At 40.3% G+C, this 72,089-nt stretch overlaps 1 protein-coding gene and 1 long non-coding RNA gene across 3 annotated transcripts; both read right to left on the bottom strand.

Moving 5' to 3' along the window:
- Positions 1 to 7,065: 7,065 nt before the first annotated feature.
- On the bottom strand, positions 7,066 to 45,628 carry adcy8 (adenylate cyclase 8 (brain)). 2 transcript variants are annotated; one of them, XM_027020864.3, is made up of 18 exons: positions 38,557 to 45,628; positions 32,626 to 32,775; positions 31,297 to 31,427; positions 30,567 to 30,678; positions 28,234 to 28,361; positions 27,356 to 27,514; positions 26,875 to 27,145; positions 19,263 to 19,460; positions 18,487 to 18,587; positions 18,144 to 18,345; positions 17,744 to 17,836; positions 17,106 to 17,293; positions 16,547 to 16,628; positions 13,838 to 13,996; positions 11,721 to 11,867; positions 8,334 to 8,426; positions 8,032 to 8,146; positions 7,066 to 7,791 (listed from the first exon to the last, which is right to left on the bottom strand). In XM_027020864.3, exons 1-18 carry the CDS (start codon positions 39,424 to 39,426, stop codon positions 7,304 to 7,306), a joined length of 3,687 nt encoding a protein of 1,228 aa, XP_026876665.2. In that variant the 5' UTR covers positions 39,427 to 45,628; the 3' UTR covers positions 7,066 to 7,303. The 2 variants fall into 2 exon arrangements, with proteins under 2 accessions (XP_026876665.2, XP_035384534.1); XM_035528641.2 differs by lacking the exon at positions 19,263 to 19,460 and having other exon boundaries at positions 38,557 to 45,626.
- Positions 45,629 to 63,259: 17,631 nt separating this feature from the next.
- LOC145660004 (uncharacterized) lies at positions 63,260 to 68,814 on the bottom strand. Its single transcript, XR_014126221.1, has 3 exons — positions 68,578 to 68,814; positions 65,800 to 65,918; positions 63,260 to 64,875 (listed from the first exon to the last, which is right to left on the bottom strand). It is a non-coding gene; the product is annotated as an uncharacterized LOC145660004 (long non-coding RNA).
- Between the last annotated feature and the right edge of the window lie 3,275 nt (positions 68,815 to 72,089).

Consider the following 72,089-nt stretch of genomic DNA (forward strand, 5'->3'; position numbering starts at 1 on the left):
CATAAGCAGCTGTAACGGTGAGCGGTAAGGCAAGTGCAGAAAAGAGCAAGATTTATTAAGGGCAAATCCAAAGTCGCAGTCGTTGGGAGTAGTCCAGGGTCATAGAGCCAATACGGAGAGTACTAGGATACATGGTACACAAAACAAGGGCTAGGATAGTATACATAGGAGCTAGGAAAAAACGAAGGCTAGGAATAACAAACCAAAAACATACGAAGGCAAACAGCGGGAGCAGCCTATAACAGAAAATAGTAACATCCGTACGTTACTAGTTTCTGTTATAGGTAAGGAAAAACAAAACGGCTAAATTCAAACAGGATAACGTAAACGGAGGCTTCAAAACACAGACGGGCTTACATACATCTAATATATTCAAACCTCAATACAACCATTTAAATATCCAAACAGTCAATAATCCAAACCATGCACAGCCACTTAACAAGCTAGAAATGAGGGACATGTGTGGAAAATCAAACGAGGGGAGGAGAAAACGAAACTACGGAATGGAAATAAAATACACAGGACAGGGAAAACACGGAACATGGAATATGGGAGGGACTAACTGTGCCAGCAGCATTATTTATTATGCTTTCATGATTTATTTCATGACACAGATACCATGCATGTACAGTACAGTGAATTGCCAAGCATTAAACCTATATTTACAGGATTTGAAAAAGACTCATCCAGAGCAGCTTACAAATGTATCATTATGACAGTACTGTGCTCCTTGTTCTTTTTAGCAGCGCACTCTACTAGGTGAGCTACAGGAGAACTATCCTAGGACTGACAAGTATTTTTGGTTTAGAAGAATGTTAGCAGTGATTTTACACTTTTTATTGAAAATTGAACTATGTTATTGTCACACAGCACATCACACGTTTTCTCTGATAACAGCAAACCTCACTATAACTCCCAGAATCCTGTTCACAGCTCAGAGGAGCTTTCAAACCATCACCATCCTTTCACACGTTCCTCCTCACCAGATTATTGATCTCACCTGAATTCCATTACTATCGTGTATATATACAGACCTGTTTTCTTTGCAAAGTATATATGGATATGTTATCCATCACAGAGAAGTTACCATAGATGACCATCAAATGGAAGCAATACTTAATTGAGCTGTCCATTAGGAAACTCAAGTTTTTGCCAATTTGTATGGGAGATTCATTACACATTTCAGTAGTATTGCTGCTCCTCTCATGGCCCTACTACAGATTACACTGGAGCCCTGAGGCTGAATGAGCTTTCAATAAACTGAAAACAGCTTTTACCACTGCACCTACCCTCAAATACCCTGATCCGACAGCTCCCTTTGTAGTTGAGACTAATTCATCAAATGTTGGCATTGGGGTGGTTTTGTCACAGTGAGCTGAGGATTCTAAATTACATCCCGTGGCATTTTTCCTCCACAAGCTCTCTCTAGCCTAACATAATTATGACATCGGAGAATGTGAACTCCTAGCTGTTAAGCTGGCTCTAGAGGAAAGGAGATATTGGTTGATTGGAGGGGGGGCTAACCACCTTTTTTGGTTCTCACCGATTATAAAAATCATAAAGCATAGAAACAAAGTATACGTGTTCTGTCAAACACCTTAACCCCATGTCAGGCATGCAGGTCCCTGTTTTTCTCATGCTCTAACTAACACATTTCAGAGGAGGCACTATATATCCCTATTTCCTGCCAAGACAGGCATCTGACCTGGGCACACTCTTCTCTTACTACTGGCCACCCAGATGAGACCCATTCACAGTTGTTGTCTAAATTTTATTGGTGGGAATCCCTTACCCACAATGTACAGAGGTTTGTCTTCACCTCTTCAGTGTGTTTGTAGTGTAAAACCACGAGACTTTTCCAGCAGGTAAACTCATGCCTTTTTCTGTACCCGCACGACCCTGTACACATCAATGTTAATTTTGTCACTGACCTCCCAAACTCACTGGGACAATAGGTAATAGACCATTTCTTATGTGGTGTGAGACCCATCTCTTTCCCTAATCTCCCTACAGTCTTTCAAATAGCTGAAGCCCTATTTCATCATATGTTCCGAACTTTTGGCATCCCGGAGGACATTTTATCAACAGAGGTCTCAACGCATGATCTGCCTTTTTTGAGCATCTTGGGGTTGCTGTAAATCTGACCTTGGGCTATCATCCCCAGTCTAATGCCCAGTGTGAGAGAATTAACAAGGAATTTTCTTATGAAATTTTTGTTTAAACCATCCCTCTGATAGGTCCATTTTCTTTGTATAGGCCAAAATGTCTCAAAACTCACAAGGTCTACCACTAGTATTATACCCTTTGAATGTGTCTTATGCTATCAGCCCCCCATTGTTACATGGATAGCGATGAATACTAACATTCCTTTTGTGGATGACTGGATGAAATTAAGTGAGAAAGTATGTGAGTACTACATCACAGCCACCTATGAAAAAAGTAGGCAAACCCAGTGCATGAGCACAGTTGAAAACCAGCTGATGCATAATATCAATCAAAATGTGATAACTTGGCCGGCAAATCCATAAAAATCCATAAAAAGTCATTTGACCAACCACAGCATTAAAACTGCAACTACTACAAGCACAGGCACATTTAAACTTCATTTAAAATGTTTACTGGAATTAAGTGTTTGCTTTCTCAGTTTAGATGGCGAATTTGAAAGGAATTAATGAAGGTTGTGTGTGGTAAACTGAGTAAGCATTTAAAAATTGGGTTGGGGATTGCATATAGCACCATGATACAATAATACAGTATTTGAGTCACAATATTTTTGCGATTTTAAATGATACAGTTGCGATTTTTAACATTTACACTAAGTATTGCAAATGAGCACATACTGCAATATATCATGATTTATTACTTTGGAATGTAAGTGATATGATATGATATAAAACCTTTCTTCCCTGCACTTCAAGGCATTTTATTTAAGTTAAAACAACTTCATTAATAAACATTAACTTTTTCCAACATACTTGGAAAAATAAGGTGATTCTTATTCACTTAATGTGAACTCCTTAATGAAATCTTTGAATTCTTAAACATGATACGCCTTTCTTACGTTTGAACACACAGTTAAATTCCATCTTATGAAAAAAGTTATATAGCCCACTGCAGCTGCTAGGTCATTTGAACATTGTCACTATTCAGTTAGAAATAAATGTAAAGTAAACAAATGAAAAAATTAATAACTAAAAGAAACAGTGAAATAAAAATTGTTATACTAAATAAAATGGGTTTCTTATTGCCTTGAAAGTTTTTAAACAAATCCAGTAAAAGTTGGACAGTGAGGAGAAATTAGCGTTCTTAGAAAGATGAACTGAGCTCAACTTGTTCGGAGGTCAGAGAGCTCCTCTTGTGTGAATGTGTGTACTTGGGATACAGGGGTATCTTTTGATCATTGGCCAGAAAAGGATACAATTACTTCTAAGTTTTCTATTAGTTTAGTAGGTCATACTGTGGCACCGGTGCAGCATCCTTGTATCTTTTTACCTCCAGCTGTAGCACATACTGATTTTGGTCCAATATCACTAAAACTCTGACTAAGCAAATCTGTTAGCCAAGGTGGTTCTCATTTTCACTGGTATAGGCATGAAGCCAATATTCTCATCACTGGAACCCAGTTCCTGTTGATGTTCTTAGGTTTCTGGCTCAGAGATAGTCTTATGCCCCTTTTTTTCCTAGAGAGAGCGAGAAAGAGTGTGAGTGAGCAAGATCACTATATGTACCAATAAATTCCATTGTGATTTTTTTCACTGAGAACAGTTATGAAGTAACTTTGGCAATGATCACAGAGAAGGTAAATGTGGGACAAATTTGATGTTTTCCTCGATATATGACACAGATTTTTCATTTGATGGCAATATGAACAGCAAAAGCCACACTAAATCTGTCATTTTCAATTCACATGTGGTTCTGAAACCTGATCCAATCTGCCTATGCAACTCAGTCTCAACAGCCAGATCAGATCATGCAACTTTTACATGCATCCAACTTGACATTTGTCAAGAGGATTTCATTGATGGGATAGCCAGGCAACATTTTGAATATGCGCTCCAATGGTCATCACAATAATAGCAATTTTAAGAGAAAATAAATAAAAAACAAACAAACAGAAAAATAAATTAATGATAGTCCAAATTTCTAGAGGTCCTAGTCTTGTCCTGATAGTGTACATATGTTTGAGACCCATTCCGCAAGAGAACATTCGTTAAGGGCAACAGAGAAGTAGTTGGTTAGGGTGGAGGTGTGGTGGGCTACAGAAGGGCACATCAGGGGGTGGTTAGAGTAGCCATGACAGCTCATACAGTTTGAGGCTCAGCAACATCATGACATCCTGTGGGAGAACATTCATTAATGGCAACAGAGAGTAGTTGGCTGGGGTGGAGGTGTGGTGGGCTACAGCAGGGGACATCAGAGGGTGGTATGAGTAGCCATGGCAGCTGAGACAGGTTGAGGCTCAGTAACATCATGACATCAGGGTTAGGTGTACCTCGGCAGAAAGAGAGACTAGATTAGGCATGTTCAGGCAAAAGGGTGTGTAAATTAGGGAACTATAATGTGCGATGATGGACTGTGGCAAATCTAGCTATGGCACACAGCTAAAAGGAAAGAGCCAGAAAGAAACACAGGCATGAGGGCAGCCTGGAATATTCACCGCTCTCAGTCAACAAACTTGAGTGACAAATGAAAGGTGAAGTGACAGCATCGTAACATCCCAGTTTACCATAACTCTCAATGCCCATGGACCCCCAGATCTACAACTTTACTTAAGATGGGAAGTAGTTAATAAAATGTCTGACTTTACATATAGCTATTCAGCCTATCCTTAAATATTGAGACTGTCTGAATCTCAAACATTTACAGGAAGGTTATTCCACAGTGTGGGAGCTTTATAGGAAAATGCTCTGTCTAATGTGATGGATTTTCTTATTGTTGGTACTAGTAAAGAGCCTGCACCATTTGATCTGATCAGATGTGGTGGATTCTAATGCACTAAGAGTTCTATAAGGTACTGTGGGGCAAGATCATTCAATGCTTTGTAGGCTATTAGAAGTATTTTATAAACAATACAAAATTTTACAGGAAGCCAATGAAAAGTAGCAAAGATAGGAGAGATGTGATCAAATTTTCTAGTTCTAGTAAGAACTGTGGCTGCTGCATTTTGAACTAGCTGGAGCTTGTTTAGGCACTTAGTGGTACAGCCAGATAATAAGGCATTACATTAGTCCAATCTTGAAATAATAAATACATGCTTATCTGCATCATGTGAGGAGAGCATGTTCCTAATCTTTGAAATGTTCTTATGGTGGAGAAAGGCGGTCCTAGAAATATTATTTACATGAGCTTCGAACAAGAGACTGGGATCCATAATAACTTTTTAACTGTTAGGGAAGAGGTGATTGTGAGACCATTGAGGTTCATTGAGTAATTAGAGAGTGAGGACCTAGCTGTCTCTGGGTCTAGTAGAAGCACCTCTATTTTGTCAGGATTAAGTGAGAGAAAGTTCCTCAACATTGTCTGACATCCTTTATGCATTTGTCAGTAATACTAAGCTGATATATGTGTGACCTATTTATACATATATTTGAGCAACACATACTTATTTAATTTCAAATATTAGATGTAGTCTATAAACAGTACATGTGGAAGGTTTTCAAGAGTTTTCAAGCCCTTTCAAGTTTTCCACATTTTGGTAAATTATCTTAACATAAATTCAGTATTTTTTCCTCATCAGTCTACACAAAATACTCCACAATTAAAAAGCGCAAAATGTTTTTGGGTAGTATTTTTGCTATTGCAATGTTCTGGAATGAGATTGATGTCATTCCTGGGTTCCTTTGGAGCTGCTCTGCCAGCTTAGGGCTCACAGCACCAAGTGACCCAGTCACCACTGGAACAGCCTTGTTGTTAACCTGCCATATTCTCTCTATTTTCTCTTTCAGTCCATATTTCTCCATTTTTTTATATTCCTTCCTTTGGATGTTTCCATCACTTGGGATTACTCCATCTATTACAACTGGCCATTTCTGCATCTTATCTACTGTCACAGTGTCTGGTTGGTTTACCACTGCTAGTCTCTGTGGATCTGAAGGTCCCTCAGCCTTGTTCTCAATCACTCGCTGTGGCTTATTCCATTTGGACTTGAGGGTGTCCAGCTCATCTGCCTTGTATATGTTCCTGTATATGATCTCTGCCATTTGATGCATGCTAAATGCATGCTTTCCCTGTTAGCATCTTGTATCCTTGCTACTACACAAATGGATTGTTCCCTTGTGCAGTCTGCATCGATTTCTTGTCTGGTGATATCGATACATTCCTGCTTCGATTTATATAGCACTTAGAACCTGGTTTTGTGATGCCACGATTAATGGCTCTGAGCTGTCTTTCAGTCTCACCTTTTACAGACATTGGTAAGATTGTCTTGGATCAGCAACATCTACTATCTGCAAGTGGTAGATTCCATGGGGGGGGGCTTATCCTGCATTGGCAGTTCCTTTAGTTCCATGGTGACCATGTCCATTTCTCTTGGACAGTGGATCTTAAACTGGAGTGGAGTGCTCCATGCATATTGAGGAGCAAGTTGTAGTTATCCTGACTTCAAAGTTTAAATACTTTTATTAAAAAAAAAATACTAGAGGATATATTAATGCAAAAGGAATTTATAGATCTTGTGGAACATAATTGCCACAAAAATTGACTGGGAATATAACTTCTGCAGTACGTTTTATGTGCCTCTACTAGTGTAGTAACTTAATTTTTTTATTTTTATTTTTTCTTGCAATCTGTTCACGTACACGTGGGTGGGGTTAAAAATTGTACTGCAGTCAGCCACTAGAGGGAGTTAGACATTTTGTCTCGAGTTGTCTGGTTTTTAACACTGATTTTGGGCCAGTTTTTTTAAAAAAAAAATGTTTAATGCAAGTGGCACTGGGACAGATTAAACTGCTCAGTATGTGTTCTTTCTGTACTCCTTCAGGAAGATTTTTTTTTCTTCACTGACTAATCAGAGTTTCTCCAGGAGCCATTGGGAATCAGGAAATTAGACATGCAAATCCAGAAACATTTTATAAAAAATTAAACCCCTTTATTATATTTGAAATACAAAAGAAATACAAAAAAGAAACATGGACAGCAAGAAGGATACCTAGTTAATTTATCAGACAGTCTTTGGGACAGCTTAGTCTTTCAGTCAAATGATCTCACATCTTTGAACTCAAGCCATCTCTGGGACAGCTAAAAATGTTCTTCCTCACCCAAAGCCTCCTTTACTATTAGTCCTTTTTAAAATATCAGATGGTCTTTAAGCCAGCTCATTCTTGTCTGCAGCCATTTCAGCATGGCTGGTATCTGGACCCCCAGGTGCCAGCAGGGTCCTGCGGTTATAGTGACCCTTCATGATGCCCGTGTTGTTATTCTCATTGAGGATCTGTTTCTGCTTCTGCCGGTTGAGGGACTGGACAAGGCCAAGCACGACAGCTGCAAGTGAGTACTGGCCCGTGAGCTTGCGTGGCTGCAGGATCAGAGGGTTGGGCTGCACACGGCCCAGCAGGAAGTGCGTGCGGATCTTGCCCTCTTGCTCGCTGATGCCCTTCACATAGATCTCACCACGGTACTCAAAGGCAAAGCCACGCTCTGACAGAATAGCATATGTCTCCTCGGGCACCTGGATCTTTCCGCTCACCCCGGTACTGTCCATGCGGCTGGCTAGGTTCACCGTCTTACCCCAAATGTCGTACTGAGGCTTCTTGGCACCAATCACGCCCGCTACCACGGAGCCATGAGCCATACCTTAGGGTGGAGAAAAGAGGAGGCAAAGAATGAATAAGACAAAAGACAAGAGATAAAAAGAACAAAACAAACAAACAAAAAAACCCACTGGACTAATTTCCTAGTGTGAATCAGTCAATAAACCCCAGCAAACAATTTATATACAAGTTCACCTCTTTTTAGCATATCTATGAAGGATACTTACAAATGAAGTACCCCAAAAATTTCAGTGTGATTTTGCTTGCCTAACTGAACTCTTACCAATTCGCAGCTGGAAGTTGTTGAAAGAATGTTTGTTGATTTCCTGAATGCTCTCATTCAGAGCAATGGCAAAGTCAGCAAGAGCACACAGGTGACCCCACTTATCCTCACATTGCTAGAACACACAGATAATGTCATAATCATACAGACACATCTTGGTGTTTTACATCCTTTTGCATTGGATTACATGTGAAGTGTAGATTCCAAGGTACTTAATGAATATGGGACAATAGCCATAATATTTTTCACTATACAGCTAGTAGAGCTGGTGGCAGGCAAAGTATGCTCCTTGATCGAGATACCTGTTTTTCTGGTGACAGGCCGGATACCGCCATATATGTGCTGCCAATGGTCTTAATCTTTTCAATGTCCTGAAAACGATCTTCCCCCAGTAGCTATAGATATAGAGATAGTGCAGCAGCAAGAGTGTAGAGAGAGAAATGAAGAAGAATCATTTGTAGAAAGAGGCTAACATGCAGACTAACAGCAGAGGTTGAGAAGTAGCCTTGGGAGGTATTAATTACATATAAATGATAATACTGGAACTTTTTTCTCTAGATGATATAGTCCCACAGCCATACTTTGTTTTTTTACAGTTCACCAAAACTAGGTTTGTTTGTTTTTCTGAAATGCCTCTTAACTCCTGCCTATTTCATTTCTGTAGCTACACAAATCTTCTTAAATAAAATGATTCACCTGCATTTTGACAACTTACAATAATGTAATTTAATTTAATAAAAGTGCTGACTAACAATCTGTGAGCTCAGTTAGTGGCATTAAAGCATTTAAAGCTTTCCCACCTCCCACCTCTTCCCAAAGGGAAGGTCTAGCAAGGAGAGGAAACATAATGTGTTACAAGAAAAAATAATAAGTACTTTTACGAGTTATTAAGTACATTTTAAAGCCAATGCTTCATACTTAATGCAAGTGGAAAATGGAGGGCTTCTACTTTTAGAAATGAATATTTCATGTAACGAGCAGTGCTAGTTCAGTGGTTAAGGTATTTGACTTGTAACTGGAAGATTTTCAGTTCAAGCCCCACCACTGTTGGGTCCCTGAGCAAGGCTCTTAACCTTCAATTGCTCAAGTTGTGTTCAGTTATAATTGCGAGTCACTTGGGATAAAAGTGTCAGACAAATGATGTAAACATAAATGTAACTTTACTCAAGAAGATGTGTCAATCATCCATTAATGAGCCACTTCCATTTGACCTTTCCACCAGCAATTGATACCTATGGCTCTCAGCTTTAATCCCTAATGCAGGGCAAACCATTGCATCCTATTGCAGTGGTTCCAAGTCCTACTACAGTGGTACTAGTCACATGCCCCCCTTTCTCTGTATATTTTGCTATTTTATTCTGACACACATAATTGAAATGAATAGCTCAATAAATTTTCTTAAATACCACTCTGCTTAAATACAGCTAATCTACTTAATTATTCAGAAACCTTTGGTAAGATTATCTGAAATAAGTAAAAAGCTTTAGGAAAAAGTTGAATTGAGGAAAGGTTTCTTGCATACTACTTACAAAAGTAAGTCATTAAAAATACAAAAATTAACCTGAGTGTGCACAAAGGGGTGCAAGAAACTTGCAAGTAGACAAAAACGAGCTAAAAGTACTTGACAGCTTGATGGTGAACTAATCATTCAAGGTGCTATAGGATGCATTTCTTAAACATTTTACATAGTTCTCTGATGACTATATAGAAAGTATATGCCCAGATGCAATTATACATGACCATGTACAGCCCTATAACCATTTTAGTGGGATCATGAATAATACATGGGTTTAAAATGGAATTCACCAAAGACCCTCTCCCAAGGGGAGATGTGAATCTAACGTTGTGTATGTAAATGTGCTAGATAGCTAGCTAGTTAGATTATTAGCTTGTGTTTTGGTCAGATAGAGTGGCTTTCTTTATTCCAGGTAGATACAATACTAACTAGTTAGCAATTCTTTGATTTGATTTGGCTATCTATGGGAGGGTCTCTGTGAATGCTATCCCAGAGATTTTGTAATATAAGTCTCTGGCTTAGTGATATTTTTTGCTGACTGGGAAGTAACTGTAGTAAAACTTTGGAGCAGCTTAGGCGAACAGAATCTAAAATGATGTGTGTAAAATGTAACATTATTTCTTGTTGAGAAACTATTAATTAAAAATGTTACTGACAAAGATACATCTTATATTGTATATTAATATGACAAGACAGCCTATTTATTTGCATGGGACACAGACAGGAAAAAATGAACCTCCGTGTAAATAAGGTCATCAAACTAGTTAGTTACTTGCTTTCAATCTTATCAACAACACAAAGTAAATTAGCTGAAGTTGTTAGCTCACTATGAAACTTTCAATGTAAGATGATCTGGCTTCAACCAACAAAAAGTCAATAAAATCACATAGCTAGCTAGTTACAGGTTGTTGTGATGCCTGTTTCAATATTGTGGCCCACAGGCAGAATGTGGGCTGTTGTATGAAAACTTTTGGGACATAAATATTAGTCAAGACTGCTACGTAGGGTTAACAGTGTAGGATTTTTTTAACTGGTCCGTTTTATGACCCGGCTTTGCTTATGTGGGATTTACATTTCAAGAAGCTGATAACAGAGTTTGAGTTTCATAGTATATCAGTTCTATGTGAAGCTAAAGAATTCTCCTTATTCAACTATGCCACGATAATTACAGCTTTCCATTCTGTGGCATCTATGGCAAAATTGGTTGGAAGATGCAAGTCAGTTACAAGTCGGTTACAATGTCAGATTTTTTCCCCCCATTTTCCCCTATTTAGAGAATAATGCAAAGATTTTAAATTAAACAGTGAGACAGCTGATACAGCTATCTTATGGTTATGACCATAAGACTATAATTTATATTAAAGATTATTTTTTGATACATGCTATGAACTTCATATATAAATCATGATTCATATATTATCAAATATTATATATTCAATATATGATTCATATATTATTACAGTTTAAATATACTGTTACTTTTGTACAGTTATACCAAAATAATATTCTGAATTTGTACCAATAGTACTATACTAAGCAAAAGAACATACTTACAGTGCAACCTACTATCTGTTGTTGACTATTCTTGTAATTTAGATTAGGTGTGATACAATAATCCCTATTCATTACTGTGTTCATTATCCTCCAAGAAACTATTTGAAACTCTAATGTCATTATCGGTTATCTGTGCTAACATCATTCCTGGTTATCTGTGTTAGTTATCAACACATATAAACTTTTTACAGTAATTACTAGAGGCTAGCCAATATTGGAACTATTTTCATGGATGCTCAAAGGCTCTTTTGACATTTTCATGCCTGTACAATATAATAAATCCCCCACCCCTAAAAAACACCCTAAAGTTTGAAACAGCCCGTGAAAATGAAAAACCTTTATTTCATAAAGGTATAAAACATTGCACTAATAATGCCTCTGACAAACATGGTTTTGATGCTGTATGAAAACAAGTAAATATACCTACTAACAGTATTTGTATTTGCAACAGCAACAGTGTGGCTCTGTTATTCCTATATGGTGTATTCAGAATGAAGATACATTTGAATTTGAAAGATGATCTTTACTTTGATATTGGTCCTGTCCTAAAAGTCAGATTCATTTTCTTTTCAGTGTGTGTATGTATGTGTGTGTGCACACATCTTTGCTCAGTCCTGACCTCATCAAAGTCGGCGATGATCTCGTTAAGTAGCCGCAAGCACTCAACTCCCTGATTGTTCATTTCAGTCTGAGAATAAAAGTCAGCAAAGCCAGGGATAGAGGCGAACATCACCCCGACAGCATCGTATGACTGAGAATATAGCTCCTACAGAGAGGAAATGGCGAAAAGAAAGAGAGAAAGGCAGAGAAAGAAACAGGATACAGGCACAAGGATTTACTCAGGAAGTATCAATCCAGAAAGCATGGCCACACATGCCTCACACAAAAGAATATACAACACTGCACACTGGCCTAAAACACCACACAATACAAAACGTAACACACAGAGAGATCATTTTAAACCTGAGCCATAGTTCGACTACAGCTAATAAGAGGCTCTCCCTGTGACCCTGTTCTGCTCTTTGAGTTCCTGCATACTTTATTACTCCAAATTGCCACCAGAGGGAAGTGTGGCTCCACCACACATCTGTCCCAGCACAGCAACATCAACTATCAGCAGTCAGCTGCCCCACCACTGTACTCCCAAACACACAAACACACACACACACACACACACACACACACACACACACACACACACACACACACACACACACACACACGCACACACACACACACACACACACACACTCAAATCACCCACCACACCTCCACCCTAGCCAGCTACTCCTCCGCTGCCCTAAATGGATGTTCTCTTGCAGGATGGGTCTCAGACACACGTACACCATCGGGACAAGACTAGGACCTCTAGAAAGTTGAACTAGACAATAATTGCTTATTTTGTTTCACTTTTTATTAATTTCTTTCTTAAAATTGTTGTTACTGTGGTGAACGTTGTTGCCCAGAGGAGGATGCCGCCCCCTTTGAGTCTTGGTTCCTGACAAGGTTTCTTCCTCATGTTCTAGGGAGTTTTTCCTTGCCACTGTCGCCCTTAGCTTGCTCACTGGGGCTTGGACTTGGACATTTGTAAAGCTGCTTTGTGACATCTGTTGTAAAAGCGTTATATAAATACATTTATTTGATTGATTTGATTTAAATCAGACTCCTTTGCCTTTGACACTAATGCTGAATCCACCAACTAACAGCAGAGTGATGCAATTTATTCCAACACATGCACACACATTCACACTTCAGTGATCTAGCTAAAGTACATCCTAGTAAGTCACCCACTTATAAATGGATAGGATAATTAAAGAAATATAACACATAGCTGAACAGTCATACACACACACACACACACCATAACTTACTTGCACACACTTGCATTTAAAAAGAAAATGCATACAATTTAGAACTGGGAGATGGTGAAATATGCAGGTAGAAAACATGAATATAAAAATATGAACATGTTGCAGTGGTGTAAATACACTTACTACACAATACCCTGTAGAAAAAAGACAGAGATGAATGTAGAAAGAGGTGGAGAGGATGGTTCTCTCCTACCTTCAGCAATCCTCTAAATCCTTGTTCTGGTTGAAACTGACAGTGTGCTATTACTGTCAAAGCAAACACTACAACACACACTCTTCTGAGTGTGTGTGTGTGCGCATGTGTTTTTGCGTGTGTCTAAGGCATGCACATGCGTTTCTGTATGTCTGTAGAGTATTATTGAAAAGGGACATTTATGAGATCATTTAGCTCAAAATATAGTTTTTCTTAAATGCTTACAGTCATTTTCTCTTTCTCATACAGAAATGTAGAGAAAAGATCTTTCTGTAGTAACATGTGCAATAATGTGTGCAGTAATGGGTGCTACTGTTTGGTTGCATCAAAACCCGCAGCCAAAAGAACCCTGTATGGATAAGATCTCTGAAGAAAGTAATGTGTAAGTAATTGAGAAAAACTGTAATCACACCTTAAAAGAGAAAATGTCAACCCTCATCCCCGTAGACACACACACATACACAGGCACACATCACACATCTGTAAAAGCTTTTTCTTTTTCTCTGAATTAGAATCTGAGTGTCAAACACAATTCTGTGTGTATCTATGCTGGACCTTGTTGTGTGAGCACATCTGACACTTTGGTAAATGTGCAGCGTGCGAGTGAGCACACAGCAGGTGTGAGCATGTGTATGTGTATGAGTGTGTGTGAGTGTACAAGTGTGCAAGGACCTCATTGTCTCTGTCCTTCTCCAGGAAGTGGCGTGCAACGTGGCTGGGCAGAATGTTGCGCAGCATGTTCTCATTGTGCTCACGCAACTCGCGCATCTCATTGATCTCTTCTTTTGCTTGCACTCGCCACAGGAAGTCTAGCCGCGCAGTGTACTCCAGCTATGGGGAGCGATAGAGACAGAGAGCGAGAGACAGATGAAGGGGAGAGAGACAGACAGGCAGAGAGAGAGAAGAGCAAGTATTAGAGTTGTAGGATGTGGAGGTAATGTGTTCATGTCTTAAATATGGTGCAGTCAGCTGCAGATATATGCGCACATACATACATGTGTCAATCAAGACAAGAGCATTTGCTAAGAGCTGTACATGTATATACATGCATTCATAACTACACACGTACACAATTCAGCTGTTTTCCTTGCATTAAAGTTCTATCTCCTATCTCTCTATCTGTATATCTATTCTTTATACACTTTTCCAACAAACACTCAGCTAACAAACAATTTAGTAATTAAAACATTAGTTCCCCAAATTAGTAATTAAAACATGCTCAGCTGCATACACCAATATCCAGATATAATTTGGGGTGCCAAATAAGGAAAATGCCTGACATTGCTCATATTCATACACTGAAAATTAATCTATTAACAGTCTGTATATGGTCTAAGTTGTGAAGAATGCTTGTGTGTGTGTATGTTTGTGTGCATGTGTTTGTGTGTGCGTATGTAAGTGTGTGCAAGACAGCAAGATTAGATTGAATGCAGTGTGAAAGATGATTTTGTGAAGTAATTAAATGAGCAAGGCATAGCTGAGTGTGTGTGTGTGTGTGTGTGTGTGTGTGTGTGTGTGTGTGTGTGTGTGTGTGTGTGTGTGTGTGTGTGTGAGAAAGAGAGAGTGCATGGCTGCTTTTCAGCATGATTATTAAAAGTTCATCCATAAGCTTGACCCCCATTATTTCTCTCTCTTTCTCGCACACACACACGAATGCAATATTTTTACAAAATGCCATAACCCTGCACAGTCTAAGTAACACATCAGGTGTCTCACACATTTCAGCATGTCAATATTTAATCTCAATATTCAATAGTCATGACATCTTTCCTGAATGCAAAAAACAGCCAACTTCAAAACACTGCACCACACCCAAACATTGCACAAACAATGCAGTCCAAAGCACTGCACTGCCCCCAAACATTGCAAAAACACTGCAGCAAAACATTGTAGCAAAGCACTTAACCAAACCCAGACACTGCAGCAAACTATACCAACTAAAACACTGCAGCAAAGCACATAACCAAACCCAGACAAAGCAGCAAAAGATTCAAACATAACAGATATATCACAGCAAAACAGCAGAAAAACACTGTACTAAACACTTCACCAAAACACTACAAGCCCAAACCACTAACACTGCAGCAATCCACTGGCCATGAATTACAGAACACATGTTTCTTGTCTGAAGATGTCTACCCTGACTTTTTACCATCATCATTTTTCATTATCAAGCTGTTTAGCATGCATCATCAAGAGCAACCTCAATCTGTGGAAGCAAATTTATCTTTAGTTTTCAAGCCTTCTTGAATTATTCAGATGATGTAGACAATCAGCTTGTGAGCAGTGTAGGACAGAATATAACTGACACTTTGAGTCTCATTCAGTTGCTAAAGTTCATGGGAGATGTAGGTAGCTACTTTTCTAAAGCAAATAACTTACTATCCACTGGATTAACTACATTAACTTGTGTTGTATTGTTATTTTGCTGTTTTCCCCCCTTCCAGCCAGATCCTGTTGCTCAAGGTCTCCCTTACTGCATGACATTTAACGACCTGGGAAAGAGGGTGCAAATGAACAGCTCAATGACATGTAAAGCCAATCACAGCATTTTGTCCATCTGCACTGTACTACTGCTGAATGGGCTTGGAAGAGACCGCTAACTATTCATTTCTGATCTAGAAGGTGCCCTCACTAGTGTCTTCGGCTGGCTAACACTGCATCGACAGAAAGCAAGAGGAGCTAAACAATTACAGCATGTCTGACTGCTCTTGTGGATTAAAAATATCAGGATTAAAAATATTTTTGAATCATTCTCATCAGCTATGTTTTCAGGAGAGGTAACGGTGTGAACTGGCGAGTTTATTGCATCTCTCTTAAGCACACAATCTCTGTTTTCATTCTTTCTCCCTCTCGCTCGCTTTCTCTCTCTCCATCACTCTCCCTGTCTCTGTCCCTGTCTGTCCCTCTCTTTCTGTTTCATTAACCTGTAGGTCTTCTACTGATCTCCAGCATCAAAGACAGCAATTGAACAGAGTGAACTTAAAAAGCTTCCCGTTTGCCCCCTTTCTCTCTCCGACACGCATACACACACACACACACACACACACACACACACACACACACACACACACACACACACACACACACACACACACACACACACACACACGTACACATGGGCACACACTCGCTGTCGATGTCGAAGAGCAGAGCTTTTCTATATTGGCTGTGAAGCAAGGGAAAGGCCATATGAAATAGCCAAAGCACCATCTGCGTTTCCTAGTAACACTTGACCTTATAAAGACAGACACACAAGTGCCTTGGATCCAGTGAAAGCCAGGGAAAGAGAACAAGAAAGAAAGAGTGAGAAGGTCTGTGTGTGTGTGTGTGTGTGTGTGTGTGTGTGTGTGTGTGTTCGTGCACATTGTGCATGCTCACCTGTTGCCCATGATAGAATACTGCTAAGAGGAACATTGCCATCAGCAGTAAAGATGTTCTCTTGGTTCCCAGGAAGCTTTCGCTGTTACCAGGGTAACAGCACAGAGAAAGTGATCAGGGAGGCTTATTGCACTCAGAGAGCATTCATAGGCCATCCATCCACACCCTCATCCACTTCACCATTTCAGCTTAGTTACTGACCAAATATGTCCATATCAGTGTTATAGTAATTATAAATATATCTATGACATATATATTTATTTCATCCATTGGCAACTCCTTCATAACATATGAAGTATGCATATTTAATATTTTTAAACATATAAAATGCATAGTACATGTTAAAAAATTATTAAAAACGAGTAAAAATTAGCTAACAAGTGTGCTGACACTGCAGAGTATAGTGGTCACTGCTGAGAGAAAACCTAGTGTGTGTGCTGACCTTTAGTTGTGTTCATGGATTCATCACTGCTAATCATGTTTTAGTAAGTTTGTGCATCTGTGCATTGGCTTCTGGCAGGTCAGATTATCATAGCTGGATGTTGAAGTAGGTGCTGACCTCTGGTTTGTGAAAGTATCATAGTTGGAGATGGTGTCATAGCGAGTGAACAGAGAGTGGTAGAAAGCTTCAGTCAGTAGAGAGTAGATGGCGATCATTAACAGCAGAATAACCAGCTTCAGGACGGAGTTTAACCGCAGGAACACGGCACATGTCACCATTGCCAGCACGCCCGTAAATACAAAATACTGTACACAGTAAACAACAAATTTGCTTATGAATACAAAATATTGTAAACATCAAAATTTTCATAGCACAGTAACTAACAAAAAGTAAAAAATAAATAACAAAAAACATCATGAACACAAAATATTATCAATCCTAAATAACCAAAATGCCTGCAGACACAACAAAATATATACAATCACTGTTTTATTTTTGGAGCATTTGGAGTATTTAATACAAAATAATCTAAACAATAAACTAAGAACGCTTACCTATCTAGAAACTCAACTAGTATACTCAAATAAAAAAAACACAACCAAAAGTTAACATACTGTCAGTGACAAATCAAAATACTGTAAATGCAAAATACCGTATATAAATGTATAGTGTATAAAGGCAAAACATCATCAGTAAACACCAGATAACAGGTATGGAGTATGGGTCCAACACTGCGTGGGGCAGGAGACACAAACCTCTGGGTAGAGACAGCCAGGGATGGAGGCAGATGCATCAAATGTGCCATTTCTGAACACATCCCAGATGGATTTATCTACATTACACCACAACTGGGGGCAGAGAAAGGGGCAGAGATATAAAACAAAGATGCTATAAGCAAGACAAAACTTTTAAAATAAAAGCCCTGCTCTATTTCCCTGATCAGTGACTACTGTAAAGCATGGTTCAGCATGTCAGACATGTATGCAAAAATGCAAAATTTGAATAAAAATACAAAATAAAAATTCAGCATTAAAAACATTCAATACAGAAAAAATTGAAAATTTTAAACATAAAATATTAAAAAACTTAGCATTGTATATAGTCTGGACAGGGGTGTGACCTGGAGGTGTGTGTGTGTATGTGCATCAAACTTACAATGTTAATAATAGCAGCTAAGAAGTTGATGAGGATGGAGAGGAGAATGACAACATTTCGCGCAGTGTATGTCTCATTCACCCAGCAACAGGCTTTGCGCAAAACCAGCGGCAGACATTTGTAGTCCTCTGCCGTCGTCACAACAACCAGACAGCAGTGCAGAAAGATGAGCACAGAGAACTGGATCACCATGGTCACCATCCTACAGTCATCGGCAAACACAGAGTGACAGTTAGGCCTGTTCTCCAAAATATTTTGGGGAGAGTGTGTGTGCGTGTAACATATGGTATTGAGTTAAACAGTGACTGTGTGTTTGTGTATGGTGCATGCATCTGCGTGTTACCTTGCAGATGGCAGTAGGCTCTGTATTGCTGTGATGAAGAGGAGCACAATAAAGGCACACACCAGATTGGACTTAAACACCTCATCTCTCATCTGGGAATACTGTAGGAGAAAACACAAGTATGCATGGTCAGTCAGGAGGATGATGGTTCTTAAAGTCCATTCAGTCAAAGCACATACCTGGTCATGCTATCACTACTGACTTCACACCCAGGCACACACACACTTTTATTTGCTCTCTTTCTGTGTGGATCTGAGAGAGGACGTGTGATGAAGGGTTAGAAGCAAGGCAGACAACAATCAAGCGCAAAGTGTGTTATAAACAGCAGGTCAGCTATAATGGGCACAGATGATGTGCCAGCGATCATGTAAAAGAAAATGGAATGCTAAAACAAACCTTCATGCTTGCGATTAGTCATGAGTAAACAGAGGGTAGACTAATTATTCGAAACATTAACCATCATTGAACAACAGAATATTCCAGCCAATCACTGATTCAGGAATGCATAATTTATCTGTCCTGCTCGCATGAAAACTCCAGTTTGAAGCTGGAAAAATACAGATGCTTCATGATGATCTGTGTGCACATGCATGTAAGTGTGTGCCTTGAAGGAAAACCTTACCACACAACATCCTTTTGATTACTCATGACAAAGGAAAAGTATTTCTAACACAGGGGAGTCAGAGAGCAGGAGAAGGGAGAGTGAGGGAGAATTAAGTAGAGAGGAGTGACTTATGATGATGACGACGATGATGACCGGGGGGGTAGCTGGCTACCTTGTGCTCCAGGACGGCTTCTCTAAACGTGAGGGAGAAGGGTGTGATGTGTTGTCGTCGGAGTTTGTCTCCGCTGCGCAGTGCGATGCTGTTCTGCATGCGTGCGTTAATCTCCTGCGAGCCGGCGCGCACATGCAGCGCCTGGGCCAGATGGTTGGGGAGCAGGTTTATGGAGTGACGCGTGAGCGCAGCCAACGTCTACAGAGGGAAAGCACATGCAGCCTCTGTGAGTGGGGGAGGGGGCACATGCGCCGGTCGGGCGGCTCACGCAGGCACCGCAGAGCGCTGAGGTTCATCTGTCTGGCTGCCTAGCTGCACAGATACGTGCACAGGCATGTGTGTGGCCTGGTGTGTGTGCGTGGGTCTGTCTGTCTGTGTACGAGCGTGCGACTCTGTATGTGTGTGCTTGTTTGTTCATTGCGTGTGTGATGGTTTGCATGCCTTGGGCACATATTTGTATGTTAGTGAGAGCATGCATCTGTATGTGTGTTTATTTGAATGGGTTTGTGTGTGTCTCTGTGTGTATGCACACCTCATGTAAGTTTATATGTATTAAAAATTTTGACCAGCTCCTTGAATTAATTTCAGCTCTTTGAATGATTTCTTGAGCACGATGATGAGTGGGAGATTTTTGGAAGCAGCACCACAATTGTGTAATTTACAGAAGTAGAAAATACTTTCCAACTTGCCCCTAGAGATCTATTGCAGTGTTTAATTTAAACCCTCTTGAAGGAAATCTACAAACCAGCAGAGTTTAGTTCCAACACTGCCCAAGAATATGGATTTTGACACAAATTCTTCTCATATAGTGCATTAGGTTCCAAATGAAAGCACATTATAGGTCATAGCTCTGCAGTAGCATGTTGAAGGTGTCTGGCCTATAGGGAAAATGAAACGGGAACAATGTCATATGGAATCAGTAAGAACATTGACATATGGAATAAGGGGTTAATTGCACCATAGCTATTAACCTTTGGTTTCATATGTCAATATCTGAAACATAAACTGATATACCATAATTCTATGGTGTATGCAGTGAAACATAACACAAAAACATGATAACATCAAAGAAATACCACAATACAGCAAATTTAATTAAAAACTGAAAATACTTCAGAGAAATCCTTATATGGTCAACTCCTGTACCAAAACCTTTAAAACAGATTGCTAAATACCTATCTACATTTTTTGTTTACATAAATGTTTGAGGTTCTTAAGTTTGTTTGAGGTTCTTAAGCTTGTCCACTCAATTTTGCTCTATAAAAATAACTGAGTGGTTATAATAGCCACAATCCATATGCCACATCCAAACATGGGGACATATATTATTGATTCAGCACTAACACAAAGGGTGAAACATTCTGACCTCTCTGTTATTCTAATTTTGTGCTATGAAAGGAACATAGTACTTTAACTATGTGCTATTGGAGCTTCCATTTTGTTCCAGAAGTTGTTCTTATATACCACAACAACTATTCTAAATGCCACATTCTGAGCTCTCAAAGGCAAAATATAGCATACACCAAAGTCAGCAAATTAGAGCTCTCCAAAGGCATATATATGATCACTTCTGTCCAGTCAGCGCTTTGTAAAAGTAGCCAACAGGAATGAGTTTGGGACACTGGGTCATTCATTAGCATAATTAAGTCTTTACTGTCACAATAGATTGCCAAGAGATATAGATGTGTGTGTCTGTGTGTGTGTTCATGCCTGCTTTTGGTAATGCCACTTCATTATTCCACATTCATTAGAACAGTTCTGCTCCAGAACTCACACTTTGACTATTTGTTTCCCCTGGGGAACCTGCAAGCAGTCTAATTTTTCACAGGTTCTTTTTGCAGGAGTCTTTAGACTACACAAAAAATGGACAGGGAAAAAAAATAAAGAAAAAGAAAATGAAAGTGTGAGTGAGTAGACAAGTGCATTAGAATATTGCTTTGATACTGCTTGATTCTCACCCACCACACATAGTGGGACAGAGCCTCTTTCTAACTATGGGTAGTGCATTACATGTGTTTGTGTTTGTGTGGCTGTGGTAATGTCAATATATGGGGAAGGGTTACACGGCAAGATAAGGACCCATCAAAGAACATAACTAAGAAAAAGATGGTACAGATCTCTCTCCCTCTCTTTCAGGCACACACGATTACATTTTCTCTTTCCCTACAGATTGCCAAAGCCTCATTCATAAAAAAAGAAAAGAATTTCAAATGATGGCCATAGACATTCACAAACAATCTAGAATAGGTGACTGTGCTGCCCCAGTGTTTTAGAAAGGATGTTTGTGTTTGCCACATGAAACACCTATGGCAGGGCACAGAGGTATTTGCAAAACTCAGAAAGTCATGCAGCACTTTTATTGGCCAGAGCTACATTGAAGTATTGGCTTTATGCCACTAATGTCATTCGTGTCAGATGGTTGGAAAGCCAAATCAGAAAATCTCAATGACCCCACTATATCATCCTCTGTATGTATTGAGCTTTTTCTTGATAGAGTTGTGTAGGCCCTCTTCCAAGACATGGAAGGGGTATGAATATCTTTTGACTGTTATGGATGTTACAATCCATTTCCCTGAAGTAATTCCATTGCAAAATATTAAAGTGCATACAGTCCTGGAAGCTTTATTATATATTCTATATTAACCCTTTTCTCTCATTATTGTGTGAAGGAAAGGACCATAATACATTGCAACAAGGAAGTTAATACAATGGGTATCATAATATATATCTCTAATAATGGAGAAAATAGTTATATTTGTTGGTTTCTTTGATTGCTTGTGCAACTATTTTTCCAGTTTTTCATAATGCATTCTGACAAATTTCTCATAACCCTCTTTTTGGAATGTGCCTCTGAAAAACCTCTGGAGGGCCATGTAGCCTAACACTTCACCTTACCCCTCCATCGCAACAAAGATCTGAAGACCCTTTACCCCTAGACATTAATGCACAAAGCAGAGGGGTAGGGCTAAGTAGTAGGGGCAAGGGGTGAAAGGGGATTAGACCCAACACATATTGTGTGCAATTCCCAGCAGATTGGTATGCTGTTATTATTTTTTGTTGTTTGCAATCCAGTGCTGTTAATGAATCCACAGAATTCACATTTTTTTGAGTCTTTGGCCATGAGGTGCATGGCCCTTTGAAGGTGGCCAAAGAGATGTTCCTCTGAAACCTGAAAGTGAAGGCATGCTATTACAGTACACTTTTCAAGACCAGTGTGGTCACCCTATGAGGTTGCTAGGCAGATTCTGCAGAAGGCGCAGACACACAGTAAAAAGCAGTATGACCAAAAGGCACTAGGGAGGTGCTTTGTTGTGGCAGACAAGGTATTGATGCTGAAAATGCAAGCTAACAGTCTCAGTGGTGGAGTCTGTGAACCCTACTTGGTGCTGAAGAAAGTCAGTGATTGCAATTATATGATTCGTACCCCTGACCAGCATCAGAAAACTAGGCTTTGCCATGTCAATTTACTAAAGCCAGATTATCCCTGTTTAAAAATGCAGAACTCTACTGAGTTTGTACACTACTCAAAAGTGCCCATTGCTACTGGGACTGTCCATTTCACAGAGGGGCTGCAGAGTATTGAATCTTTAGACCAGTCAAAACCATGCACAGGTCTGGAAATACATTTTTAAAGTAGAATGCGTCAGAGCAAGTTTTTAAATGTTTTTTAGGTAATTAGGTAATATACTGGGTAAGGGATACTAGCAGGTGCCATTGTGTGCTCATGCTCAAGTGATCTCTACCAGAGGGCCTATAATGTTGCAAAGTCCTATCATTTGCAAGGGAAAAAATGCACCCGCTACTTTTCAGAGGTTAATGAGTAAAGTTATAACAGGTTTAAATAATGTCATTGTTTACATAGGCGATGTAGTGGTTTATAGTGATTCTTGGTGGGATCACTTGAATCATTTACAAGAGATGTTTGGATGGCTTCATAAGTTTCAGATGGTAGTACATTTTCCTAATTGTGGGACTCACCTAGCATATCAGATGGGTCAAGGAAAAGCACCACATAGACAAGTCAAAGTTTAGTCTATTTTAGATCTTCCCAAATTCAAGTATTCAAAGGGAATTCATGGGGGTTTTAAGGATGTGTGGGTTTATCAGCATTTCTTCCCAAATCTTTCAGCTGTGACAGAACCATTGACATGTCTGATCAGAAAAGGTGGGCAGTTTCACTGGACACTGTTGATGAAGACCTTTGTACAGATCAAAGCAATACTAGCATTTTACCCTGTGTTTGTGACCCTGCTTTCAATGTTTCTTTCAAGTTGGTTGTAGATGCATGCAAGGTGGGGTAGGTGTGGTGTTGCTGCAGCCAGAGGTGTCAGGAGTGGATAGACCAGTTGCATAGTTTTAAAAAGCTTAGTAAATATCAATCTTATTGGGCTATAGAGAAGGAAGCCTCAGCTCTAGCATTGTGTACCATTATTAAAAGTTATAATAATAATGTTTTTTTCTTTGCTTCTCTTTTCTCAGGAGGGAAGGATGTAATGTTAACATAGTGGTTAGGGTTAGACACTGATTTTTCCAAGGGAATCCAATGTCCGACAATCCAAAACAAAAGCTGAACAAATTACCCAAGCTAGAGGTTTCAACACTGGTTCTGGCCCAAGATTGTTGACCTAGAGTGAAGGCCACCAGTACAGGGGAGGCAGAACTGGACTACAGGTAAGATGGCCCCGGTGACCTATAGTAAAGGCCACCAGGACAGGGGAGGCAGAAGGTGACTACAGGTAAGATGGCCCCTCTCTGTGGCTTCCCAGGCTAGTTCACTGTACAGGTTAGAATTGGCCCTCACAGCCTTTACATGACAGAGATATTATGAACATGCTTATATTTTAACTTTCCCTAAACAATGTTAGCCCAGTAATACAACATAGCTCTATCAATTTGTAACAAGTCCAGCAGTGGTGAGTTTGTGCTGTAAAGTAATGTCTGTGTGTGTACCACGTGTGTGCAATCAAACACAAATGATATTCTGTAATTGGAGTTTTATGGCCTGATGTGCATCAGTGCTAAAGGATTAGGTTCTATTAATCTACCGGTAGCTGCTTGGATTTGGAGCAGAATAATCCCAGTTTATGTTCTGCTCTCAGAGTGGACTTCCACTCTCTCATTCCGTCCCAGCAAAGATGAACAGTGATGCACAGCTAATGCACCAAACCTGAACCCACTTTCTCTCATTGGCCACCATTCCACGCTCATACACATGAAAATTTTCTCTGTAGCTCAAGATCATTTTTACAAGTAAAGTTAGAGTTGACCACAATTCAAAGTCTCATTTTGTATGGGACCCTCAGTTATGAGATTCTAAACACACTGGTGGGCCAGTGCTCAGGCTTTCAAGCACTCATAAGTGAAGAAGTGTTTTCATGCACTTCTAAAATTTCATGTCTCTAAAATTGTTTGGTGGGTATTTGCCATTGCTGTATCTTCATTAGAACTCTGACTTATATGAAAGTTCAACCGTCCCCCCAAAATGTTAAAAGCTATGTGTGCTAAGCAGAGAATCTAAAAAGCTATAGATTCTTGATGTATGGCTGAACTTTGTTTGCTACAGTGTGTCCCCTATGTATGCACACACTGCGATTTGCAAGTAGAGCAAACCAACCTGCCTCTAGCAGTCTGGTGAAGAGTGTATGTGGATGTGTGTGTGCACGTTCTTTAAGGAAGACGGACAGCATCCATTATTGAAATCACTGTCAAGCAAGAACATAGACTGATCCATGGACCACCAGCACATGCACACACTTGTGCACACAGTGTGACGGCAGAATATCTTGCCAAGGACAAAGGATGAACAGAGAGAGGAAAAAGATGAGAGGAGGCGAGATAAAGAAAAAGAAAAGACCAGCAAATAGAAGAGAAATGAGGGAAAGAGTGATCAAAAAGAGGAGTGGATAGACTGTGGGAAAGGAATCCTGTTATTGCCTTACAGACATCCTTGTTGCCATGGAGACCAATACCAGAATCTTGCTCTCCCTCTTTCACACACACGCATGCACCCGCACCCTTGCCTTATCATTTCAGTGCATGTACGCTGCATCAGTTTCCTAACCTGCAAATGCCATACAGCACAGTGCAATAGACCCAGAAACACACACTGCACACTAACTGCTTGCCTTAAATAAGGCTTCTAAAAAACAAACACATGCAAGGACACTCTCTTCCTGCAAACATGAACAACCAGGATGAAGGAGGGGTTTCTGCTCTGTGCAGGAGTGAGATTGGCTGATAATCCTTTCAGTCATGTGGTAGGAGCTCTTTGATGTGTTAAGTTGTTCTTCAGAGCTGACTGCATGACAAAAACAACAAAAGCACCACACTAATCAAAGACTACATTCCCTTATGTTAAACACATCTCCATAGCAACCGCCGGCTAACTCAGCCCACACTGAACAAGAGAGTTCTGCATTACAAGCAGCTGCTCACATACCAAGAACCTACACCACTGCCCTACACCTTTTAGCACCTTCTACATGACTTTTTACAATATTTCTCTGTACAATCTAGAACCTTCTACACCATTTGGAACCTTTAAAAAATACCAATCCAGGACTCCATCCCTCTGCACGCCACAGAGTCTTCAACACTACTTTGCTCCATATAGATCCGTCCAAATAACTATCACAATTAGATTTGTCCTATAATAGTGCCGTTAACCTTTATACAACAGACAATATGTTGCTTAAAACTTGTGACGCACTGCTCTGCTCCATTTAGAAAATGTACTATCCAGAACAGAGTATCTTCTATAACCATCTAGATTCTTGTATATTGGATAATATTGGTCACATAACCAAAATTAAAAAATTTTATTAAACCCTGTGGGGTTTGTATTTTGTATTCGATTGTGTCATTATTACTTTAAACAGAATAAAATACTACTTGTGACCTAAAATCACACATTTCATCTTAAGTATACTGGCTCAAAAACAACCTCTAATCACTCAATTCTAAAAAGGATTTATGGCAATGTTATTCCATAAATAAGGTCTAAACATATCTAGTTGCTTCCACTTCATGGTAAGTATTTGTGAATTTGCTCTCAGAAATCATCGTGTGTTTCCTTCTTTTTAAAATCCTTATATACCTAGTAGTTAAGTATATGGCTAAACTTGTATAGCAATGCTTATTTCATTTTGGTACTTTACTTTGACTTATAACTAATTAATTAAATAGAAATAAATAAATAATCATTTCAAACAAATGTCATGAAATATGCGAGAAATATGTTTTAGAAACCATTCAGTCTTGATCTGTCCCATGCCTAAAAAGTGAAAATCTGGAAGAGTGGAAGAACATCAACAAAAAAGTAACATGAAATGATTAATGCACTATAATTTGAACTATTTTTAGGAATTAAACTGTATAGCACAGTAAACTGTATAGCACACTAGCCAGATAATGACTAAAGGTCCTGATCTCTTTGTCTATATTTACGAAATAAAATTTCTGAGTGTGTCTTTTGTTAAACTTGCACTACACAATGTTGAAGTACAGTGGAGTAGTGTGGGTATGTTTGTGAGAGACTTATGCTCTGTTGTTTGTGTCACAGACCATGCTGCAGAATGCTGTGTGTGTGTGTGTTAGAATGTTTGTAACTCACATTCTGCTTGCCCACGATATTGTGGAAAGGCAGTTCTGGACTCCAGGTGCCTTCTGTGAATGTGGTGGTAGATGCTCTGTGATCTGATTGGTTGGTGGCCTCCTTCATGATGTCCTCAGGCAGGGAGAGAAGGCTCTCCTCTGGCTGCTTGATCAGGAAAGTCTCGATGTTATGTCTGCGCAAGAAGTCGTTCCTGTCCTTTCCATGGCCTGCCTCAACCTCATAATCTCCGTTCAAGCAGTCTAGGGCAGCTTTAGAGATGTGGATCCGTCTGCAGCAGGCAGCACCAGCAACACAATCAACCTTCCATTAACACAAACCCCAGCAACAAACACTAACCTCTTAAACTGGATTAGGAATGTTGGTAAGGGCTTTTAACAAGTTTTATATTGACCCTCATACTTGTAAAAAATACAACAGATTAGGAAATGGCCTTGATTAAAAATAAAATATTAAACTCATGTGTGTCTGTATATCTCACCCAGGTATGCCGCCAGACTCGAGTTTGTTAGCAATGTCGACATCCCATGACCAGACATCAAACTGCCACTTCCTCAGTCCCAGAACCCCACACAGGACTGACCCAGAATGAATCCCGATACGCATGTCGATGTCGTGTTTTGTACGTGAACGCACATATCTACATACACACACGGACAAATTAATACACACACACCATATGTAGCACAAATGCTGCTGCATGCTGAAAATCCCGAACAACTGACATCAATGACAACAGATTATATATATATATATATATATATATATATATATATATATATATATAAGAGTACACTAGAATAAAATGAACTGCCTTTCTTTTTTCATTCATTAAACTCAGTAAACTTTAAACCAATAATAAAACTAGAAGTTTACTAAATTAGCTTTAAAAATTAAGTCCTTCAGAGTATCACTGATTCAGTAAGTGACCATAGTTATAAAACTTGTATGTTATGTGGGTGTGCATGTGCAAGAGTCTGGAGGGAGAGTGCTGTGTTTGATTGTAAGGTTCAGCCTTTGCCCTGATGATCTTTACCCAAACCCTCACCCACCATCCACCCCCTACTGCACCAGAACTGCCCCTCATCTGACATACAGCCTCAACAGATAATCAACGGGACTACTCTAACGGTTTCTCTCTACTCTCACTCACTTCTCTCTTATTCTTCTTTGTCCCTTAAATGGTCTCTTCTCTGTGTGTCAGGTCTCTGAAAAGATCACTGAAATTCTGCGTTTTATTACAATCTTGATACAGAGAGGATTACCATATTGAGGTACTGCAGACGCCCTGAGAAAGCTGTTAGGAAGGTGTTCATGGTGTTATGTTCAGCTGTTGTTTGCTAGTTAGTCTAATATTACCTGATGGTTTTGATCATGCTGAGGCCCATTTCCACACAGCAGTGGGCGTGGTCTGGTCTGGGCTCAGGAAGCCCCGAGACACAGTAATAACAGTCACCCAGAATCTTTATCCTTAAGCAATGGTGCTCCTAATAGAAAGAGAGTGAGATAAAGTTACATCAAGACTTACCTCAAATTGAAGCAAATGACACTTTGGAAAACAAACTGCCCTTCTCTTGCTACCGTCTGACAGCCACGCGTCTTAAAATGTATGGTAGCATTCTCAGGATGACAGACTGCGATGTAGAACACAAATAGAGCATTAATGACAGTCTCACTTAATTGCTCTAGTGTCCATTACCCGTGCATGCCGCTGTGTGTACTTGCTCTCACGACTTGATAAACAGTTTTGAAAACAAAGGACCATGATGGCCGTTAGCACTGCTCAACACTACTAAACACCACAAGCTGCCACAGTTAGCCAGACTGAGTCACAATATCATGCTTCAGCTGCTAGTGATGAATGCTACAGGCTAATACAAGAGCACAGTGACTGTCCATTGTAAAGTGCTTCTCAGGAACTGAGGAACTGTATGTGGTATAGTTAGCATTCATTTCTATAATAATGGAATTTATGAGTAGTAATTTGGAATTAGTAATTAGTGATAGATGCTATTGGAGCATCTCATGCAGTGATGGCCCTAATAAATAGACCTAAGCCCAGGCTTGATAGACTTGATAGACTTCATGCACTCGGGGGAACCACTATTGTTTCAGACAGTCACTCATTATCATCTTAACCCCAGCAAGGTTAGACACTCAGCCTTGTTAAAGTATTTTAGAAGTGTCCCTGAAGAATTTCAAGTTGATCAGTATTAGCAGGAACATTAACTGTCATGATATGCCATGGGCTAGTGTATGCCAGTATCCATGCAACAAGGGACTCTTAGCACAAAACAGACCCTTTCTCAAAGGGATTCAAAGTCTAATATCATTGTTCAATGTGAGATGTTGTAGACTGGTTTCCCTTCTCAACTTCAAGGCCACTACTTTTCTGAAGTAAAGTAGTTAGAACAGGCCCATATGCCTCCTAAATTTGACTGGCAGGTTTCTTCCTGCACACATTTTTAACATGTTTTGGAGGACATTTGGTCTGGGACTGGGCTACTTTCTCTCATTGCAATATTGAATCTCGGCACTAGTGACAAAATGTTCCTATAAATATCAAATGGAGGTTCTTTCAGTTCTGTGTAAGCTCTACTGCAGCTGCTGATGGAATTGCTGACATTGTTGCTGAACCCACCCTCACTAGATTAAGCATAAACAGAATTCTCATGATGTGAGCTGGTATGTCTACCACATCTGTCTAGCAGAAACCCTGAAATACTGCTAAATCTTAACATAAAGACTCTCTACAGACACTGATATCTTTACACACCCACATGCACATACACAGACAGGCATGTATGAGCAGAACCAACATTTGCTGATGTGTGGCTTCACACACACAGATGATGCAGTTTCTGAGCACATGAGCTGTTCTGGCACATTTGAATATCTGCTTCATACATGAGTGAACCAACTCCTGGTTGCTTATTATTTTACATTCTCATGAATATGAGTCTTGGCCTCCTAATCCACAAATGGGTGTGACATGTGCATTATAAGCACATTTATGTGTCTGCAAGAGTGGATATGGTGTAATACAGACACATATTTACATATAAATTATACATCTGAGTATGCCCTTTTTGTATTCTGGAAATATTTAACAATAAAGGTAAATGTGTTTCTCTCAAAAACATTTTTAAAATATGGCCTTCTACTGTGGTGTCTGCGGTGCAGTTAGTTTTCTGAGCCTGAAAGCAATCGTTCCGCAGTGCATTAGCAGCCTGCTCCTTCACGCCCTGTCACAGCATGGCCAGTTACCATCTGCAGATACACTCTGGTTTTGGCTGGCTACAGACATGCGTAAGAGCGTGATGGGCGCATAAGTTATTGTGTGTATGCACGCATGTGTGTCTGTGTATCTTGTGTATTTCTGCACAAAATAAGTTTTTCTAATTATATTCATTTTAAATGGGCATTTTGAAGATTATTTTATTGGGGGAAAATTTGTCGCCTTTATTTAATGCACACATTTTCAAATAAGAGGAGCATTAAGTATTGTCTGTGTGCGATGGGAAATGTTAAGTGGACTAGGGTTAGTGGGTTAGATATAGTCCAACGCACACAGGAGACGAACTGATGGAGTCAGCAACATTCATCTTGTATAAGACACTGTTAAGGTTGCATCATGTCACATTACAGTGTGTGTGTGTGTGTACATGTGTATGTTATTTGCGTTCTCTCACGTGGGCAAGTCGATCGAAGCGGGCAAAGAGTTCATTGAGCATTCGGACCAGCTCCTGAGCCGATAGGGTCGTAGACAGGTTAGTAAAACCTTTCACATCTGCAAAAAGAATACTGCAGGTGACAGATAGACAGACAGACAGACACACACACACACACACACACACACACACACACACTTGCGCAATTAGTGTGTTTTCCTCCAAGAGACTTTGTACAAACCAAGCTGTATCAATGTCCAACTCGCTGGAAAGCAGAATAAATTACAATAGTTAATTTATTAATTTATTCAGCATTCCAGTGATGATGAATTCCAAACTTTTTGGTCCACTCTTTCCTTTCCTCTTCCCAGTTCTCTGATGTAAGTGACCCTCCCCCTTTATGTATGTATTTATTAATTATCCCTTCATGCCCCTCACTCTCTCACTCTACACGCTATAGTGTGATCACAGCTGACAAGCAGAGCTGTTTCTGACAGATGGATGAAGTCAACAGGCCGTCCACTGCCAAAGTAAATAAACTCTGATGTCATTTTGGGACAAAGTGGGAGACAGCCTCAAGGCATTAAAAAGATATTCACTTACATATGTCTGTGTGTGTGTGTGTGTGTGTGTGTGTGTGTGTGTGTGTGTGTGTGTGTGTGTGTGTGTGTGTATAAAACAACATTGGAACATTGGAGCATTACAGCCAAATCTGCTGTTTGAGCTGACATGATGGCCCATTGCTGGTTACCTGACGTTCTCATAGCGGTGGATATAGATGCGGTGAAACTGATGCTGCAGGTTCTCATCCTCTACATTACTCATATCATTAATCATCTCCAGGACCACAAATCGAGGCAGCACTGACAACACCAGCCGTTCCTGGCACAGGGGCAACGTGGGTGATGTAGTTCAATAGCCGTTATCTTTCGAATGCACATATTTAAAAAGCCTGCACACACACCCACATCCTCAATTATGCTGTAGTTATATAATTTATCAAGGACTATATGTATAGGCATGACAAATTTAAGCTGTGTAAAATGTGTTGAGGGCAAAAAAAAACAAAAAACAACCTAAAAATAAACAGTCTACAACACAATTCATTGAAATATTCTTGTGTGCACACTATAATCATACTACATGTCAAACATGGTGAGAAACAAATGCATTTACTATATACAACTAAGTATTTACATAGGCCTGTGTATATATATGTGTGTTAATACAGTTGTTGTCTTTGCAGGATGAATAGGACTCAAGTTTCTTCACAAAATAACTTATGAACACAATAATCTGACCCATTTTTATTACTTCACCTGCTAATAATGTGTTTATGTAGGGTCTTGTGTATCTTATCTCATGTAGCTTCTTACACACACACACACAAAAAAACATGAACACAGTTAGGAATATACATAATACAAAGAAAATTATTGCTTGGCTAAAATATCCTCTAGAAATGCACATTAACCTTTTCCCTTTACTCTGTGAGGTCAAAAATCTCTCTCTTAGATACAGGACACACACACACCTCTTACAAACACACAAGCACACACACACACACACACACACACACACACATACACACACACAAATAATCTTGCTATATCATCTCTCCTCTAGGAATTCCTGTCTCATGGGTGAGAAAAGGCAAATTGATTTAAAGATGAGAAGGGCAGTCTCATAATAAAGACAGCAAGAGGAGAGTATTGAGGAAAAGGTTCTCAGACTCCTTAAGGAATATCTCCCTTCTCTCTCTCTTTGTCTTTCTCTCCCTTTCTAACTAACAGAGAACTCTCAGGCTGCTTGTTGAAAGGGGTTTCATTTGTAGCATGAAAATCTCTGTTACACTTTTTCAGTTATAGAAATATCAGAAAATCATACGCATATACTTCATATACACACATAGCCCATTATTGGCTAAGGAACATGCTAAGGAACTCACTAAACTATTATGGTAACACACAGACACACAGCCAATTATGTTCTACATGCTAAGGAACTCAAACATATGATAACGCACACACACACACACACACACACACACACACACACACACACACACAAACACACACACCTGTCTCTGGTTCTCTGTCTCCAGGCGGAGTCGGGCCTCGATGCACCTTCGTGTCTCCAGGAAGGCCTGGCGCTGTGCACGGTCTGCCAGGTAACTGATAAACACCCCAGCAGTGTTCATACACAGGAATAACAACATCTGGGCACACAGCTACAGATAAGGAGAGAAAGAGTGTTGGAGACAGAGATGAAGAGACAGAGAGAAAGAGTGAGAGGAGAGACAGGGAAGGAAAGTGTGAGAAAGTGACAGGATGGTTAGAGAGTGTGTCAGTAACCAACTGTGTGTTTGTGTGTGGGTGTGGGTGTGTGTGGGGGAGGGGGGGGTCCTAAAAGGTCAGTTGCTGGGTTATTCATGAGTGTATACATATTAACAAATGAATCATCTTAATGAACAAATGTGTCCAAACTCCTGTTCAAATTACATACCTAAATTCTTTTATAGCAGGGATGACCAAAAATCAAAGTCATAATGCAGTAATAGTCAAATGCTTCAAAGATAGATGAGAGGTTTATGAAAACAAATATTAAGGATTTAAAGTTTACTCATTGTATGAATCAATTTAGGTAAACATGTATGATACACATGGTACAATGTTGCATATTAAAATGCATCTCAATTGTGTAGCATTATGGACAATGCCATATAACACTCTCATATGGCTAAGCAAGTGTTTTTCAATCCAATCCTGAGGATTTTTGTTCTACTCCAGCTTTCAGAAAACCTTGATTAGGTATTCAGTATTATTGATGGATTAGCTCAGGTGTATTGGGAGCTGAGTTAGAGCAAAAACATGGACTGTGGTCCAGGTGGACTGGGCTGAGAAACCCTGAACTAAGTGATGTACCCCAAGAGGACTCCTAAAATACATTCATACTCCAAAACAACATACATGCTCCCCAAGGAAGGCATTGGAAACAGCTGCAGTCATTATCTGTTAAAACAATTACATCTCATGGTGAAACACACATATGTGCACAAACACCCAGGCACACCCACCCAGGGACAGGTTCATGGCCTGTCCATACACAAACACACAAATGAACATGCACACACAGACACACTTGCAGTCAGACAGAGAATAGGCTAGTCCAGACATGTCTCTGCACCTGCTACTCAAAATGCCCCACAGGATTTGTGTGTGTGTGTGTGTGTGTGTGTGTGTGTGTGTGTGTGTGTGTGTGTGTGTGTGTGTGTGTGTGTGTGTGTGTGTGTGTGTGTGTGTGAGTGTGTCTTAAAGCTGTTGGATCATTGCATTATTATAATGATTATGAGAACAATGAGAAAAAAGTCTTCCATCTCCTCATTGCTTCTCCTATAAAATTATTATAAATCTGCCATATTGTTTTGCAAACTGTGCCCCAATACGCACATAAAGGCCTGATGATGTGTAGTGTGTTAAAAGGGGCTTGTTAACACATAATTGACAGTCACTGATGCTGAATGACACACACACACAGATCTTGTCTCACAAACATGCATTAGAACAACTGATATTGAAATTCTTGTATGCTGTGCAATGTTACTGAATAATAACCTTAAGCCAAAAATGATGACCTTTTCACCTTCTACTTCATGGTGTGATTAATGTAACTATTCATTGTGATCCTAGTCTCTCTATTCTGTTACAGATCTATAGCACATGATTTAAGGCTCTTTCAGCTGAAATACTGAACCCAGGTCTCTGTATAGTCTGCAGTGGGCCTGAGAATAGACACACTTACCAGCTATATTAAACTAGCAATGACCATGCTGGGCTAATGTGCAGAGGTAATTTTGCCAGGATGTTCTACATTGAAATGAAAATTCTGTTAGGTCAAACTCTAACCATGGGGTTAACCAATCTCAATGGCTCAAAAAGGAAAGAAAGCATTAAGGTATCAAGATAGTCAAAAGACCATGCCAGGCAAACATGCCCCATGCACCAACGTTGGTGTGCATACAATATCTGCATACAATATCTGCACTTATCTGCAGGCCTGTATTCCTCTAACATCCCTCCTTCCAAACTATCCACTCTCTCCATGCTTCAGTTCTTCTGAGATCTCTGCAGCTAGACATCTTAAATGAGAAAGAGCAAGTAGTTTCACTGTGCTTGCAGCATTATAACACTTAGGCCAACCTGTCTTCACATTCTGATAGCCATCACTGAAACAGATACTTTGTGGCTTAGAGTGGGTGTGGTTTGAGAGAGCATTTCTTGGAAAGGGGAAAGATGTAAAGGCTGGGGTTGAGAACCACTCAAGTGAAGTGATGCTAGGAGTATTACTGAAGTCTACCTAGGTACTGTCAGCAGGAAATACAACATTGACATACTACAGTACATGGAATAGAACATTTAATTCTTTATGCAGAGAACTACATATTACAACAACAAAATCATTGAATGTGTTTAAAAATGTCTGCATTAGTTTTGTTACAGCTCCTTTGTTATGTTCTAGTTTCACGGAACCATTAAAATGCCTCTGTGAATGTACTGCGATGTACCACATCCCAATCAAGAAGCTTCTCTACAAGGAAGCGGTCTTCCCTGACTGTCAATCATTTCGCATGTTCAAGCAGCACATAGAAGCCTAAGCATGTCTTCGCAGGGAGGGATTTTGGACAAAGGTGGCTAATACATTTTAGCAAGCACTTCAAAATCACTTACAGCAGCCTCACATGTTAAGGCTGTCAAGTAGAAACTTTCTTGATCTTCCGTTGTACAGTCTTCACTTCTTTCTTTAGATAATTAGCAAACTGAATCACACAAATTTGGTTCAGTTTGATGTAGTTCAAAACTCTTGACAAAATAAAAACTAATTGTATAGCAATGTAAAATGTATACAGTTCTTAGTTGTAGCACATAAAAAATTAACTGCACTAGTACCAGCGATGGTACAGCTCTGAACACACACTGTAATATAGACAGAACTGTTGTATACAAACTACTCTAAGAGACAGTTCCTCAGCGGGATTCAGTGACGATTTTAAATGTTACTGATTGTCGAACTGACCATCTCTGATGTGTGCATATTGATGAAGTAATCAGCCAAAGAGCATCTCTGATTCGTGATCCACAAACGACATTTAATCACTTCAACGGCAAATTTAATCACTTCTATCATTAATCCGAACAGGGCCGTGGCACATAGCATCAGTATATGATCAACTAGAAAGGCAAGTCTGCAAAAAGACTTTAAAATAGTTTAACACTGCTCAGCGGAAACACTTTTAATCATTACTGTTTTTCTAATTGTGAAAGGAAATTCCACTGAGAGGCAGCTTCATTTAGGAATGTGCCTCCTACAGGCACTAAAATGGTGAAGTGCAAAAGTGATTTATCTTAATTAAAACAGCATTTTAAAGTTATGCTTATTAATGCTTTCCTGACACTCAGCATAACCTGCCAGTAATCAGTATTGAAACTCATCGTAAATGCTTTGCTTTTTAAGACAGTCCTACACAGTCCCGTTTCACGCCCAATTTATCTGAACAATTGTGCTGATCACAGTGGTATTACAGAGGAAGTAAAAAACATCATTACTTGGGTCTGTTTTTCATTGATAAACAATTTGCTAGCTGTTCTTTACTTTCACATGGAACTATTGTAAAAATATGAAAATATAAGTTAATATGAATAATATGACTTTAACAACAGCCAGTCAGGCACAGAACTTTAATGCGACTTAGAAACTGTTAGTGTGTCACTTAGTGCCTTGTGTTTAATGTCTGCCATAGATTTATGATGATGATAATAACGATGATTTAATAAACATTAAATCCTTATTTAGCCAACACTTTTGAGAGATAAAAAATACTTGAAATCAACCACCTTAATGGCACAATATGAAAACAGTGGGAACTGTTTGTATGTTTGGTTGTTTTGGCAGGATTAATGCCACAGAGATGGGAACAGAGAATGCATTTAAGAAATGAACATCCAAAGCTATTATTGATTTGCAGTGGCAAGACATTAACTCATGTAGTATTCACATTCCTAATGCTGTGTCATTGACGCTATTGGGGGTGGGGGCTGATAACCAAAATGAGTGACAGCATTATGGGCACATTGGGCATTGGTGTGTGTGTATGAATGTGTGAATGCATGTGCTTTGCATCTGCTCCTGAGAGACTAAACTGACTTTGCAGAGGAAGAGAGAAAGATGAGGGAGAGAGAGATGAGAACACAGAAGGAGGGATGAAGGAGAGAAGAAGTGAGGGAAGCAGGCAGATGAGGGTGTGAGTCAGAGGACCCTTTTCCATATAGTCCTCCCACGCATGCTATTTTTATTGTATCACACAAACAGCACTCCATCCCCAGCTCTCCCTCTCCCTCTCTCTCTCGCTCTCTCTCACACACACAACCAACCACCGAAGCACAACAATATCCTGCGCTTGGCACCTGGCACCTAAATCATAAATTCAAGAAGTCTAGCTTGTCTAAACTAGAAGCTGACCTGCACAGAAATGGGACATGTGATTCCATTATAGTGGTTTCAAACTCAGATACCTGGAAATCTAATTTAAAGCCTCTACTGAAACCTGCATTTTTGTAGATTTGGTCTTTCATTTTAGATTATTGTGCTGGGTAAACATGGTGAGGGAATTAATATTTCCAGCATTTAGCTGACGATTTTATCCAAAGCAACTTACAATTATGACTGAATACAACTTGAGCAATTGGGGATTAAGAGCCTTACTCAGGGGCCCAACAGAGGAAACTTGGTGGTGGGGCTTGAAGTGGCAACCTTCCAATTACTAGTACCTTAGTACCTTAACCACTGAGCTACCACTACATTTAGCTGAAATTGCTAAAATCGTCCAGTCGTCATTCATGTGTGTTACCTCTCCAGCCACACACCTCCCCAAGCCTCCTGACTATACTAACCACTCTGTTCCAGCCATTCACTACCAGACCAGATCAACCAAACACTCTTCCAATGTCATGCTGTAGCTAGCTACTAAACATACATTATATGGGTGAGTTAAATGAGCTATAAACTCTATACTAATATCTGTCTGCCTCTCTCCCTTCTTCATTTCTCTTTATTTACTCTCTTTTTTTTAATTATCTATCTCACTGTCTCTCTTTCTCTTGCTCTCTGCCCTGATGTCAATTACATAATTACAGAGAGGTACAAATTAATCCAATGAGTCAAACTATGTTTACAGGATCTTGATTATTTTTTAAGGTGCACTGCCAAAAACTCATGCTAAATATTGCACCCTGTTTAGAACAGGTCCTTTATCTGCTCTAGATTACACAGGAAGTCGGAAACTGCTCAGGAATGTAAGGTGACATGAGTGAAACCAATACCCTAGAACATTTTACCCTAGAACATAGTCTTTAAAATGTTTTATGCTTAGAGAAAACTACTGTAATTTGATTGGTCGTAAATAAACATGTAGCACACGTGATTGCAGAGCCATTACAATGAGTCTAGACTTCCCGAAACTTCCTGCGCTGGGAGTCCCCTAATGGCGCACTTCATGAGCGGAAAAAAGAAAACATCCCACCAGTAGCTCAGTTACAGCGCGAGGCAGAAATAACGCCGATCCCCGACTAGTAGCACAATTTCAGCACGTGGACAGCGACGAGGACTGTCGCACATTTCTGGGATGGGATGATTTGGAATGGGATCGGTGCTGGTAGAATACTTTTCTTTCTATCATTTTCGTCTTTTTAACTTCCATGCTGTGGCTAATAATTACGGCATGATATAGATTAAAAATATATATGAAATAAATGATGCTATGCGTATAGTGTCGAGTCTTAGCAGGTGGAAAGATTTCTGACAACGAATCTACATCAAACGTTTGCAAACACACATGCATGCAAGCGCATACATGAATACACATCCTGGACTGCTTTTCGTTTTTTTAGTACAGACAGTATGGAAAAGATGAAAATCTTACGGATCATAAAGGAACCTTTAGCGAAGCCTCTCTTACCTGATTTGTAGAAAGCTGGGCCTGGGGAGCCACAAGCAACTGGAGAGCGATGTGGAGGGCGGAGGTCAGCAGACCTGCCACTATGGCCCACGTGAGCGGCAGCGGCAGCATGCTGTAGGTGGCGAAGAGCGTGAAGAGAACGTACCCTATCCCGTCCCCGAGCAAGCCGTACCCAAGCCCCGTCGCTAGGATCTGCGTAGCCATGGCCACCCAGGTCACCGCGCCGCTATACTGCAGATAACCGTGTGAGCTCGTGTCCTTACGCACCACGACGAGCGCGCAGATGACCACCTCGATGCCAGTGAAGAACCCGAGTAGCATTCCCTTAATGGGGTCCACGGGCGTGGCGCCAAGTGTCAGATGCAGAACGAGTAGCGTTAGCTTGGTCACCACGTCCAGAATGTTCATCACCACCACAGACTTACGCCGTTGGCCCAAGAAGTAGCGCTGGTACAGCCGCTCCAGCTCGCGGGACTTGAAGGCATAGCGCAGTGTGGGAAAGATGACCCCGCGGTACGTGTATCCCCAGCTCAAGAAGAAATCCGAGTTACTGGGCGCACAGTCGATCTGTAGGAAACCCAGGTCGCTGCTCGAGCGCTCGGGGAAGACTTTCGTGCCACCGTTGTTGTGCCGGTCACTCACTGAAGTCCTGCCGGCTGACTGTTTGCGCGAGTCTTGTCCCTGTACACCATCCCCTGAAGCGGCCTTCGGGCTGCTGTGCTCGTGAATGAACCGTTGCTCGGTGATGTGGCGAACGGCATTTTGCCACAGCAGGCGCTTTGGTCGGCCCCCATTGCTGCTCGTGGGGGTTTTGTTGATAGTGTACAGTTCTTCGCTTGCGCTGGAACACCGAACTTCAGATAATTCCATTGTTCTCCGAGCTGACACTGTTAGTTGTGTCTGTTTTTATCTCTGTGAGTATGGATATGTATATGCTCTGTATGTATGAACTAGCCGAACGTTTTCAGTGTACCGGGTGAGGTTTTGACTCCGCGCTGAGTCGACTGCGCATCGTTTCCACGCGCTGAAACGAACAGGCTTGTGACCAAACGGTCATTCATCATCACGCGCTCACGTACAGTGACCCTTTTCCTTTGGTGATATGTTTCAACTGTATTTTTCCCAGCTCATGTAAGTCAGAACGATTTGCTCGCTGTGCCATGTGGCGCTGAATCTTTAGCCCGTCAATGGGGCATTCGCCTACTCGCGTGGTGAAGAACAGTCCTTGTAGTTACTCATCGACACAGACATGACCGATTCATTGGCGTGTGCCCTTCTCTGTATTTTCCACGAACTCTGCAGCTACTGCTGCTAATTGGCAGTCCTTGTTTTGCCCCGTCTTCTTCGTCGCGACCGAATGCAGCAGGTGTAGGTCGTGGCGAGCCTTTATTTTCTGTCTCGCAGCTTAAATGTATAGACAGGAACCTGTAAGGGTCCTTCCCACGGCGCCATTCTACTGTCCACACTCTGTATAAACTGGTCGGTAACCTTCCGATATGTGTCTTTGTTTCCGAGTAAGTCCTGACAAGTCAAGACCGACTGATTCTTCCGAATGCACCTCGAGCATAAACTCCAGGAATTCCCGGAATCTTCAACTGAATGCAGAGTTGAGAGCACGCGCCGCTGGATTCTTCAGCTGCAATGACGAAAATTGATCAATGTCGCAAGCTGAGTATCCACCGAGCAATGTGCCACCCTCCTTCTCATTTGGTGGGATTCAACCAAAGAGTGAGGGAAACACTTGCGACTGTGCTGTATTGAATCCTGTTTATCAAACAGTAAACGAGTTCATAAATAAATCTGCCCTTAACGAACAAATAAAACCCAGAGCAAACAACCGCACGGAGCTGAGAACAGCAGCGGAGTCGCAGGACTCAGGCGTGTGTCATAAAGCACTCCTTTGTCTTATTACAGCAATGTCGATTCAGTCAGCTCACCTGACCGGGGCGTATTCGTACCGAACAGAAAGTGTGTTAACGAGAGGTGCGTGTGTTCTGGCCAGTTGAGGCATGGGGCGAGCCGCGTGTCAGCTGAGTATATATATGACGTCACGCAGTCCTGGCCTCTGCTCTCCCTCCCCACCCCTTGTGTTACTTTTGTCTCTCTGACCTGGACCCTATATGTGTGCGCGCGCGCGTGTATCATATTTTCGTCCTGCGAGTAGTTTCCATTAATAATTAACAATACCACAAAAACATCCATTAAAACCCATTAATAATTATAACAATCAAAATGAGTCTCTTGGTACTATTGCCCCTCGTTTGCTTGCTTATTAAATTAATTACTTACTTAATTTTATGTCATGGCTATATAACCATCCGTAAGGATAGGTCCGCCAACGTGGGTATATGTATGTTGGGGGTGGAGCGGCGGTGAGTCAGGTGGAACTTTAACGGCGTTACTCTAAACTGACTCACCGACTATTCGTCTTTTTTAGATATTTCATAGCGCGAGACTCCGACTGCGGCTGATCAAAGTAGACCGACAACGCCGGTGACTCATCACATCCCCCGTTCGCTCTGCGGTTCCTTGTTTGTTTAATTATTTATTTGTGAGGGTGAGGGTTTGTGGGAAGGCAGCGAGTGCCGCACATCTTGCTTTTAGAGTTGTGATGGTTTACCTCGTGCCTTTTCCTAGTTTAGTTTTAACTCTGCAGGTGTGGAAAAAGGCGGCACCATGCGGACACCGGTATCTGCTTTACACGCGCACACACACACACACACACACACACACACACACACACACACACACACACACACACACACACACACTTTTCAAGATGAAGTAGTTTTGCAATGATATCCCTGAAACTGCGTATCATGTGGTGTGATTGTGTGTTCATGTTAAAGCTGAAAGTAAATTTCTATTCTGGCTGAACTGCTTAAGGTAATGATTGTCCTTCCTGTTCCTCTGTGTGAACAGCAAATCAAGATTTCCACTTTAGAGCAAAAACAGCAACCAATGAGAATCAGGAACAGAGAAGGTAGGGGAAGAAGGGTGGGAGATGGCTTATCTGCTCTTCATTCAGAATCAGTGGCTTGGACTCCTAGATTAATATCTTAATATCTGTTTGTGGAGGCTCCAAGTTGGATTGACTTTGCTATCCCTGTAGTTGTGTCCTTGAGTAGGATACTTTAGCTCAATCTATTCTATGGTGTGACTGACACACATGAAGAGAGAGAGAAAGAGAGAGAGAGAGAAAACTGAACATAATGGTTACATCAATTGAGAAAAAAAAAAATTTGATAGTGGTTGAAGACCAGATGGCTTGTGAGAGAGTTCAGATTTCACAATAGACCACAGCCTTTTCAGTACTCTGGACAGCTACCAGTCATACTTTTCAATTACATTATGGCATTTAACTGACATTTTTATCCAAATTAATTTACAGACTGAGTACAACTTGAGCAATTGAGGGTCTTGCTCAGGGGCCCAAAAGTGGCAACTTGGCAGTGGTGGGGCTTGAACCAGCAACTTTCCAATAACAAGGTAAAGACCTTAACCACTGAGCTAACATTCCCACGATTATCCCACACAGCAGTTCCCCACAGGCACACTGAACATGTAACAGGAAAAAGACAGGAAGGTCTAACTTTTATCAAAATGTATAGCATTTATTTCCCACCCTTGCAAGTGGGTTTTGAGAGTTTTCAGATTAAATTATGAACTTCATGAACTGATGTATGAACTACATACATGAAAGCATCCATGAAGAACAACAGGCAAAGAAGAGGAGGGGAGAATAAGAAACAGTGGGAGAGTCAGAGAGAGATGCTAGGGGAAAGGAACAGAGGTATATTTGACACTGGTACTCCAATGGCTCTGTCACATATGTCACTCTTTAATTGGAATCCTCACACATTCACTCCCACTCACTGCAGCTGGTTTCTAAATATGTATTGTGGAGCTACAGTAACAATTCCATGCCTTGCTCAGAGAGGACGACGCAAGAGAGAGAGGGGGAAAGAGAGATTCTGTCATTACTAAAATAGCTCTTGAGACAATGGAACTGCATTAGGACATTGATAGAAGCATTATCAGCTGTGCGTGCACACCCACACCCCCACACACATACACATACCTGGTGCTTGCAGGCAGAGGTTCTGTAATTATATAAATGGGAAGCTCTGAAAGATTGTCCTTCATGCTTATCTAAGCTGAAATGCCTCAAATAAATAGAATGTCTGCATGTGTGATTTAATTTTTTTCACACATTACAACACACACACTGAAATGTACAAAGAAAGCAATTAATATGATTGCCCTAAAGTGTGGAAACTATGTATAAAAACAGCTGTGATTGTAGCAATGTCTAATTATTTTAAGACAAAACTGTACTGTACTTTAGAGCCATTATGTCACAAAATGTTTTCATCAGAACTTGTATTATGTGTTTTATTAGTCCCATGGAAAAAACCCCCCACTGCATTAGATGAATGTCGTACTGACATGGTGGAATCCAGGCTGATGCGCAGAATAGGTGTGCAAAAATGTTAGGGTGATTTCAATTGGCTTAAATTGATTGATATTTGCACAACTGATCAGATTTCAGTGTACCTTCCAAATATGGAGCATTTTTTTCCAGGGGAGGCTAAAAAACACTGAGCAAGCACTGTGGAAATGCTCAAGATTAGAGACACTGCAGGTTTTTTCAGAGATCACATTCCTCCAGTGCACTCTGCAGGGATCTGTGCCTTGTGCTCCTGAAACAAGGGACACAGTGCCTGTGTAGCCTTAAATTGCTAGTTCTATACACAATCCTTGGGAGGCTGGGTCCATATAAGACTCACTGTGTGGTTAGAGTTAATGAGCCCAGCTGTCAAAAAACTTGCATTGCCATCTGAATTTCACTGTGTAACTGGAGTGGAGCAAGTCTGATTGCTATGTAAAGGCAGAAGTGGCAGATGATGATGGCAGAACTTCTTTGTCCTGTCCTTGTCATTATTACAGTAAAGTAAAATGGGTGAGCTGTATTTTAAACACTGCTGCCTCACCTGATTCCACCGACATGTCTGTCCAGACCTCAGTCTATTTGCATTGCAAGCAGTAGATCATGTTGGCTATATAGACTGCCATCTAAATGTTTTTAATAACTTACATGTAAATGTCTCATTTAGCATTTACAGACATGGTATGGAAAAGCACTGTTTATTTGGAAACTGATACCCCTTAGTCTGTAATGAATAATTACATGTGACAGCAGGTGGCAGCAGAGAGCTCACACAAACGCACACTACAGTAATGCTGCGAGGAGAAACTGTCAAAGCTTGTTTCTTTGATTCCTATCCGCTCTAATTGGTTTCATTATGGCAAAACACTTTAAATGCCCAATTAGGAACTACTACAGTCTGGAAGTCCCACCTTTTGTTCAAAAATGTGCCAAATGACCTTACTAGTATTCATATGTGTGCAAGTGCAGATTGTTGCTTGATTCACTCACTTGTACTGTATGTTGTGAATCAGTACATAGCAAATATGGTTTCATGCACTGGATAGTCATCTGATACCAGAAGAATCAGAGCACAGACATCTCAGTTATGTGACATGCAGTGTGTCATGCAGTATTGTTACTATCGTGGTGACTGTTTGAGAACCAAGACTTTGAGTCTTGGTTCGTCTCAAGGTTCTCAAAAAAAAAATCCTCGCCACTGTCGCCCTTGCCTTGCTCACTGGGGGCTTGGACTCGGACATTTGTAATGCTGCTGTGTGACATCATCTGTTGTAAAAAGCGCTATATAAATAAATTTCAATTTTGATTGATTGATATGACTCTATACAGTGTCTATACCTATAAACTTCCTCTCTCTTAATCCTGACAGAGGTGCTTCTATTAGTCCCAGAGACAACTAGGTCCTCGCTCTCTAATTACTCGATGAACCTCAGCGGTCTTCCAATCACATCTTCTCTAACAATTAAAGATCTTGGAGTGATTATGGATCCCAGTTTCTTGTCCAAAGCTGATGCAAGTTTTATTTCTAGGAATGCCTTTCTCCACTGTAGGAACATTTGAAAGTTCAGGAACATTATCTCCTCACATAATGCACAAAAGCCAGTCCAAGCATTTATTGCTTAAAGATTGGACTACTGTAATGCCTTACTATATGGCTGTACCATTAAGTGCCCAAAAAAGCTCCATCTGGTTCAAAAGTCAGCAGCCAGAGTTCTTACTAGAACTAGAAAAGTTTATCACATCACTCCTATTTTGGCTACTTTACAATGGCTCCCAGTAAAATTTTGTATTGATTATAAAATACTTCTAATAACATACAAAGCATTAAATGATCTTGCCACACAGTAGAGAACACTTAGAGAACTCTAAGTGCATTACGATCCACCACATCTACTTAGATCAATAGGTGCAGGCTCTTTACTAGTACCAAGAATAAGAAAATCTACCACAGGGGGCAAAGCCTTTTCCTTTAAAGCTCCAACACTATGGAATAACCTTCCTGAAACTCAGACACAGTCTCAATATTTAAGGCAAGGCTGAAAACCTATCTGTACAGTCAGACATTTTATTAACTACTTTCCAACTTAGGTAAAGGTGTAGATCTGGGGGTCCATGGGCATTGAGAATGATAGTAAACTGGGATGTGATGATGGTGTCACTTCACCTCTCTTTTGTCACTCAAGTTTCTTGACTGAGTGCTTATGTTCCAGGGTACCATCATGCCTGTGTTTCCTTCTGGCTCTATCCTTTTAGCTGTGCTGCCATAGCTAGATTTGCAGGAGTCCAACTTTGCACATTATCTTTCTCTAATTTACACAACCTCGTACCTAGACATGCCTAATAATCGATTCTCTCTTTCTGCCGAGGTACACCTACCCCTGATATCATGATGTTACTGAGCCTCAAATCGTCTCAGCTGCCTTGGCTACTCCCACCACCTCCTGATGTCCCCTGCTGTAGCTCACCATACCTCCACCGCAGCCAACTACTTCTCCGTTGCCCTTAATGAATGTTCTCTGGCGGGATGTTATGATGTTACTGAGTCTCAACCCGTCTCAGCTGCCATGGCTACTCCTACATCCCCCTGATGTCCCCTACTGTAGGTGCTTTGTGACAACATCTGTTTTAAAAAGTGCTATATAAATAAATTTTGATTGATTGATATGACTCTATACAGTGTCTATACCTATTCAGAAGGTGCTGATTCTCGACATACTGAACCATTAAGCAATTCAAGATCATTCCATCATGGAGAAAAATAAATTATTTCAAATACCTCTTAAAAATATTATCTTAGCATCAATTTCAGGTTTATTGGTAATCTGAAGTAGTCTGAAGCCTGGTCTTATATGACTAGATATAAGAAAAGATTAAAAGTTTAAATCTACTCAATCTGAAATGTGTTCAGGCCCACTGCCAAGGTGGCCACCAGTTGTTTTTTAGCCAGCAATTGCTGATAGTTACATGTTTGGAGTTATTGTCCTTTCTTTTGTTTTCTCTAAGCTTCAATACTTGCTGTTTAAATCTTCAGCAAGCTCTCTCAATATATTGTGTGTGCCATTCCAGCCTTTATTTTGAATAATAAGAATAATATTTTGAATAATAATTTAATATTTTAATATAATAATACTAATTTATTAGTTATTAAAAACAATTCAGTTAGTATCAACAAGCTACAGGATAATGATTGAGTCACTATTTATTACAATTAGTTAATAAGTCTTAATCTCTCACTGCTTACAAATTAAGGTAAGTTAACTCACTGTAATAAAAAAAGACAGACGCTTGCATTTTCATGTGTTTTTTATGATATATCTCCAAATTCATCCCACTCCACTATTCCATGGTGTGTGTGTGTGTGTGTGTGTGTGTGTGTGTGTGTGTGTGTGTGTGTGTGTGTGTGTGTGTGTGTGTGTGTGTGTGTGTGTGTGTGTGTGTGTGTGTGTGTGTGTGTGTGTGCGTGCGTGCGTTTGTTTGTTCATCCTGTTTTGCAACCGGTCAACTAATTCTGCTGTTTGTGAGTTTGGATCCAGAATTGTACTCACACAAATAAAACACATCACATAAAACATTCATATTAGACAGCACTAAACTGGTAATTTTTACTTAGGTTTCTGAATTAGTAATAATACTGTCACATACAAAAGCTTTCAAATTTCTTATTTCATTATTATTAGTATAATTCTTATTAACAAATTAGTTGGATGTTACCATCTGATAATTCAGGAATATCTCACTACATCAGTTACATCTTGATATAAAATTTTAAAACTTCAACATGCATCTGCACAGCCTAAGTCAAAACTGACTTAAAAAAGACAGGATCCATTTTGATACAATATAAATGATACTGAATGTATACTCCATAACTATTTGTTTTCTACACCTCCCTCCCCCTCCCATGCCCCGTCCCTCTCTCTCTATTATATACTTTATAGCTTCACTCTGGTTTTCTCTCTAAACTCCAGATTGTGGAAGAAACTTGATATGTATGGTGGTATAAGCCTGTAAAATAAATTGGGTTTTTTTGTGAACTGTGTCTGATGTGTCCCAAAGGCTTGGATTAAAACATACTGTCATAACCAGTCATGACCAGTAATAATCTACACTCACTCTTCACCAAACATACCCCTATTTGGTTCATGACAAAATATGGCATTGCCCTTTGAGGCCTTTACTATGATCTTGGAATTGACTGTGGTATAGCAATGTTTCTTGCATCAGACATAGCTTCTGAATCAATTAAAACTAGCCCATTCTGCCAAGCAGTTGTGGATAATAGAGGGTGTGATAAAGAAAGACTGACACTACAGAGAGAGAGGGAAAAGCAAAGCAGTTCAGGAGAGAAAAGGAGGTGATAGTGGATCTGAATTTAGGCACTAGGGTGAAACAAAACAATCCCAAGATCCCTGAGGTCCTGTGAAGACATAAAACCTCAGACAACTGCCCATCGTTTCTTAATGATAAGACCCACCATGGTCTAGACAGCTTTATATAGTCACTGAAACACATGGGAGAGGAAAGAAAAATGATGTTGGCGAACCTGTGTTATGACGGGAACAAAATGTTAAATACAACACTTTAAAATAAACTCCATTTCTGGGTGAGGCTGATAAGATTGTGTATGAGGCAACAAGGCAGAAAGAGAAGAGAGAGAGGAGGAAAAGAGGAAAGAGAAGAGAGAGAGAAAGAAGAGGACTGAAAGACCTAGGGAGACTATGGTGTAGGTGTCTGCACTTTATTGAGACGCAGGATACAGTCCTCATCTGTGCAAAAATAGCAACACACAGAGGCACTCTCAAAGAATAAATGCAATAACACAGCAACAGTAATATATATACATGAATGAAGTGCAAGAAAAAAGCCATTCTTTAATCTCTTTCTCCAAATTTAGCTTGTATCCTGCCTTATGTATTTTGCTCTCTTCATCTGTAGTGATGAACTCATTGAGATGCAGCACTTTTTTCTTCTGAAGAAGAAAGGCATATCAAAACCAGTCAGAGACTATGATGGGGCAAGCAAGGTCAGACATTAGCAGATATAGAGTGAAGAATCCATAGTGGGTGAACAAGCCAGGGTCAAAACTAGGAAAACAAAGACAGGGGTAATCCAAATCATTAAGGTAAACAGTCCTAGTCAAAAAAACGGAGAGCAAACAGAAACCAGGCAAACTAATGCAAAGAGGGGCAGGCAAAAATCAGAAGAGAGAAAAGCAAAAACCAAATCCAATACACAGGAGATAAATCAGGAGAAGAATGCCCAGTAGATACTAGTAGCAATACTTCACGACACAGGGAAGGTCTATGCAGGTTTAAATACATCTGACTCATTGAAACAGGCGAAATCAATACTCTGGTGATGAGGATCTGACGGAGCGGTTATGATTGGTTGAGTCATTAGCTGGGTGACAAACAGCATGCTGGATGTTGTAGTGTGCTTGGTGCTCAGGTGGCGTGACACTGACAAAGCCAAATATTCCTTTTAGTTTTCCTAACATATTTCATTAAAAGTTATTATCCTCTATGGGCATCCTCCCTCTCAAAAAAACCCCAGGTTAGATTTATGTAAAACCAACATTTATGGTCAGCATGTTTCAATGTGGAATGATGGAATATATGTGCAATAGTTTATGATCTATGTGTATTATCTTGCAATGTCTAGCAATGTATTATGGTGTTCACATTTTCCTTCTTCCTGGTTTCCTGTGTTTGTGTTTTTGGACTTCTGACTCTTCAGTATCTTTTTTGAGTAAACAATAAATATGCCTGTAATTATTCTTAACACCTGTGACCTGGCCCTTTCTACTGTTACTCACCAAGATCCCAGGAACATTTCTAAGTGTAAAAATAGCACATTTATATCCAGTTACATCAGTCTCAGCTGTGTTACGTAAGCCTGTTTAATGTGAGTCTGTTTAAGCTACAAGAAGACCTGTTAGATGAAGAATGGGAGTTTGATCAGCACTAATGTATTTTTTAGCAGTAACTGAATCAGTGTGGAGATTGATGAGAAATATGCGCGTTATGCTTGGAAATTTATGTTACGATAACCTATTCTAAAAATATCACGATTTCGTGGTATCGTGTCATTGTCAATTTAAAAACACACAATTGTGAAAATGAATGGAACACCAAAATTAATGTGCACCTTTATGTTAAAGAAAATAGTAAAGAAAGAAAAAATGTCAGTTATGCCAGGCTAGAAGTGAATGGATCTGTCCAAATGCACCAAATAGCATAGAGTTAGTTTGGCTTTTGCTAGTTTGAAGTATTGTTTATATAGTTTAAACACAAAACACTTTGCATTTATTTAAAAAGTATAGTAAGAGCATAATTAATTACAACAAATTGCGACTTTGTAGAAAGGCACATGTGCTGAGTGAAGGGGGGGACTAACATGACAGTGTTAAGTCTAAGACAAAAATAGATTGTTATCTTAGTTATAATTTGAAATAGCACATTTGTGCGTTAAATAAGTGCAAGGGGACATTGCGATGTAACGTGCTCCTGTGTGTCACTCAGCCAAAGGGCTCACAATCTCCAAACTAAAGTGTCTCCACAAAAGTTTTGTCTACTCATGACACTGACACCAAAAAAAACCCAAAAAAACATAATGAGCTTAATGGCACACAGTAGCTCCTCTACATCCCCAGTTTCAACAGGATGCCACTAAGCCTCTCAGTGTTCCACTACCTGGTGCTACTGTTTTGCTGTCTGCTTAATCCTTGGTGACCTGTCTCTTTCCATCAGCCATTATGATGTAAATCCCATTGGATCCAGGAGGTTTCTCTTTCAGTGCTTCCTTTGGTGTGATTATATTGTGACAATATACATCTTCCAGAAAACACTGAAGCTGCATTATGTCATGACTGACAGGTAGAGCTTGTGAGTGGGCCTGTTTCTCCAGTTTAGGATGAGGGAATCCCTGGAATCCAGCCCATAGAATACTTCACAGCCCTAATGCATGCCTTGTTCGACTCTGCAGAAGTGTTGCTCTGGACTTCAGGTCCTGTGACTAACAGCAGTGTAGCAAGTGTGTTACTCCTCCTTCTGTGTGAGATCATCCAATGGACTACTTACTTCACATTTGTAGTCTGAAATCTTCCAGTTCTTTTTTAGAACCTGGCCATTGCCAACACCTGTGACTATCCCGCATTTGGCAAACGCTATGTTTACATGTCTTGCAGCTTCAGTTCAGATTTTTGCTTAGGTCTGATCTTTTTGACCTGATGTTTCACATTTATGTTTGTAAGTGACCCATTAGAATGAGTGGACATGCACAACAGTAGTGTGCATGATCCACACACATTCGTGAAACAAATTATTTCAGTTTATCATCTAATCATCAGACCATTTCATCTAAAAAGACAAGCAACGCATCCCTTCATCACAATTTCGATTTTCACTTGGAGGCTGTTTTTAAGGTAAGAAGGTGAAAAGATTCCCATTCACAGTATTTGCTGTTTTTGCAGTTACTACTGGCACTTCTGTGCTGTGAGATGTGTCGGTGAGGGAGACAAGCCAGTAGTGGTGCTGATGAAAGTGATATGCACATGTGCCGTGAAATGTGATGTAAAAAAAAAAAAACCCCAAACAAACAAAAACACACATTAGTAGATTAGTTGCCACAGACATCACAGTGTATATGCCCTGGCCAAAGTGTGAACCACAGGTAGTCAGAAGATCTAGTCCAAGATAGGGGACTAGACTTACACAGGAACATGCACATGCCTGCATGCCTACATAATGTATGGCTGTTCAACCCAAACAGAAAAAAGCATCATTGCTTTTATTGCATCCTGACTGTGCAACAGCATAAAGGTGACAATTGCCAGAAAAAAATTTAAACAATTTCAGGGAAAAGCTGTCATATTTGCATCTTCCCTCTGCAAGAGCAGACTACAAACATTTCTTGTTGTTCTGTTATTTTATTTATAGAACTATATCCATTCTATATAAGTGAGCTAAAATTCCATATTTTCCTTAACCTGTCCCTCTGGTCTCACTGTATGCCTCGCCTGTGTCTGGTTGTTCCTCCTCTGGGCCCTGGGGCACGTTTATCAGAATGATGACACTGAGTCAGAGGTGCTGAAAAGCACACATGCTTTATTCAGAGATGCATGAGCATATATACAGGGCAAAAAGTTAAGTATGTGTAAATATGTAAATGAACAGGAAAACATGTTCAGACATGATATGATATGTGGATCTAAAATGAGACAGTCGTCTATCACCAACTCCATACCATATTTGGCATAGCTTTTCACCTAGCTAAAAATAAACAACATAAGACAACATAACATGAGAGCGAATAAAGTTGTAGCACTACTGATCAGAGGAGAGACTATTTACAGAAAAGGGAGTCACACTGTAGCGAATTCTAACAATACATCTTCTCTAATGTTTTTGGTATAACATTTCCTTGGTATTAAATTGCAGAATGATGCTGGTGATGATTGCGTTGCTCTGCCATATTGTATGAGCTAGTTTGGTTTTTGTCATGGTTAGTCCCTCCTAGCTTTCATGTTCAATGGTTTCCCTGTCTTGTGTGTTTTGATTCCATACCATAGTTTTGTTTTCTCTGCCCCTCATTTGATTTTCCACACCTGTTCCTTGTTTCTAGCCTTGTTAAGTTCATGTATTTAAACCCTATTTTGTTGCCTTTGTCTTGGCTGTTCATTGAATGGATGTATGTTTGGATGTTTTTGAAAGGCTATATCTGTATGTGAGTAGAAGCATTGTTTTGCTGATCCAAGTGTTTATGTAATTCCTAGCCTCTTTGTTATAGGCTGCTTCCCCTGTTTGCCCTCGTGTGCTTTTGTTTATCATGTATCCTCGTACTCTCTGTATCTGTAAACTGACCCTGGACTACTGACAACTATCACTTTGTATTTGCCCCTAATAAATCTCACTCTTCTCCGCACATGCGTCCATCTCCTTACTGCTCAACCTCAGTTTCCTTTCAAACCTAGCTTTTTCGCTCTTCCTATTGTTATTGCTGTTCCTGCCTAATTTCTGGATGTCTCCTTCTACAGATTTTGACCTATGTTATCTTCATTCAAAGGCAGAGTGCTTTGAACATTTGTATTTGTTTTATGTATCTTGTATCTGTAATACACATTATGTTTCTATATTTAACTTTAATTCAGTTTGCCACTTGTATGATTAATTTAATTTCTTCTCAATGTGTCTTTCTGATTTTTATATTTACATGTAAAGCAACTTGCATTTCCACGTGAAAATGTGGTATACAATGTGTACTGAGGTGTAATCAGAAGGATGCAATTGCTAATTGGTGCTTTCCCATAGAAAATAAGAGGTCTAAACAGGCAAAAGGGGTTAAAATAGGCAGACAGGACATGCAGACAATGTCAAATACAATGAGGAACAAAGTGAAACACGAAAAGAGACTTCAAACTGAGTACACACAAGCATTCAAACACTGAAGCAAACCAGAAAGTATATAAGTGACTCAGAGTCCATAAGTTCAAAGTTCAACATTTATTTGTCATGTACATAGTCATACATGGTATAACTGTTAGTGAAATACTTTCTGTAACTGCACTGTCCATGGCTGAGGAGAGATACAGGGAAATGGAATGTGGTTTAATGAATAAATAAATATGTTATGATGAATGGAGAGGGGACATATACTACGCATATATACAATGTACAATTTCCAGTTTTTACAATTTTCAGTTTTTGTATGATGTTATTGTGGACATCATACGCAGAGTAGTCCCATCAGTTCCATCAGTTGCCCTGATTCAGAGCCTGAATGGCCTGCAGGAAGAAGTTCCTCTTCTGTCTCTCTGTGTTGGTCTTCAGGGAGCGAAAGCACCTCCCTGGCCTCAACAGAGAGATGGGATGGGTGGGGTCCTTCACAATCCTCCTGGCCTTGGTCTGGCACCGCTTGTAGTAGATGATCTGCAGGTCAGGAAGTTCCGTATGAGTGATGTGCTCTGCTGAACATATCACGCTCTGGAGTGCTTGTCTGTTCTGCTTGGTGCAGTTCCCAAACCAGACTGTGATGTCTCCTGTGGGGATACTCTCAATAGTGCAGGTGTAGAAGTTCCGCAGCACCTTGGAGGACAGTCCAAAGTCTCTTAGGCGTCTGAGGTGGTAAAGATGCTGATGAGCCTTCTTTGCCAGGGAGTTGGTGTAGTGGGACCAGGACAGGTCCTGCGAGATGTGAACTCCAAGATACCTAAAAACTGTCTACTCTCTCCACCGTGGTTCCATTAATGCCGCTCCTGCTTCTTGCTGCAGTCCACAATCAGCTCCTTTGTCTTGCTGATGTTTAGGAGGAGATTATTTTCCTGGCACCAGTTCTCCAGGTGTTTAATCTCCTCCAGATAGGCCCATGACGACGGTATCATCAGCAAACTTGACAATGGTGGTAGAGCTGGAAGTGGCCATACAGTCATGGGTGTACAGTGAGTAGAGCAGGGGGCTTAGGACACAACCCTGGGGTGCTCCAGTGCTGAGGGTGAGGATGGATAAGACACAGTCGCCCACCCATACTGATCTGCCTCTTAGGAAGTTGGAGATCTAGTCACACAGAGTCCTAGATCCTCTAACTTGGTAGTGAGTCTGGAGGGGATGATAGTGTTAAATACTGAACTGTAGTCGACAGACAGCATTTTAATGTAATTATCCCTCCCTTTGTCCAGGTGGGTCAGCCTGGTCTGGAGCAGATGTGCAATTGTGTCATCAGTGGAGCAGTTGTGGCGGTATGCAAACTACAGTGGGTCGATGGAGGCTAGCAGTGAAGAGGTGATGAAGTCTCTGATCAGCTTTTCAAAGCACTTCATCATGACCGATGTGAGGGCAACAGGGTGGTAGTCGTTGAGACAGGAAGGCTGAGGTGTCTTCGTGACAGGGACAATGGTGGACCATTTGAAGCAGGATGATACCATGCGTCAGGGAGAGGTTAAAGATGTCAGTGAATACTGGGGCTAGCTGGTCTGCGCAGGCTTTGAGGACTCTCCCACAGATGCCGTCTGATCCTGCTGCCTTCCTGCTATTCACCTCATGTCACTTTCCGTGATGATGAGAGTGCGCTGTCCTCTGGGGGGCTCTGCACATGTGCTGTTGGCTGCGCCAATAGCACCATTTACGTTGTTAGCGCTAGCGCTGTTAGCATTAGTGCTGCTAGATGCAGCTTTGAAGCGAGTGAAGAATGTCTTTAGCTCCTTCGCCAGAGACTCATCCTCACTCATCAGTTCAGGGGGGTGGGCTCCTATAGTCCATGATTGTCCGTAGTCCTTGGGATCTAAAGCCACTCTGCTAGAACTGTGACTCTAGTTTCTTCCCATAGCACCATTTCGCCTCTCTCACCAACCTGCACACTCCGTATGACACAGCCTTGTACTTGTCCATGTTTCCACTGATGATCCCCGTGTTGTAGGCAGCAGTGCAAGAGTTCAGAGTCTCGCGAATGGTTTTGTCCACCCATGGCTTCTGGTTGGGAAACTTCTTGATGGTGGCTCTTGGGATCGTATCATCCACCAGTTTCCCAATGAACCCCAATACTGCTTCCATTAACTCGCTAACATCATCAGTGCTCTGTTGGAACATGTCCCAGTCCGCATCATCCAGAGAGTCTTGCAGAGTGGACACTGATTGGTCTGTCCAGCGCGTTACCTCCTTCTGAACTGGAGGTAAAATGGGAAACCATTTTAGCCTTTTTTTATATTTTCGTATGAGGAAGATGGCGGCCTGGTCCGACTTACCAAATGGTCGATGAGCTAGTGCCTTCTAGCTGTCCTTGTATGGGGTTTAGCAATGATCTAGTGTCCTCTTTCCCCTGGTGGGGCAGGTTATGTGCTGGTAAAGGTTGTGCACTGCACGCTTGAGGTTAGCGCTGTTAAAATCCCCAACCACAATAAGTGCAGTGTCCCGGTGTTGTACCTAAAACTGTGTGAGAGCCTCATGAAGTTCACACAGCGCAGTGTCTGTGTTCGCTTGAGGTGGAATGTACACCGTGTTGACGATAACTGAGGTGAACTCCCGAGGAAGGTAGAAAGGATGAAACTTGAGGGCGAGCAGCTCCAGGTTGGGTGAGCAGGAGCAGGCAAGAGTGAAAAACATTGGCATTGTTGCATCAGCTGTTGTTTACCATCACACACATTCCACTGCCTCTCGACTTCCCCAAATCTGCCGTCCTGTCTATGCGGTGTACCAAGAAGAACTCTGCCGGTTGGATGGCATGGCTCGGTACCGCTGGATTTAGCCATGACTCGGTGAAGCAGAGGAGGTTGCAGTCCCGAATGTCCCTCTGGAACTTTATCCTGGTTCAGAGGTCGTCGAGCTTGTTGTCCAGAGACTGAACATTGGCTAGCAGGATGCTAGGTAAGGGAGCTTGGTGTGCCCGAGCCCTCAGCCTGTTCCTGACACCAGCTCGCTTCCCTCGAGGCGTTTTCCTTGCGACATGTCCTTTGTTCTCCCTCAGGATCTCACTCAGCCATCTTGGGTCTGTGGTTAGAAGCAGTTTGAGCTGAGTGTTGTGTAGACTAATAGAAATAAAAGCATCTCTGCTGTATGTTATGCATATCGTGATGCAGAGTGAAGGGTTTTAAAAGCAAAAATTGTGCAAGGAAAAGTGCAAAAAGTGCAAAAAGTGTAAAGTGTGGTCGGAGCAGTTGAGACGGCAGCCAACCTCACCAGCGCCATCTTGTGTTCTATAAGGTAGGAACAGCTGCAGAAGGATTAATACAAGGAACAAGAGGAGGAGCATGACAAGCTAGATGTGTGGGTTACCACAAACCTCCCAGTAAAAAAGAGCTGGCCCAAGGTAGCACAGGTCAAATGAGCTGGATGGGAGACAGAGGCCAGAGGAACAGGTTGCTTCCCCTTTTGTCCTATATATGTAGGCCCTGCATTGAAAGAGAGAGGTACAGAGGAAAAGGAAGAAACAAAAAGCAAACAAAAATTGTAGTCCATTGGGTATTATGTGGCATGGTGGGGCCATCCTCTTCAAGACTTCAGGTGATGATCCCTAAGCTGTGACAGGATGGCACCCTCCCAACAGTGCCAATGGCAGACAGTGGCACTGTCTTGGACAACATGTCATGGGAGCCAACTTGACAATAAGCAGGTCAGCATCCTCTCAGACATTAGGTGGCACTATTGGGACAGAGAAACAAGGTCAACAGAGATCAAAGGTTCTATACTGCTGGAAGCAGGGGCTCTAGCAGTGAGCATTAGTGGATGACTGGAAGAGTTGTAGAGCCTGCAATACTGGAGACTGGACTGAGGCACTGGAGACCAGAGGCATCAAGGCATAGGAGGCTCAAGTCACTGAAGTCAACTGAAGGTTTTCAGGACCTAAGGGAGTGGCCAGCAGAAACACACCAGTGGGACTCCATTGTGAACAAATGGCCTGGAGCCATTGCAGCTGCAGCCACTGGAGGAGAGACAAGAATAACAGCAGGAACTGGACTTGCAGGGGAGTGAGCAGAGAGCAAAGGACAGTGGCAAATGCTCATCCAGCAGGGACAGTTTTTCTTGGATTGGAAGCAGGCAGGAAACCAGAGGACTTTCAGCTGACAGGACAGCTACTGACACACTGCAGCTGATTCAGTGGGAGGTAAAGTAAGGAAAGCTAGCTAAAGACATTTCTCCTCAACATCAATTCAAGTTAAGTCAAGTCAAATTTACTTGTATATTATTTTTCACAACAGAAGTTGTCACAAAGCAGCTTTACAAATGTCTGGGTCCAAACCCCCACTGAGCAACCAAAGGCTGACAGTGGCAAGTAAAAACTCCCTAGAGCATGAGGAAGAAAGCTTGAGTGGAACCAAGACTCAAAGGGGGGGCTCATCCTCCTCTGGCCGACAATGATCACCACAATAATAACTATATAAACAATAAGAACAGGAGCAGAATAAGTAGTCAAAGAGAAAAATAAACAAATAATGATATAATGAAAGGAAAAAAAAGCAATTAATGCCTAGTCTGGTTTTATAGAAGTACTAGTCTGGTCCTGATGGTGTGAGCGTGTCTTAAACCCATTCCGCATGAGAATGTCCATCAAGAGCAATGGAGAAGTAGTTGGCTGAGGTTGAGGTGTGGTGGGCTACAGCAGGGGACATCAAGGAGTTGTGGGAGTAGCCATGGCAGCTGAGACAGGTTGAGGCTCAGTAACATCATGACATCAGGGGTAGGCGTACCTTGGCAGAAAGAGATAATTGATTATTAGGCATATCCAGGTATGAGGGTGTGTAAATTAGGAAACTATAATGTGCAAAGATGGACTCTGGCAGATCTAGGTATGGCAGCATAGCTAAAAGGATAGAGCCAGAAGGAACCACAGGCATGAGGGCACACTAGCATCAGAACTCCGCCGATCTCAGTCAAGAAACTTGAATGACAAAATATCACTACTGAACCACTCACTAAACCAGCTTCAATAGGTCTGCCTGTTTTGTCAGCTCCAAGTCCTCCCATTTCGAGTTCATTGGAGGCTCTAGTCTAGAGCGGTCAGGAGTGGAGGAATTCAGGTGCATGCAGAAGGCTTTTTCCTTCCAGTCATGTGGCTTTCCTCCGTGATCCAGAAAATAATTTTCATGATGACACTTTGCCAGCTGTGCCAAAATCAAGGAGACAAGAAAAGTTGCTCTAAACTCCTACCAAAGTGGTTTCTATGAGTGTATACATGCATCTGCTACCTAGAAGTTTTTTTAAACAGAGTGGCATCACTGTGCATTTGCTCTTAAAGGATGGACAATGATGCAGTGGATAAAAAAATGACCTCTTGGAGCAAGACAATACATGCAAGTTACATTTTGATACATTATTTACAGTGATATCCAGTGAAATGTACCCACAAAATGTAGGCAGTTCATGCTATGTGATAGCCACAAAGTGTATAAGATGAATGATTTTCTTCAGATTGGTAATGATCCACATGTAATAGCAAAATGACATGCCCTCCTAATTAAGCTTCCAAGACTTTGTACAGATTACATATACTAAATTAGCCTAATCACTCATGATGCAGTCATTAATACTACCAAATTCTATCTTGCATATTCCATAAAACTATAGTAACTAAGCAAGCTCTTACATGTTAGATACTTCTAGAACCAGTGAAGAGACCACAGCCCTAATAAGTTCACAGAGGGCCACCAGCTTTATCGACCACAGAAATGTGAATAAAATTGTCTGGGAATGAGTGTTGTCATAGTGCATCTGCACTATATGTGTGTGTGAGGAGTGATGTGTGTAAGACTGATATGACAATTCTGACAAAGGTCCAAACAGGTCTTAGTTAAAAACCTTTCTATTTAAAATAAGTGAATAAAACAAGCAAACAGACTTTACATACTCAGAACACTTTGTTCTTACAAATCATGGTTAGTATTCCAAAGAAGCTTTTTAGAATTGTCATGCTGTTTTTTCAAAGCAACATTGGACTTGATCTCTCCAATTTTTTTCAAAATGACCAAATCTGGATTATCAGTGCTCTAAATGGGACTACATATCACATATCATTTGTACACTAAGCTATTAGATAAGTAAAGATCAATAGGCAGAATAGTTAGCATGGGGTCATTTTAAGTGTTTATATCTAGAGAAACAGAAAATAGCACAATAAAACAATGCATCCCCTTCCATTTAGAATGTCATAGTCAAACAGGGAAATCTTCTACACAAAAGGAAAATTGTGAAAGATTTATGTTTTGACATAAAACTCAACCCAACATATCTGGATGTTCAAAATCTTTTTATTTTGCCCAGTGGGCACCTACAATTTGGCCCTAGAATAAAACAAGTGGTTTTCTTTTGTTTACAATCCTTTTTCCCCCCCTATATCTCCATACTGTGATTAGGCCTAAACCCTGACTGAAAGACTTCATGTATCTGGTTCTGATTCAGATATGAGCCCAGCTGCGGAGCTACATCTTTTTCTAGGATCTTGAATATAAATGGAAGGTTTGAGATCAGCCTGTAATTTGACAGATGACATGGGTCGAGGTTAGATTTTTTGATAAGTGGTCTGATTACTGGTAATTTGAATGATTTAGGAACATAGCCAAGGTTCAAGGAGGAGTTTTTTTTAAGAAATAGGATTTATTTAGCTAGCTAGCTACTTAGAGCTTGCTAGTAACGTTACTTATACTAGATACTTAACTACACAAAATAAACTTGTTAGCTTACTATGAAACTTTCAATGTAAGATCTAGCTTCAACTGACACAAAGCGGATGAAATCACATAGCATTGCTAGCTAGCTACTTATTTGTTGCACTCAAGCTTGTGATGCCAATAAACTAAAGGTGTGGTGATATACAGGTGTTGGCGATCACTGCAATACTTTAAAAATTTAATATTGATATGTTAATAATTCACATGTGATAATATCATATATAATTCAGCATCAGTAACTATGGAAAGTTTTTGCATGGTAAACTTGCAAATATACTAGTGTAGTGAAGATAAGACTACACTATTATGATCCCTGTGAAACTGATCTAGTCAGGGTGGGCTTTCTCCCATCCCCAGCCCACAGACAGGAACCAGGACCCCTCTAGCACCATGATGCTGAGCAACAAAACCATAAACCAGCCTGCTTATCACCCTAGCCAGGCTTTCTGATCCTTCATCTTCTTAGTTGTCAAAACGATTGGAATGCTGGAACCTCTTACCTGCCTGGTTACACTTCAAGAAACTGTGACCATAAATTCCATAAGACTAACCTATGATGTCCATTGATAATCAGTTATTAATGCATGGCTATCTTCCCCCAGCATATACCTGTTAAAGGTTCAACTCCCCTGTTCAGTGGGAAGTGGGAAGAAGCAGAGGACACACAGGGAAGGGGAGTCTGTGAGTGACCCCCTCACCCTTTTACTTCTTCTTCAGCATTAGAACAGACTTGAATTCCATGTTACCCTATTTTATTCTTTATAGTTTCTTTGTTTTGTTGGTTCTGCTGTACCAGTGGTCGTCGACACACATGCTGGCATGTCAGCTTCAATGTTTAGCAATGTTTTTATTAATTTCTTTGCAATAAGACAGCTAAGAAATATTCATATGTTCGTGTCACTCAGGTCTTAACAATCTAATCAACGTGTATGATTGATGAATGTGTATGTCAGTCTGTGTGAAACTAAGCAATAAACAATGATGAAATCACTAAGGATTTACCCTTCTCATCGGAAAAATTTCCTTCCTCGTTCAATCGACATCTATCGTGCCTGAGGGATTTGATTCCTTTGATGAAGAATACAAAAAAAAGGAGATTGATGGCTAAATTAATGTTATTTTAAAATATTGCTATAATAGTGGACTTAGGTATGGTCACATTTAGGCATGATGTCTGCTACTAGCTAGCTAGCAAGCTAAATGCTGCTTCTGTGCAAAATTTGTGAAATTGATTTCTAATACAATAGTCGTTAATTTTGTTTGACAAAATTGTCTGTCCATTAGTAAAAGTTTAGTTTCTTAAAAGTTTTTTGTGCGAAAGTATGATATAGATAAATGGATATGTTTTGGCTATACTGAATACTGTTCTGACTTTTCTCTTTTTTGCCATTTTTTGGTTATAGATGTTGTAATGCTCCTTTTTCACACATGAAGCTTGATTGGTAATATAAAGTCACTGTTTGATTTTAGTCACTCCACGACTTGGTTAGTGACAGGCCACACATTTACTCAACAATTGTACAAAATGTAATTTTAGACATTTATTAAACATGTCTATATTCATATATTTACTGCTTTTGTGAACCAAACACTTTGGTAAATATATTTCACATACCAAAACAGTTGGTTCACATGAGCAGATGTGTTTTCACATGAAATATGATACATTTCTAAAATTTGGAATGCATGAACACTGATACCCAAAACTCCTACTTCTGAAGTCCTACCTGAAAAGGCCTAGGACTCTCTAATTGAGCCAGCACTGAAAATCCTATCCCGCGGATCAAGAAGCCAAGTCATCTCATTTTCAGTGTCCTACATTGCTTGTGCAGGGTCAAGCCAGCAATGCGTTAGAAATAGACCTGGTAGCAGATGCATCCAGATGGTTTAGTGGAAAACGAACACTCTCTCTCAGTGCCACCCAGACAGTTTCATATGGTCAAGCCCAATGAGTCAAAAGGATAGGCATTTGTCCTTTATCATTACCAGTTGGTATCAATAATAACACTACTGTTTATATATCAAAATTAGATCAGTAACTCTTTCCTCCACTCTGTGATGCAGCCTCCTCAATCCTATAATTAGTTCTTCCTCTGTTTCACAGGTTTCTCCTTCTTTTTTGGTCTTCCTTTTATATATTAAGTCATGCTCTCGCACTACGAATCTCATTTGGTTAATACATTTCCTTTGTTGGTCATTGTTTGGTTTGATAACTAGACTGCCTGATTTGTCATTCTCACAGGTTACTTAAACAGTTTTTATTTTCTTTCCCTTATTGGTTAGCCACTTTGGTCCACCACAAATGTTATTTGGGTTACTTCTGATTTGGTTACATTGATTTACAATAGTGATTCTAGTGAACTCAATTCCTCTGCTAATTAGAAGAATATTAGTCTTTTATTTTTATGCATGTTTTCCTATCTGTTTATTCAATAAACACACTTTAGTTACTTCTGTGAGTCAAGCCTGATATTCTAATTTTTGGTAAATGAGAAATTATATTGTCAAACTTACGACTTTCATAAATTCAGACTGAATTATTAAATCATTAATAAATTAGGTAAAATTAATTAATTTTCCCTGATAATCAGGGTGGTGCCCCAATTAACCTTATCAAATATGACTGACAATTTATTAAATTGTTAAAACCATTACACTAAGCCTGAAACACCATATGATTTTCATACTAGGTAGTAACAACTGAGTCATGTTGCAGTTTGAAATAATAGAGAAAAGAACAAAAAAATTATATAATTTAGCATTGGTTAGCGTTACAGTTATGAACATAATTAGTTTAACATAGTATTAGTAGACTACCACTTAAATCAATAACTAATAATACACATAAATTCATGTCAAAGATGTTTTCAATTATGAACAAATTAAAACTACATTAAGTATACAAGGAAATACTACCAGAGACAAGTACGAATCTTGTCAGGCATTCATTGATTGATTCTTTTTACTGCCACACAACATGTCAGTGGTAACTATCCAGTGAAACAAAATGTAATTCAACTCTTGTAACACAATACACATACACTTAAGATTATAGAGTAAAAATATACACTACAGTGCACAATATATAACAGACGAAACTACTGTGATTTTTCCATGACACTTTTACTAAATGTTATATATTGTGCATTGTACTGTATATTTTTACTCTATATGTATAATCTTAAGTTTATGTGTATTGTGCTACAAGAGTTGAATTACATTTTGTTTCTCTGGATAGTCAGGGCAAGCTGAAAGTGGTCTTAAGTATGGTTTTAAAAACTTACATACAATACTCTGCTGGAAATGCCCTGTAACGTGAAATGCAAAGCTGTCCATGGACACACGTCTAAACTGAGGAAACACCTGGTCAAACACAAATTGTATCTAAAAGCTGAAGAATGATCCTTACTTGTTAGCCTAAAAGCCAAGTCCCCGACAACAGCTGTGGTTAACATTAGCAGCATGCCTGCAGCCTTTGCCGAAGATGCTGAACCATCCATGGACGATGAACATTTAAGTGAGCAATTTTCAACTTCACTGACATCTTCAGGTAGTTAGAAAAGTTCGAACAGGGCTTTTTAAAAACTGTTAGATGACATTAATTTATCATTTTTACTAACTAGCCTGAGTTATATGTATGAGATTTTTCAAAGTATGCCTGAAGCCTTAGTATAATACAGTATGCAAACAGTATGATAATGCTAATGCTAATGATAATGATGATAACGTCACAATGGCTGGTAGTGACCAAGATAGCTCTGCCATAATGTCAATAACACTTCTATATAACTTAAGTAGTATAAGGTTTCACTTTGTCAGTAGTAAAATATTTTTAATTCAATATACTTATTGTTGTTATTAGCTAGTGAGTCATGCTTTTTTTTACTAAGTTACTAAAATAACTTTTAAAAAATTAATAACTATCCTAGATTTTGGGAAGGTTATCATGTGATTCCTCAGAGACGCACATAACAGCTTGCTGATGTTATGCCATAGTGACAGACTGAAGACTGTAAGGATAGTTTTGGGAGGCAAGAAGGTGATAGCGAGCGGTTTTATTTTGTGTAGTGTGTAAAATGTTCTAAATAAATAACAAAATGTCAAAATTGATAAAGTTGCATTTTTTTACAACCCAAATTATATTTTTGTTTTTACAGAGGGAATAAAGTACCGTTGGGTACTGAATTACTGAATTTCTGTATTGGTTCAAATGTGAACAGTATCTGACCATAAATGTGACAGCTTTCTCTACAACAATATAAGCTGTGAACATGGACAGTTTCTGTATGTCTCAAATCTGATCAAACAAGGGTATTAGTAATGGATTATATGCAACAGTATTACATTATAAGGATTAAAAAAAGATGTTACATTTTACATGCAGATATTACAGTTACACAAAACAAGACAGTAATTAGATTACTTGTACATTTAAGGTCTTCTTTCCCCCTTTTTTTCATGGTCATAATCGAGTGAACAGTTCCATGACAGATTGCAACAGCACTGCAACAGCATCAGGATCGAATGTAGCCTGTGTTTGTTTTAAGGTTTAAAATGTGCCATATATATGAAAAAGATCTATTATGAGACATTATGAACAATTATGAAAAAAATTCACCTTTCTAGAACTGGCCCACATACATTTGGGTATCTGGAGTGCTTCCCTGTTCACAAACTGTGAAATAAGACAACTTAGTCTCTCTCTCTCTCCTTTTTAACTGCCTTCATAAAACAATGGATAAAAGAAGCCATTCAGGTTTGACTCCCCTAACTACGGAAGTCAATTATACTGTCTCCAGTATTATCACCCACAGCTTGAAAGCTACTTTTGCCAAGGTGCACCATTTTGTTCTCTCATGCAGTGAACCTGCTAGTATTATGTTGACACTAAGAGTTAAGCATAGGAACTGCTCTGTTGTTGGCTGCAAAGAAAAGCACAAAATGCCACATCAGCACCCAGCCTCAGAGGACAGAAAAGCTGAGTGAATAAAGTGAACTTTTGATGGCAACAACCCAGCTACAGTCAGCAAAAACTTGTGTGTGGTACCACACTGTGTCTGACTGCTTTTCCAACCTGTCAGTACAAAACATTTTTGGAAGCAGAAGCAACACACAAGTGCAAAAATGCTTATTTGCAGAAACAAAGTGGAGAATCAGGCTTGCAAAGTCGGGTAGGCAAGGGAGCTTCAGTGCTAATGAATAAGGAACAGGTGAGTGATGATTCCATAAATTGGTGATTGGGATTGGGGGAGTGGCTGAGTGCTGTGATTGATATGTGTGCTGTCTGAATGTTGGTGGGATACTGGCCAGAGTGTAACAACAAGACAGGCATGGAAATCTTTCTTAGAAGAAGGATTCATATGAACTGCAGAGAAGGGATATAGAGTGTAAATAAAGTTACTTAAAAAATAATTATGGTAACTCCCATTGGCCATTAAGCACTATCTAATGCTTACATAATATATATGTAATTTTCTAGAAAAGTTAGCTACTGGCATTACTTGCTGAAAGATCCACAATAATCTTAGCTAGCTACACTCCCTGGGTGCAGGTTCAGTGTGAACAGGTTTTGTGCTTAAAAAGATAAGAATTCACCATCCTAAAATCAAAACTTAGGTCACCCATTTTAGGAGGGTCAAGGTCAGATGGATGAATAACCAATAAGGGTCTTTGTGCAATGCTGGCAGGAAAGTCCGCAGAATATCTTCATTCTTGTTAGCTGAGGACGTGAAAAGGATAAGGATTTTGCTGAATGTGAGGTAAATTGTGCTGATTCTAACTAATGGTGATTATTATAGGTTATTATAAATGATGGCAATCAATAGTGCTAAGTAAAAGTATGACAGTTGTATGTTGGTCAACGTAGCCCTCTTAGCTAGCTATTTAGTAAGGTATTTAGCTTAAACTAATTAATTAGCTAACTGTGTAGCCTTTTTTTTGATGCGATATGGTTGGGTTTTGTGACAGACAACACATGAGTGTACACTTATGTTTTTCTCATTTTTAAAAAAGTAGACGAGAAATGTCATGCTAGGTGTACCCTCTGCATGAAGGAGAAATTATGACAACAAAGGCTCCCATGCACATTGAAAAATTGACACATGAAAAAATTGAGACATTGTAACAACACACAGTGCAGGTTCTTGCTAAATTTACACCAGCACCAGTACAAGGACCTTATAGCATTAGGGAGAAAGTTATGCTTCATGTACCCACATCACATTGCATAGTTAATGCAGAGGTAGGAAATTCACATTAGGCAAAGTTTTAGTGTAGGCCTATGAAATAGACTCCCATTAATTTAAGCAAATTTCTAATGGGCCCAATTTAGCAAAAATGTACTTGGTTTCTTAATTTGTATTTAGCTGTATTTTATTACAGGCTTTTACATTATGGTCATTGGTGTCATTGCTGAACATTCCCTCTCTCTAACCATTGCTCTGGTGAATTACTCCAGACTCTTGAACTTGACAAGTTGGCCTTGTGACAAATTAAGACATCGTGCACTTCAGCTTCCTACAAGCTGGTGAATGGCCTGGGGCATACCTTTCCCAAAAGGACATTTTTAAACTTGTGGTTTCCTTTTTCTCTCAACATGAATGAAAGCAACAAAAAAGTCCTTGCAATGTTGGTAAGCTATTACCATGATGAGAAGAAGGCAGTGAGTATCCGGGGCCCCTCAAAGTCCAGAAGGTGAATACTGACAGCTTGGTGAAGTCATCCTGGGACTTCTTCAAACTGCATGAAATATCTTGGTAATATCTGGTGAGCATTATGATGGATGAGAAAGAAATCAAGAGTGGCCTTGTGTCATGAATTCTGAACAAACCATTCTTGGTGCCATGTGCAAATCTTGTCACTTACCATGAGTCACATTGCCATTTCCGATCAAACTCACCTGAATTTAAATTTGCCCTACACGATCCTGTTATGACACCTTCTGGTTATTCCTCCAAGTACTTTGTTCTTATACCGCTGTCTCCCTCTTACTCCCTGTGAAGTTCTCTTGTGATGCATACCAAGCGGTTCTGTTGTTTGCCAGCTCTCCTGGTTATTGTACTGTGCTTCCGTTCTAGACTATGCCTTCTGTCTGATCCATTGGTACCCCCTAGACTCTGCCTCCCTGTTATGACACCAGACTAGAAAGATCATGTTAAAGAGCACGTTCTCACTACTTCTAGCCAAAGTCTTTACCATTAGGGCCCAGCAAACTATAAAATAAAAAATAAAGACCTCCAGCCCTTTTCTCGAGTGTTGCCTGTCATTACACCTTGAGACCAAGATCCACAGCACTCACTACTCAGATTGGCTGGGCAAAGGTACAGACTGCTGATGTAAAAAAAAAAAAATCCAAAATCATTCAACCACTTCCTTGAACATATTTTTGCAGATCTGCAGATAGATCATCAGTGGTCTCCAGATCAGGTAAAAAAAATGCATTTTCACATGTACACATCTAATTTGTTTCTAAATAACTTTTGATTATTCTATGAATACATGAACAAACTATTACTGTCCCACAAGGAAGTGTGTTAGTACATGAATATCCCTGCCTCCAAAACCTCTGAGGTTTGTGCTCTGAGGTTTGCTTGCTGTCTGCATATGACGTGAGCATTATGACAAAGAGAATGTTGCCTGCATATAAGGTCCTGTACTATGGCTTCCTGAGCATAAGAGGACAAGAAGCTCTACAGGGATCCACTGGAAGAGCCACAACAAAGGATTATGTCTATGCATGAAGACCTTTATTAAGAAAGGTAGTATGTTCTCCTCAGTACTTCACTTTGAGCACATTATATAAGGCTGAGTCTTTGTAACCAACGATGGGTTGTGTAAATCTGTTGATTTGCATAATGTGTATTGGTGTTGCTATGAAGCAAGATGGCTGTGCCCAGTCAAAGTAGGGATTCCCCCATAGAACAATAATCTAAGGTGTGGGAGTATTTCAGAGAGAGACCATACAATGTGGTTCTCTGTAAACTATGGAAATCTGAAATGGCTCATCACAACTACTATGCATGAACACTTGAATCAAAAGTGTCACAGATCAAGATGGCAGCAAGACAGCATCATTAATACTTTTACTTTTGTCACCTTATACTTTTGTATAAGGACTATCAGTACGTGCAATGTGTTTGTTAGTAGTAGTCACTTAAAATTGACTTTCTAAATGCATCACCCCCCCCCCCCCCAATTACAAGTTATTTCTGCACCACTTATGATGATGTAACATTAAGGTACGACATCTAGCTAGCTAACATTGCCATTTTATATATATTCTACTTACTGAAACAGGCATGAAACAGGCAAGCAATGATTATTTTAACTGCGTGTTACTCCAGTGATGGAAACCATTACTAGTAAATGTTATCTAACTAGCTAACTTGGAGGTACTTAATTCCTTGAGTCCAATGCAATTTAATGACTTTTCTTACTAAGAAAAAAAAATCAACTCTTCAGTTAACTAGAGGGTTTATTAAATCTGTTATGGTCAGGTAGGTTGGCTAAATCACAAACTCTACTGGTCTCCAGTCCTCCAAGAGCAGCGTTGTGAGGTGACCATTAGCTAGCTAGGCTATGCTAGCTAAATAGAATCCATTATTTAGCCACGTTTTTTAACAAGCTAAAAGCCTGTCATTGTTTACATGTTTAGTAACTTCATATAATTAACATGGGTTCGCTGAGCATTTGTAGTTAGTTACCTCCTAATGTTTGTAGTCAACTATTGCTAAACGTTAGCTTGTTGGGTTGAGATTATTTGGCTAGGGTGTAGAGTGCAGAAGTGTTCACTTCCGGCTCACATTTGTTTGCCACTTTTCTCCGGCTTCTACCCCCACGAGTTTTCCCCTTTTTGCCTAATTCCGGATTATTATGCATGCTGATTCAATCCTCACCTTTCATTGTGGAATACTATCTGAACTTCACTAACTCAACTGTATACGACTGCACTGCATTCTTTGTCTGCTGTGTGTTGCCACTTGCTGTGCTGCCACCCGTTAGACTCACGATGGAGCAGCCTAACACGAGCTTTCCCCTTTCACATTCCCGACTGGTGTTAACCTAATTCATCCGAGTAAATTCCCCCTCTCTCGCATATTGTGTGTGGTTATTTTGTCCTGACGAATAGACCAAACTGCCTACCTCGACAGTTACTGGTGGTTGTGATCTGTAGGCTAACGTGGTTTATCCAACCTGGCTGTGAAGCACAAGTCTGCTTTTAGCTGCGGCGGCTACAGTGTATATCCTGGGTCTTATCAGTTAAGTTCATCATTGGATTATTAATGAAGTGTTCTCGCTACTCAACATGGCAGTCTCCTATACTGCTCCTAAACTGCTTCATCTTAAGAACAGATACTACAGGCTTCCTCCTGTAGGGTTTTAACTGTCAACCTTGTAATAGTTCGTCGTCAATGCTACTTACATCGCATCTCGCGTCCTTCACCTTCTGTGAACTATATCACTCCCAGACCTGGATGTATCCCTCGCATATAGAGCCTAAATCTAAATTGCTGAACTGTACAGCGGTCAGTTGACCACTCATCACTGCGGCAACTTCCAATAACTATTGACTGGCCTGTCTCTGTTTCTTCAGTGTTAAACGTGCGCTCACTGAACAACAAAGCAACGTTTATCGCGGACTTCATGTTGCTGTCTGAAACCTGGCAGCAACCAGACGAATATCTGGCGCTGAATGAAGCCATACCATGTGGGTGTCCGTATTTGGATTGGCCACATATCACGGTTGTGGAGGTGGACTAGCAGTTCTGTACCGAACTACTTATAAGGTCCATGGTGTGTCCATTCACCCACCAACTTCCTTTGAATGCCTTGCTCTGAAAATAGCAGGCTTAAACCCCTTACTGATCTTGTTGGTCTACTGCCCACCTAAATCTAGCTCTGTACCTGTTTTTCTATCTGAGCTGTCTGAATTGCTACTTATACTTTGTCCATTATTCCCTTCAATGTTACTGCTAGATGACTTTTTTTAATATTTATTAAATATTGAATATTTGGTCTCACCCAACATGTAGACTCTATCACCCACACTAAGGTTCATATCCTTGATCTTGGGTGTACAACTCCTTGTGTATCACATTCTAACATGCACATTGCTGATTTTCACATCTCTGACCATGGAGCAGTTCTTTTTAATCTATCCCTGTCTCTCCGCTCCACGAGGATACCAACTACTCTCCCTTGCCCTTAATGGATGTTCTCTTGTGGGATGTCATGATGTTACTGAGCCTCTACCCATCTCAGCTGCCATGGCTACTCCCACCACTTCCTGATGTCCCTTCCTGTAGCCCACCACACCGCCACTTTAGTGAACTACTTCTCCGTTGCTCTTGATGAACGTTCTTGTGCGGAATGGGTTTAAGACACGCTCACACCATCAGGACCAGACTAGGACTTCTAGAAAATCGGACTAGGCATTAAATGCTTTTTTTCCCCTTTCATTTTATCATTATTTGTTTATTTTTCTCTTTCTCTTTCTGGATGGGTCTTGGACTCATGCACACCTCGAGACAAGACTAGGTCTAGAAAGCTGGACTAGACATTAATTGCTTATTTTTTCATTTTTATTTATTTTTCTCTTAAAATGATTTTTATTGTGGTGACCAGAGGAGGATGGGCCCCCCCTTTGACTCTTGGTTCCTCCCAAGGTTTCTTCCTCATGCTCTAGGGAGTTTTTCCTTGTCACTGTCACACTTCGCTTGCTCACTGGAGGCTTGGACTTGGACATTTGTAAAGCTGCTGTGTGACAATGGCTGTTGTAAAAAGCACTATATAAATACATTTTGATTTGACACCCTTGAGCAGTTTTCCATCCGACAGTCATTTACATCTCCTGTGGTCCTGCCCAATCATTACACTGATGCTGTTTCAATTGCTCTTAACCAGCATGCTCCTATTCATACATGAGTTGTGACTTTGTCACCCTACCCCTTGGTTTAACTTTGAACTTAGGTGAATGAAAGCAAGAGGCTGTCAACTGGAGCACCTTAGTAAGAAAACTAAATTCACAGTTCATGCAGTTGCTTATAAGGAACACATTCTCTCCTATAAAACTGCTCTGCATAAGGCCAAGGCTGACTTCCACTCCACCAAAATTGCCAACTGCTGCAGTAATCCAAGAGCCCTCTTTTCCACAATAAGTTGCTGTAGCCTGCTTGCAGTTTCCCTTTAACCCCTTCAACCCACCCCTCACCCCCCATAATGATTTTTTTATTTTCTTCAATGAGAAGGTCAACAACATTTACTCAGATTTTCTAATTTCTGCTGGCCCCTTAGCTCTTGCTCTGTCCCACTCTCCTGTTGTTAACCACCATTCCTCTTTTCACCAGGTTAATGAGAGTTGTCACCAGGCTTATTATTGGCTCTAAAGCAACTACTTGTATTATAGCCCCTTTGCATACCCCTCTGGTTAATGCTCTTCAGCCTTCACTTTGCCCACTCATCACCTCAATCATCAATGCCTCACTTAGCTCAGGCCATGTTCCTCCCAACTTAAGAGTAGCTGCCATTACCCCATCCCTGAGAAAGTCAGGCCATGACCTACATAATCTTCACAACTACCATACTATATCAAACCTTCCTTTCCTTGATAAGATACTGGAACATGTAGTGTCGACCCAGATCATTTTACCTCCAATAACCTTTTTTAGCAGTTTCCGTCGGGTTTCAGATTAAATCACAGCACTAAAACTACTTTGGTAAAGGTCACAAATGATCTGCTATTGGCAGCTGATGGTGGTCTAGTGAATAACCTTGTTCTCCTAGGTCTTACTCCATTGTTCGATACAATCTATCATCACATGTTGCATAGGCTAGACTCCTGGACTGGTGTTACTAACACAGCAGTAGCTTGGTTTAGGTCATATTTCACCGACAGGCAACAATTTGTCAATCTTGGCAGCTTCAGGTCAGATACTTCTGCTCTCACGGTGACCCCCAGGGTTCACTTCTTGGCCCTGTTTTTTTCATAATCTACCTGTTTTCATTTGGTGATATCTGACTGCCTGGTCTTCAATGTCATTGTTATGCAGATATTGCTCAAGTTTACATCTGCACCAAGCCCTCTGATGCACTGCCCCCAACTCATTGATGAGCTGCCTGGTTGACATTAAAAACTGGATGCCTTTTGACTTCCTCAAACTTAATAATAATAAATCTGAAGCCATTCTCATAGCATCTCCTTCCACTCTCTCGAAAACTAGTCAACACACTATCTATCCCAGGTTTTATCACTTGCTCTGTGATTCAGGTCCATAACCTCGGTGTTATCGTGGACTCTACATTCTCTCTTGATACCCAAATTAATAACATCACCAAAATTGCCTGCTTCTACCTTCAAAATATCACCAGACTGCATCCCTCACTCCCTGGTTCTGTATCTGAAACCGTAATTCATGCATTTATTACATCCATACTGGATTACTGCAACTCCATTCTAGTTGGGCTCCAATACATGCAGAGTTTACTGGCAAGAGTTCTCATGTACACCAGATCATGGGAACACATAAGGCCCAAGTTAAAAAACCTACACTGGCTCCCGGTCCATTATCGCATAAAGTATAAAATCTTACTCCCGGTTTTTAAAACTTTACACAGTCTGGCTCCTGATTACCTCTCTGCTCTGCTGTCCAGACACAATCCTGGTCATGGTCGTTCCAGTCTGCTGGTGCTCATTTGCTGTCTGTTCCTCCTGCCAGACTTCACATGTATGGTGACAGAGCTTTTAGCTTTGCAAGCCCAAAGCTCCATTCCCTTGCACCCCCATCTCTGCCCATCACTATCCACCTTCGAAAAGCATTTAAAAACTCTTTCAGACTGCCTTTCCTGCTCTGTAAATCCTTTTTATTTATATTGCCTCACTACTTTATTTTTTTATAGTTGTGTGAAAAAGAGTTAAAACTCTAGGGTGTGCTGGCT

The sequence above is a fragment of the Electrophorus electricus genome, chromosome 11, assembly GCF_041902795.1.
Source record: "Electrophorus electricus isolate QZ-2024a chromosome 11, ASM4190279v1, whole genome shotgun sequence".
Classification (NCBI taxonomy): Eukaryota; Metazoa; Chordata; class Actinopteri; order Gymnotiformes; family Gymnotidae; genus Electrophorus; species Electrophorus electricus.

Excerpts from the sequence above, each read along its gene's own strand:
- adcy8 (XM_027020864.3), bottom strand. The coding sequence starts at position 39,426 with ATGGAATTATCTGAAGTTCGGTGTTCCAGCGCAAGCGAAGAACTGTAC. Across the intron at positions 18,588-19,262 it reads AAGCCGTCCTGGAGCACAAG|TATTCCCAGATGAGAGATGA; the intron begins GTAGCCAGCTAC and ends TTTCTCCTACAG. Across the intron at positions 7,792-8,031 it reads CAACTTCCAGCTGCGAATTG|GTATGGCTCATGGCTCCGTG; the intron begins GTAAGAGTTCAG and ends CTCCACCCTAAG.